We start from the raw sequence: 72,089 nt of genomic DNA, 5'->3' as shown, positions 1-72,089 counted from the left end.
CCGTCCGGGGCCGCTTATTCTTCCACTCCCTCTTATTCTGTCTATAATGAAACTTCTTCTTCTGATTCTTCATTTCTTTACCTCTTACACTTTCTTGTTTCTCTCTCTGTGGGGTGGAAGGTGGCTCACGCGGTCCTCCTGTTGAGGATCCGACTGGGGAAATCTTATTCTCAAAAATCTCCGCCTTCATTGCCCGCCTCAAAGCCTCACTATAATTTCGAGGAGGATTAGAACTTGTCATTATATCCCGGGCTATCTCCGGTTTCAACCCATGCACAAACTTATCTCTTCTCAATGCCAGAGTACTGACTATTCCGGGTGCAAACCTTGTAAGAGATGAATTTCACCGAGTACTCCTTCACGGCACTAGACCCTTGCTGTAAGCTGATAAATTCTTGGACCTTCTCATGAACTTGGTCCTCTGTTCTATACTCGGCCTCAAACTCTTGCCTGAACTCTTCCCAAGTCATCGTTGCCACATCATGAGTTTCTTCCATTAATTCCCACCAAATTCGGGCATCACCCCGAAACAAGAAACTCGTGCATTTACATTGTAATTCTTAGCTCGTCATCCACGTGTTCTCAAAGTTGGTAACATTCATGTTCAAAGACAACTGACAGCATGGACAATAGAACCTCGGAGATTTACCATAACCACAATCATAGTATTGGTCCCCCACACTATGTATTTTTCTATTGAAATTTTTATCAAGAACCTCGACTCATCAGATCCAAGATAAGGAACCTCACCACACCAGCGATTCAATCAACCTGTTAATTTTTCTGTGAACCAATATTGGAAGAGGAGTTATCTAGTCAATACCAGCTTGAATCTACATTGCATCCTCTTCATTACCCTTATTTTGTGTAGCTCCATTAAACTCAAAATCGATAGCTCTCTATCCTCACCCAACCATGCATTAAAAACTGTAACAACTGCTGTAAACTAGTACAATGCATGCATAATAATATGAAAATGAGGCCCAAAACTTTTTTATTTTTTATAAGTACTAAGTCTTTTATACACAAAGAGTATTATTTCACAAAATGCCATTTAAAGACAAAACAAGGAAACAGTGGCTATTGCTCCTCGCTTGCCGCCGCCCCTCCGACTGCATTATCACCTAGATCCTGCATCCACAAAGGAAATAAGGGGGTGAGCACAAAACAGTGCTCAGTAAGTAACCCTCTATCTATCTATCCCCGTAGTTTTTCTCTTAATTCTTTCCTCACACTTCTTTCTATTATTTTCTACTAAACGTCATGGCCTCATCTTACCGAGGTACGGCCGATGGCATTCCAACAGCGCCATCACACTCTTCATGACTGTCGGGTGGAGTTCACACAGCACCAACCCGCTCTTAATGACTACCGAATGGGGATCACAAACACCTATCCGGTTTTCATAACTATCGGGTGAGTCCAAAGCACCTACCCGTTTCTCATGACTTTCGGTGATAATCAAAAGCATCAACCCGTTTATGATAACTATCGGGTGACGATCACAAAGCTCAACCGTTTCTAATACCATCGGTGACGATCCAAAACATCAACCTGTTCTCATGCTCTTCTCATAGCCTTCTCATTCTCTCTACCCTTAGATTAGTTGCATTCACAAAGTTCTCTACTCATAGAGCAAGTGCCTACACAAGTTTTCTACTTTTTCTTAAGTCATTTCTCAGTGCACATTAATGCATATGGATGTCATCTCCACTAATGCACTTATGAATGCCAGCATATAGAGTTTCCCGTCATACCTTGCCATTCAAAATGACTTACCCCTGAAGTTTCAATGGTCATTATATGAGTTTTTCAACGTAATAATCTAATTAGTCAAAAAGTCTCCCCGAGGGGGATTTAGGGGAGACGTCCTTCTCAGAATTAGATAGATCCTACCGACGTGTATGTTACAAGAATTAAGTTCACTACTCATACTCAAACCTCTAATTGGCATTTCATCAAACAACTCAAGTGCATAAGAAACTCTGCTATAACAATGATTCTATGTCTTTCTCTAACCATCAAAATGGGAGAAAACTCCCTCACATAGCCATAATTCTTGCCAAAGAATACACTTCCAAAAAGGATTTCTCAATATCCTTCAATTCCATCTCAACATACCTTTCCAACCCACATCTCATTTCTCATAATGTAGATGTATGAACAAGCACAAAGCAATATAATCTCCATTTGAGACTCAATAACAAAGCATATAACATGTATACAACATTCATACATAAGTGCTATTAAAACCCTAATCAAGAATTCTCAAATCTCCACTTGGGTTGGGTTTACTTACCTTGTTATGGAGAGATCTCACTAGTACTTTCCTTTCTCTTATTTTGCTTGATTTTCTCTACACCTTAAACAATTCAACCAAAGGCCCTCAATACAAACACCAAATTTCACAAAACTTCACATCCAAAGCAAGAATCCTTACCTTAGGATGCCTTAGATTGCTTTCCTACCCCAAATCACTCCAAAAGCCCTCTTAAAAACCTTGACAATAAGAGAAATTGAGAGGAATTAAGAAGGAAGTGGCAGTGAGAAGAAGAATGAAGGGTTTGCAATGACTTAATTCCTTTTAACACACTTTATGCACAAGCCTTCCCATTTTGCCCTTACTCTTCCTTGAACTCCATCTATATCTTTGATTCATTACAAAAACACCCCCACAATAACATATTCTCCATGAAAAATCCTTTCAATTTACTCCCCACTTTTCCTACTAATTAGGGTAGAATGGTCAATTGCCCTTAGGGAAGAAAATATCTAAAACTTAACAAACATTTTGGTTGTCATGTCGCCACGGCGAGGAATCCTCTGTCGCCGCAGTGACAATGTCCAGCAGCTTCCCGTGGCTACAACACTCTTTCGCCGTGGCGAAGTTTCTTCGCCCTGGCGAAGCCTGAAACACTAAACTTCTTCTATTTTCAACCTATCAAGGCAAGTGTTCAACAAAACAATAATACTAATAAACCAACTCAAAAAGAGCAAGAAGAGCATTAACTACGTACATCAAGTGGGGCGTTACAATTCTCCCCCCTTAAAAGAATTTCGTCCCTGAAATTCATTCAAATAACTCTGGAAGCGATTCTGCATGTCCCGTTCTACCTCCCAATGTGCCTCTTCCACTTTGTGATTCCTCCAAGGATCTTCACTAACGGAACACTCTTGTTCCGAAGCTCTTTAATCCTTCGATCTAGAATCTGAACTGGACGCTCTTCATATACTAGATTCTCTGTTACTTCAACGTCCTCTACACTCAGGATGTGGAGGGATCACTTACATATTTCCGTAGCATCGAGACATGGAAAACATCATGCACCCTGTCCATGCTAGGTGGTAGTGCCAATCTGTAGGCCACCTTTCCCACTCGTTGCAATACCTCAAATGGACCTATATATCTCGGTGCTAACTCCCCTCTGCTTCTGAAGCGCATTACTGCTTGTAAGGGGAAACTTTCAAAAACACTTTGTTGCCTACTTGGATTCTACCTCTTTCCTCTTCAAGTCGGCATAACTCTTCTGTCGATCTTGGCTTGTTTCATTCTATTTATGATTAATTTCACATCTTCGACCAGTTTCTGAGTCACCTCTAGCCCAAGAGCGGTACTCAACTCATCTTTTTCGCCTACTTCATCCCAATGTAGCGGAGACCTACATCGTCTACCATATAAGCCTCGTAAGGTGCCTTTCTAATTGTAGACTGATAACTGTTGTTGTAGGAAAATTCCACAAGGGTAACATCTCATGCCAGGATACTCGATAATCCATGCAACAGCTCTCAACATACTTCGAGCACCTGATTGGTTCTCTCAGTTTGGCCATCTGTCTGAGGATGATAGACAGTACTGAACGCTAAACGGGTACCCAGATTCCTCTGTAAACTCGTCCAAAAGTTGAAACAAATCTGGAATCTCTATCTACCACTATAGTGTTGGCACACCAGCATCTGACTATCTCCTTGAGGTAAATCTGAGCCAGCTGATCTATAGTGGTACTCTCCTTTACTGGAAGGAAATGGGCTGATTTGGTTAATCTATCCACAATCACCCATATAGCATTACACCCTTTCTGTACCCTAGGGACCCGTGATAAAATCCATTGAATGCTCTCCCATTTCCACTCTGATACTCATGGTTGAAGCAACCCTGATGGCTGTTGGTGTTCTGCTTTCACCTGCTGACAAGTTAGACATTTAGTTACAAACTCTGCAATGTCTTTCTTCTACCTGACCACCAATAGCCTTTCTTTACATCTTGATACATCTTGGTTGCTCCCAAATGGCGGTGTACGGTGTGTCATGAGCTCCCTAAGAATTTTCTGTTTCAACTCCTTATTTGGAGGAATGCACAACCGATTCCTGAAAATAGGACCCATCTCTCACAAAGAACTCTGATGTCTTGCTGCCCTCAAGCACTTGCTGAACTGTTTTCTGACACCACTCATCGCCACTCTGCTTTTCTCTGATTTCCTTTAGTAATAAACTTACCTCTAAACTGCAACACTCTTTCCGAACCACTTCATCTATTCCTTAGACATTCTTCTATTACCTCTTTCTCTTGGTAAGCCGGAATAAATAGCTTTTCTACTCAAGGCATCACTACCACATTGGCTTTTCCCCGTTGATACTTGATCTCACATTCTAATCCTTAACCAGCTCTAACCACCTTCTCTGCCTCATATTCAATTCCTTTTGAGTGAAGAAATACTTTAACTCTTATGGTCAGTGTAGATATTACTCTTTACACCATAAGGTAATGCCTCCAAATCTTTAAGGCAAAGACCACGGCTGCCAACTCTAGGTCATGTGTATGTAGCTATTCTCGTCCTTTCAGTTGACAGAAGCATAAGCTATGACCCTACCTAACTGCATCAGCACGGCGCCAAGTCCCTGCAAAGAGGCATCTGTATAATTTCATAATCTACACCCTCCTGTGGTAACACTAATCCGGAGCTGTTGTTAACCTCTTCTTCAACTCTTGGAAGCTTTCTTCACATGCGCGGACTAGACAAAAAAGTTTTCTGTTTGGTAAGAGCTGTCAACGGTTTACCCAACTAGGCGAATCCCGATACAAAACGCCGGTAGTATCTGCTAAGCCCAAGAAACTCCTGATTTCTTTCACTGTTCTCGCTTCTCGCCATTCAAGGATTGCCTGCACTTTACTCGGATCTATCGAAATCCCTTCCTTGCACACAGTATGGCCTAAGAATATCACCTGATCAAGCTAAAACTCACACTTAGAAATTTGGCACACAACTTCTTTTCTCTCTTCGCTGCAATACTAATCTCAAGTGTTCCTCATGTTTTTTCCCTCGACTTAGATAAATCAGGATGTCGTCAATGAAAACGACAATAAACTTATCCAAATACTCATGGAATACCCTGTTCATCAAGTCCATAAAAACTGCTGGGGCATTATGTCAAGCCGAAAGGCATTACTACAATTCATAATGCCCATACCTTGTACGAAAACAGTTTTTAGCCACATCTTGCTCAACTACTCTACCTGATGATACCCGACCTCAAATCAATTTTGGAGAACACTGCTTCCTTTCACTGATCGAAAAGGTCATCTATCCGGGTAAAGGGCACTTATTCTTCACTGTAACTTTATTCAGCTCCATAATCAATACCATCCTTAGTGATCCTCTTTCTTTTTCACAACAGAATTGGGGCTCCCCAAGGGGAATGACTTGGTCGGATAAAGCCTTATCTAAAAACAAGCCATATTGGTATTTTTAATTAATTAATTATTATTATTATTAAAATCAATTAATATATTAAAAAATATTAACATTAAATAATAATAATAAACCATTTAAATATGTGTGCATGTATAATTAAATATAATCTCACTAATTTTTATTTCAATACTAAAATTGAATATAGGCAACAACCTTAGCAAATTTAATTGTACTGTGATATTATCAAAATACCCTTTTGTCTTAAAAGATGAAAATATCCCCTTCACATTTTGATTATTAAATTATCTTTTAAGTGTGTGACCCGTAGGCTCCTTATCATATTGGCAATGAGCAGTATTATGATTGACACCAATCAATTGTCTCATTACACACATACCAAGATTGGCCCCTAGCAAGGCATCACGGCCACCCGATAGATTTGGATTCAACAAAATAGCTAACTATCAATGGTATGGTTACCGTGCAATCAAATCATTTCATCATTCATTATCTTATCAAGGCTGAGGTACAAAAATTGTGTCAACCTCAAATATCCTTGATATCTTTGTATTCAGTTACTGGACCAATGGTCGGGATAATAAATTGGATTGAGCAGCAACTCAATCCCACCATGGCCACATATTTAGTGTCATTGCCATTTGTTGAATTGCGTTGTGGGATAAATTCTCTTGTACTTGGGAGTGATGAATCCTTTGTTGGTCCAACATAGTTTTAATACACTTCTCGATATAGCCAATCACTGCCGTTCTGATAGTCTTGAATAGAATTACATTAGGCTAGTGTCAAACTACACCAATTGGTGCACAAGGCACTCTGGTGATCTCAAGTCTAAGGATCACATGCACCACCATCCATTAGAGGTTTTAGTTTATAGACACTAGGGTTATCATCCAAATGGAATCTTCTGGTGGGTCTGTCCAGTGAACTTGCCTACAGCAAGCACCCATGCGTTGCACTAGGTTGTTGGCAAACAACCTTGACAAGTGAGATTAGTTACTGCCTTACGACGAGGTCATTCAACAATATGATAACCATACTGTATTATCTGTGTCCTAGGTTAGAATAATACTAGGGCTATGAACATTTCTAGAATGACCACCATATGTGATCATATGGTTCTCACTATCAAAATTTAAAACACTTAATACACTCGTCACAGTTCTACCATCCTAAGGACATATATCAATACATATAAATATGATTTACATGATATATAAAAAAATGCCTTTTATTGATAAATAAACATTATTACAAAGATTCTATTCTACAATAATTGATTGACTCTAGGACACCTACTATAACAAAACCCTCTGGCCCCCTTTGATGTATTTGTATAAGTGATTGCAAGGCTGACAAGAATCTCCTAGTTTGAGGGAATCTCTTATCGGCAAAACTCTCTATAGCAACTTTTACCCATTCAATTTTTTCACACAAATAGTTTGGCATAAGAAGTAAGGCCTTGCTCGAATTCACCATTCAATTTAGTTTAGGTTAGATACTACTAGTATAATGAACCTTATCAGAAAGTTTGTCGGTTAAGGGCAACAACCTTAGAAACCTACTAACTCATCTCCATCTACCAATCCATATCCAATTACATCCATTGTACAACTATAAATACTTCCCCAAGTTTAGTAGCCTATATTCAAGTCTCAAGGAGTCCCCTTAGGTGGGAGAAAGGAGCTTTAATAAACAAAGACAGCTTGGAGAAAAAGAAAAATGGAAACTCTGGCACAAAAAGTAGATAGGATTGGTAGCAAGCGGAATGAAAAATCCTCCACCTCTAGGAGGCGTACCCATGCCTCAAGGAATAAAAAAGGAAAAACAGTGGTTTAGTGGCGAGCTGCAAGAAGACCATTGGAAGAAAAACAGATGAATTGTTTGAGGAAGATCCCAAGAGAGAGATAGCTCGAACAAAACCTCAAGCCGGGGGGGGGGGGGGGGGGGGGGGGGGGGGGGGGGGGGTTGTGTGGTATGAGGGAAAAAAAAAAAAGGAATGAGTAATTGAACAGATGAAGATGGAGAAAAATAAAGTCTCACTCAACATGCTAGATGAAGTGAAACCCCCATTCACTGATCGATTTATGAAGGAACAGTTCCTAGCCAAGTTTTGGATGCCTCTCATTGGAGCCTCTGATGGGATCAGCAACCTAGTGGACCACTTGAAGTCTTTTAAGACCTAGATGTAGATTCAAGAGGCCTATGAAGCGGTTATGTGCAGATCCTTCCCATTAACATTAATCAGTCCAACTTGTCAATGGTATAGGAAATTTAAGCCAAGTACAATTGATTTTTTCTCTCATTTTAGTTCACTAATTCTAGCTCAATTTCTAGTGCGAGGGAACACCGAAAATCGACCACTCACCTACTGTTGATTAGAAAAGGGAAAAATGAAACTCTTTTTAGCTATGTAGCTAGATTCAACAATGAGGTAGTTAGAGTAGAAGGTATCACATCGAGCCAAGTGAACTTGTCTGGTACTTGATGGATCATATTGCCGTATGTTTGCATTTACATTGTAATTCTTAGCTCGTCATCCACGTGTTCTTCAAAGTTGGTAACATTCATGTTCAAAAGACAACTGACAGCATGGACACATAGAACCTCGGAGATTTACCATAAGCCACAATCATAGTATTGGTTCCCCAACACTAGTGTATGTTTTCTATTGAAATTTTTATCAAGAACCTCGAACTCATCAGATCCAAGATAAGGAACCTCAACACACCTAGCTGATTCAATCAACCTGTTAATTTTTCTGTGAACCAATATTGGAAGAGGAGTTATCTAGTCAATACCAGCTTGGAATCTACATTGCATCCTCTTCATTACCCTTATTTTGTGTAGCTCCATTAAACTCAAAATCGATAGCTCTCTATCCTCACCCAACCATGCATTAAAAACTGTAACAACTGCTGTAAACTAGTACAATGCATGCATAATAATAATAGAAAAATGGGCCCAAAACTTTTTTTATTTTATTTTATAAGTACTAAGTCTTTTATACACAAAGAGTATTATTTACAAAATGCCATTTAAAAAGACAAAACAAGGGAAACAGTGTAGCTATTGCTCCTCGCTTGCCGACGCCCCTCCGACTGCATTATCACCTAGATCCTGCATCCACAAGAAATAATGGGTGACAAAAAACAGTGCTCAGTAAGTAACCCTCTATCTATCTACCCCGTAAGTTTTTCTCTTAATTCTTTCCTCACACTTTCTTTCTATTATTTTCTACTAAACGTCATGGCCTCATCTTACCGAGGTACGGCCGGATGGCATTCACACAGCGCCATCACACTCTTCATGACTGTCGGGTGGAGTTCACACAGCACCAACCCGCTCTTAATGACTACCGAAGGGGGATCACAAAGCACCTATCCGGTTTTCATAACATATCGGGTGGAGATCACAAAGCACCTACCCGTTTCTCATGACTTTCGGGTGATGATCACAAAGCATCAACCCGTATGATACTATCGGGTGACGATCAACAAGCATCAACCCGTTTCTAATACTATCGGGTGACGATCACAAAATCAACCTGTTTCTCATGCCTCTCATAGCACTTCTCATTCTCTCTACCCTTAGATAGTTGCATTCACAAAGTTCTCTACTCATAGAGCAGTGCCTACACAAAGTTTTCTACTTTTTCTTAAGTCATTTCTCAGTGCACAATTAATGCATTGGATGGTTCATCCCACAATGCCTTATGAAATGCCAGCATATAGTATTCCCGTCATAACCTTGCCATTCAAAAATGGCTTTAATCCCCTGAAGTTTCAATGGCATTAATGAGTTTTTCAACAGGTTAAATCTAATTAGTCAAAGTCTCCCCGAGGGGGATTTAGGGGGAACGTCCTTCTCAGAATTAGATAGATCCATAACCGGACGTGTATGTTACAAGAATTAAGGTTCACTACTCAACTCAAACCTCTATTAGGCATTCATCAAACAACTCAAGTGCATAAGAAACTCTGCTATAACAGATGCTATGTCTTTCTCTAACCATCCAAAATGGGAGAAAACTCCCTCACATAGCCATAATTCTTGCCAAAGAATAACACTTCACAGGATTTCTCAATATCCTTCAATTCCATCTCAAACTACCTTTCCAACCCACATCTCATTTCTCATAATGATATGTATGACAGCACAAAGCAATAATAATCTCCATTTGAGACTCAATAACAAAGCATATAACATGTATACAACATTCATACATAAGGTGCTATTAAAACCCTAACAAGAAATTCTCAAATCTCCACTTGGGTTGGGATTTACTTACCTTGTTATGGAGAATCTCACGATACTTCCTTCTCTTATTTTGCTTGATTTTCTCTACCCTTAAACAATTCAACCAAAGGCCCTCAATATACAATACACTCTCAATTTCACAAAACTTCACATCCAAAGCAAGAATCCTTACCTTAGGATGCCTTAATTGCTTTCCTACCCCAAATCACTCCAAAAGCCCTTAAAAACCTGAACAAATAAAAAGAAATTGGAGGAAGTAAGAAGGGAGAGTGGCGATGGAGAAGAAGAATGAAGGGTTTGCATGACTTAATTCCTTTTAACACACTTTATGCACAAGCCTTCCCATTTTGCCCTTACTCTTCCTTAGGAACTCCATCTATATCTTTTGATTCATTACAAAAACACCCCCACAAACATATTCTCCATGAAAAATCCTTTCAATTTACTCCCCACTTTTCCTAATTAGGGTAGATGGTCAAATTGCCCTTAGGGAAAAAATATCTAAACTTAACAAACATTTGGTTGTCATGTCGCCACGGCGAGGAATCCTCTGTCGCCGCAGTGAAACTGTCCAGCAGCTTCCCTGGCTACAACACCTCTTCGCCGTGGCGAAGATTATCTTCGCCCTGGCGAAGCCTGAAACACTAACTTCTTCTATTTTCACCAATATCAAGGCAAGTGTTCAAAACAATAATACAATAAAAACCAACTCAAAAAAGAGCAAAAGAAGAAGCATTAACTACGACATCAAGTGGGGCGTTCAATTCCCCCCTTAAAAGAATTTCGTCCCTGAAATTCATTCAAAAACTCTGGAGCGATTCTGCATGTCCCGTTCTCCAAGTGGCCTCTCACTTTGTGATTCCTCCAAGGATCTTCACTAACGGAACACTCTTGTTCCGAAGCTCTTTAATCCTCGATCTAGAATCTGAACCTGGCCGCTCTTCATATACTAGATTCCTGTTTACTTCAACGTCCTCTACACTCGGATGTGGAGGGGATCACTTACATATTTCCGTAGCATCGAGACATGGAAAACATCATGCACCCTGTCCATGCTAGGTGGTAGTGCCAATCTAGCCACCTTTCCCACTCGTGCAATACCTCAAATGGACCTATATATCTCGGTGCTAACTTCCCCTGCTTCTGAAGCGCATACTCGCTTGTAAGGGGAAACTTTCAAAAACACTTTGTTGCCTACTGGAATTCTACCTCTTTCCTCTTCAAGTCGGCATAACTCTTCTGTCGATCTTGGGCGTTTTCATTCTATTTAGGATTATTTCACACTTCGACCAGTTTTGAGTCACCTCTAGCCCAAGAGCGGTACTCAACTCATCTTTTTCGCCTACTCACCCATGTAGCGGAGACCTACATCGTCTACCATATAAAGCCTCGTGTGGCCATTCTAATTGTAGACTGATAACTTGTTGTTGTAGGAAAATTCCACTAAGGGTAACATCTCATGCCAGATACTCGATAATCCATCAACGGCTCTCAACTCTTCGAGCACCTGATTGGTTCTCTCAGTTTGGCCATCTGTCTGAGGATGATATACAGATACTGACCGCTAAACGGGTACCCAGATTCTCTGTAAACTCGTCCAGAAAGTTGAAAACAATCTGGAATCCTCTCTAACACTATAGTGTTGGGCACACCATGCAATCTGACATCCCTTGAGGTAATCTGAGCCAGCTGATCTATATGTACTCTCCTTTACTGGAAGGAAATGGGCTGATTTGGTTAATCTATCCCAATCACCCATATAGCATTACACCCTTTCTGTACCCTAGGGAGACCCGTGATAAAATCCATTGAAATGCTCTCCCATTTCCACTCTGGAATACTCAGTGGTTGAGCAAACCCTGATGGCTGTTGGTGTTCTGCTTTCACCTGCTGACAAGTTAGACATTTAGTTACAAACTCTGCAATGTCTTTCTTCTACCTGACCACCAATAGCCTTTCTTTACATCTTGATACATCTTGGTTCGCCCAATGAGCGCGTGTACGGTGTGTCATGAGCCTCCCTAAGAATTTTCTGTTTCAACTCCTTATTTGGAGGAATGCACAACCGATTCCTGAATAGAGACACCATCTCTCACAAAAAACTCTGATGTCTTGCCCTCAACACTTGCTGAACTGTTTTCTGCACACCACTCATCGGCCACTTGCTTTTCTCTGATTTCCTTTAGTAAGTAAACTGTACCTCTAAACTGGCAACTCTTCCCAGAACCACTTCAATCTTTCCTTAGACAATTCTTCTATTAACTCTTCTGCTTGGTAAGCCGGAATAAATAGGCTTTTCTACTCAAGGCATCGACTACCACATTGCTTTTCCCGTTGATACTTGATCTCACATTCATAATCCTTAACCAGCTCTAACCACCTTCTCTGCCTATTCAATTCCTTTTGAGTGAAGAATACTTTAAACTCTTATGGTCAGTGTAGATATTACTCTTTACACCATAAAGGTAAGCCTCCAAATCTTTAAGGCAAAGACCACGGCTGCCAACTCTAGGTCATGTGTAGGGTATCAGTCTCGTACTCTTTCATGTGACGAGAAGCATAAGCTATGACCCTACCTAACTGCATCAGCACGCGCGCAAGTCCCTGCAAAGGGCATCTGTATAATGTCTAATCTACACCCTCCTGTGGTAACACTAATACCGGAGCTGTTGTTAACCTCTCCAACCTCTGGAAGCTTTCTTCACATGCTGCTACTAGACAAAAAAGTTTTCTGTTTGGTAAGAGCTGTCAACGGTTTAGCCAACTAGGCGAATCCCGATACAAACGCCGGTAGTAATCTGCTAAGCCCAAACTCCTGATTCTTTCACTGTTCTCGGCTTCGCCATTCAAGGATTGCCTGCATTTACTCGGATCTATCGAAATCCCTTCCTTCGACACAGTATGGCCTAAGAATATCACCTGATCAAGCTAAAACTCACACTTAGAAAATTGGCACACAACTTCTTTTCTCTCAGTCGCTGCAATACTAATCTCAAGTGTTCCTCATGTTTTTCCCTCGACTTAGAATAACAGGATGTCGTCAATGAAAACGACAATAAACTTATCCAAATACACATGGAATCCCTGTTCATCAAGTCCATAAAAACTGCTGGGGCATTGTCAAGCCGAAAGGCATTACTACACATAACTTGCCCATATCTTGTACGAAGACAGTTTTAGCCACATCTTGCTCAACTCTCTTACCTGATGATACCCGGACCTCAAATCAATTTTGGAGAACACTGCTGCTCCTTTAACTGATCGAAAAGGTCATCTATCCGGGGTAAGGGCACTTATTCTTCACTGTAACTTTATTCAGCCCTTATCAATACCATCCTTAGTGATCCACTTTCTTTTTCACAAACAGAATTGGGCTCCCCAAGGGAATGACTTGGTCGGATGCCTTTATCTAAAAGCTCTTGGAGTTGCTTCTTTAATTCTTGAAGCCAGCTGGGGCCATCGATAAGGGGCCTTAGATATTGGTGCCGTCCCTAGTGCTAGTTTCAGTACTAAATTCTACCTCCCTTTCTGGAGGCAAGCCCGTAACTCTTCGGAAACACATCTAGAAAGTCTCGAACTACCGGCACCCTCCGAATCTCTAGCTGTGGAACATCACCGTTCTACAAACATGGGTAATATATCCCGAACACCCCTTTCTCAACATCTTCCTAGCTTTCACACTACTAATCAGCATGCTCAACTGATGACCCTCTCCAAAACTAAACTTATCTCCACTATCGAGATTAAATCTCGCTTTCTTTTTCCGACAGTCAATCTCTATGCCATATCTCCCTAGGAAATCCATGCCCAAAATCACATCAAAGTCGGGCATACAAAAACTATTAAATCAACTGTTAACTCTCTACCCTGGATCACCATGGACTCTCCTGACATACTTTGCGTCGAACATTAACCCATCGGGTAACTCTATCTTAATGGTTTGAGTCACTCTAATAGGTTTCAAACCTAACCTCTCAATCATCCCATACGATATAAATGAAGAGTGGCTCCTGAATCAATTAAGCATATAAAGGAACGAGTGAAATATAACTGACCAGTAACGGTGATGGACCCTCTGCTTCACCCTGTGCCACAGTAAACACTCTGGCATTCGCAGTACCTCCTGAACTTTGGACGGGTGGTGGAAGAGGAGCTTTACAATCTCTTATCATGTGCCCTGGCTGTCGGCACCTATACACACTCTCTGGTCCCTCAGACATTCTCTAGGGTGATTCTTCCCGCATTTAGAGCAAAAGGAACCCTTCCGTCCGGGGCCGCTTATTCTTCCACCCTCTTATTCTGTCTATAATGACTCTCTTCTTCTGATTCTTCATCTTTACCTCTTACACTTTCTTGTTTCTCTCTCTGGTGGGTGGAAGGTGGCTCACGCGGTCCTCCTGTTAGGATCCGACTGGAAATCTTATTCCAAAAATCTCCGCCTTCATTGCCCGCCTCAAAGCCTCACTATAATTTCGAGGAGGATAGAACTTGTCATTATACCCGGGCTATCTCCGGTTTCAACCCTGCACAAACTTATCCTTCTCATGCCAGAGTACTGACTATTCCGGTGCAAACCTTGTAAGAGATGAATTTCACCGAGTACTCCTTCACGGCACTAGACCCTGCTGTAAGCTGATAAATTCTTGGACCTTCTCATGAACTTGGTCCTCTGTTCTATACTCAGCCTCAAACTCTTGCCTGAACTCTTCCCAAGTCATCGTTGCCACATCATGAGTTTCTTCCATTAATTCCCACCAAATTCGGGCATCACCCCGAAACAAGAAACTCGCATACGGATCTTCTCTCGATCTGTCATGGGAAATATACCTGTGGCTCGTTCTACGGACCCAAATCACTCTTCTTCTATTACTGGATCCGTAGTACCCTTAAACTCTGAGGGTTGATGTTGACTGGAAAGACCGTAAATCGGTTCCACTCTATTCTGTACTGGGAAAGGTACTGGTTGTCCTCTTCGACATTCAACTGGTGGTACCTGTCGGGTTTCAACTCTCCCTTGGGTTTTCTGCCATGACTTGCTGTATAATTCCCCGAATTCTAGCTTCATCCAAGGGAGGGGCGTAGACTCTGGTGGGTTAGAAGGTTCTCCTCATTCACCACAACCTTACCACGTTTTCGGTAACTATGCCTCATCTACAAATAATCACACCAATCAACTCGAGAAACAATTATTGTAGGAAAGAATTAACTCACAGTCGGTTTTAGGACGTCGTGGCGATGAGAATAGTACACTGTTCATTCCCAAATCTTTGCTCTGATACCAAAAATGTACAACTGCTGTAAACTAGTACAATGTATGCATAATAATAATAGAAATGGGCCCAAACTTTTTTTTTGTTTTTATAAGTACTAAGTCTTTATCACAAAGAGTATTATTTCAAAATGCCTTAAAAAAGACAAAACAAGGGAAACAGTGTAGCTTGCTCCCGCTTGCCGACGCCCCTCCAACTGCATTATCACCTAGATCCTGCATCCATAAAGGAAAATACGGGCGAGCACAAAACAATGCTCAGTAAGTAAACCCTTTATCTATCTATCCCCGTAAGTATTTCTCTTAATTCTTTCCTCACACTTTCTTCTATTATTTTTTACTAAACGTCATGGCCTCATCTTACCGGAGGTACGGTCGGTGGCGTTCACAAGCGCCATCCCACTCTCATGACTGTCGGTGGAGTTCACACAACACCAACCCACTTTTAATGACTACGAATGGGGATCACAAAGCACCTATCCGGTTTCCATAACTATCGGGTGGAGATCCACAAGCACCTACCCGTTTCTCATGACTTTCGGGTGATGATCACAAAGCATCAACCCGTTTCTGATAACTATCGGGTGACGATCACAAAGCATCAACCCGTTTCTCATGCTCTTCTCATAGCACTTCTCATTCTCTCTACCCTTAAAGTAGTTGCATTCACAAAGTTCTCTACTCATAGAGCAAGTGCCTACACAAAGTTTCTACTTTTTCTTAAGTCATTTTCCAATGCACATTAATGCATATGGATGGTTCATCTCCACTAATGCACTTATGAAATGCCACATGCAATGTTACAAGAATTAAGGTTCACTACTCATACTCAAACCTCTATTAGGCATTTCATCAACAACTCAAGTGCATAAGAAAACTCTACTATAACAATGATTCTATGTCTTTCTCTAACCATCCAAAATGGGAGAAAACTCCCCACATAGCCATAATTCCTGCCAAAGAATAACACTTCCAAAAAGGATTTCTCAATATCCTTCAATTCCATCTCAAACTACCTTTCCAACCCCATCTCATTTCTCAAGTAGATGTATGAACAAGCACAAAGCAATAATAATCTCCTTTTGAGACTCAATAACATAGCTTAAACATGTATACAACATTCATACATAAGTGCTATTAAACCCTAATCAAGAAATTCTCAAATCTCCACTTGGGTTGGGATTTACTTACCTTGTTATGGAGAGATCTCACTAGTACTTCCTTTCTCTGGTTTGCTTTATTTTCTCTACCCTTAAACAATTCAACCAAAGCCCTCAATATACAAATACACCAAATTTCACAAACTTCACATCCAAAGCAAGAATCTACCTAGTAGATGCCTTAGATTGCTTTCCTACCCCACACTCCAAAAGCCCTCTTAAAAACCTTGAACAAATGAAAGAAATTGAGAAGTAAGAAGGGAGAGTGCGATGGAGAAGAAATGAAGGGTTTGCAATGACTTAATTCCTTTTAACACACTTTATGCACAGCCTTCCCATTTTGCCCTTACTCTTCCTTAGGAACTCCATCTATATCCTTTGATTCTTACAAAAACACCCCCACAATAACATTTCTCCATGAAAATCCTTTCAATTTACTCCCTACTTTTCACTAATGAGGGTAGAATGGTCAAATTGCCCTTAGGGAAGAAAATATCTAAAACTTAACAAACATTTTGGTTGTCACGTCGCCGCGGCGAGGAATCCTCTGTCGTCACGACGAAACTGTCCAGCAGCTTCCCCATGGCTACAACACCTCTTCGCCGCGACGAAGATTATTCTTCGCCCCGGTGAAGCCTGAAACACTAAACTTCTTCTATTTTCAACCAAAATCAAGGCAAGTGTTCAACAAAACAATAATACTAATAAACCAACTCAAAAAGAGCAAAAGAAGAAGCATTAACTACGTACCTCAAGTGGGGCATTACAAAAACCTCACTCATATTGTTTGTAAGGTGGTCTGACTTGACAAGTGGGTCAAAGGCATGCAATGATGCCTTTGACCATACCAGGTTTATTCTCTAATACTAACTTTTATGTGTCATCATCAACTTCCCTCACCTTACCTATGGCCGTAATAAAATCAGGCCTATTGGAAGCTCTATACAAATTTCTTAAGTGGACCCCTGAAAATGTTTTCTTGTGATTGGCATACACATGCCTAACATAGTACTTAGTCCTTGCATGTGGCCAGTGAACTTCTAAGGCATTTAATATACCATTGTGCCTGTCACTCATGAACGTGGCATCAATCGAGGTAGAAATCCATTTATGAAAGGAAGCTCATGGCTATAGTGTTTGCAGTCCACAAATGGAGCCACCACCTTATCAGGCACAAGTTCATTATCAAGATTGACCAGTGTAGTATGAAATTCTTGACAGAACAGCGAGTTAAAACTTTAGAGCAGCACAATTGGATTTCGAAACTCATGGGATTCTCCTTTGAAATCCATTACCAGTCGGGTAGCTCTAACCAAGTGGTTGATGCATTGTCCAGAAGAGAAGAGGGAGTTGAGATGGCTACCATTTCTGTGGTCAAATTCTTGAATTTTGATGATTTAGCCTTCGAAGCACAAGACTCTAAGCTACAAATCATTATACAAGATTTGCTATTTGATTCCACTAGTCGACCCTAGCGTCGACTTCGCAAAGGTTTCTTTCTCCATAAGAATAGGTTAGTCATCCCTAAATCTTCCAAATTCATTCCTAGATTGCTAGAGGAATTCCAATGTAGCCCAAGTGGAGGGCATTTGAGATTTTTTAGAAAATATAAAATGGTTGTCAATATAGTTTTTTGGGAGGGGATTAAAAAGGATGTTCAAGATTTTGTGAAGAAGTGCATTGTTTGCCAATTAAATAAACACTCAACCCTTAAACTGGCTAGCCTCCTCGAACCCTTACCTATTCCCACCCAAGTGTTTGAAGACATTAGTATGGATTTTATTGGTGGGTTGCTTGAATTTCGGGGACATGACACTATCCTAGTGTTGGGCGATAGACTAACTACGTACAATCAGTTTATCCTCTTATGCCACCCTTATAGTTCTAAAGATGTGGCTGTTGTGTTTGTATCTGAAATTGTGAGGCTTCATAGGTTTCCAAGATCTATTGTATCCGATAGGGACAAGATCTTTATAAGTCAATTTTGGCAAGAACTTTTCAAGGCAGTTGGCACCATATTGAGTTCAGCTCTGCTTACCACCCACAAACCGATGGCCAAACTAAGGTGGTCAGTCGGTTTTTGGAAGCCTACTTGCGGTGTTTTTATAGTTCCCAACCCAAGCATTGGCCTTGATGGCTATCTTGGGTGGAATTTTGGTATAATAAGACTTACCATAGTTATACTTAGATGACACCTTCAAAGCCTTGTATGGAAGGGACCCTCCCACTCTCCTCAAATTCACAGATTGTCCATCCTTAGTGGAAGAAGTGAATCAACAAATGATAGAACGTAACTCAATGTTGGATGAGCTCAAACATAACTTGGCATGGCCTAGAGGCACATGAAAGAAAATGCAGATTTACACCAAAAGGATATCACATTTCAGCCAGGGGATCATGTGTTTTTGAAGCTATAACCATATAGGTTTATATCCTTGGCCAAGAAACTTAATGAGAAGCTAAGTCTAAGGTTTATAGTCCTTTCACTATATTGGAAAGAATTGGATAGGTTGCCTATAGACTGGATCTACCACTTACTGTGAGAATTCATCTAGTTTCTCATGTTTCTTAGATCAAGCGCAGCCTTCACAATTCGGTCCCCATCCAGCCACTACAAGAAAAATGGCTTTCAACGTCTAGCAAAATTAGACATTGATAGTAAAATTTAGACACTAAATGTCTTGCGCGTCTAAATTTCGTAGTCACTATATAGTTGTAGAATCACTGTTGTAGAAAGTATGGGCGTCTAAAAAGTAGGTTAGATGAGAAAAGTTTTTTTTTAGTGACTAGCAAATTAGTTACTAATTGCTTGTTGAAATAGTCCTCTGGCTTAGACGCTAAATGTGCAAGGGTAATTTGGTAAAATTTTAAGCGACTAATCAATTAGTTGCAGAATGTACCTTTTAGTGACTAATAATTTGTAGCGAATGCCACAAAAATTAGATGCTGAAGGTGTAAGGGTAATTTTGTAAAAAATTTTCATGACTATTCTATTAGTAGACGAATGTATCTTTTAGTGACAAAAAATTGGGGGTTAATTCCAATAATTTTAGACGGTGAATGTAGAATCCAAATATGGTAAATTATTTTCCGCTACTATGAAATTAGTTGTAGAATGTGTTTTTTTATGAGAAAATAATTAGTGACAAAAGCATTTTGTTTTTAGTTGGGAAATGTATATACCCAATTTGGTTTCTTACATTTTGTAACTAATGATTTAGTCATTAAAATTAATTTTTTGCATCTAAATAATATAGTTACCGATTGTATATGAGTTTTGGAAACTAATTATTTTAGTCAGGTATTATTGATTCGTCTTGGGTGCTGTATTATTTCTGCAACTAATATTTTAGTAGCTAATTGGTTAACATTTAAGAGCATTATTTTTGCTCTTTGTAAATGACCTAGTTTATACATTCAACATCAACAAAATAATTGTGACTCAATATAAAAATCTGATCACTAACATCAAATATCATATTTTCATATATATATATATATATATATATATATATATATACATAGATATATTAATAGTCCATATATGGATTTTTATGCATGATGAGCAATAAAAATCCAAAATGCACTATCATGTGTGCATAACCAAAAAAGAAAGCATGCACCCCACATTTTCATTAGTAGCTATCTATATGTGCATAACTCTAACAAACAAAATGCCCACCCCATGTACACCATCTAAGGATATATGCAAGCAATCCTAAAAGGTCCAAAAAGATGGTCCTACCCCCATGTCAAAATTTTTATTGCTCATACAACAAAAAACTAACCATCAATGTTAGCTTCTCAAGTGTCACCAGTTGAGGTTCTAGAAACAGATGTAGTAGATGAGGAAAACTCTTCATCAGTTGGAGATAAAGATGGTAGTCGAGTTGGAACTCTAGCAGTTTGGGCGTGTGCAGCTGCTATAGTGATCTGCTTTAGCATCTCCAACATTTGAATATGTTCTTCAAGCATTTTGATTTTCTCTTTTTGTTGATCAAATATGATGAGCTGCTCCTCCAAATCTTTAATCTTATTTTCTTGTTGTTGTACTATGCGCCTTAACTTTGCTTCTGCTGCAATATCATGATGCTGAGTCTGTGAAAATGCAAAATTTTGGTTAAATCCAGAAGCTTTACCTAGCCCTTCCTCACATATTTTCGCTTCTGTTTTTTCACTTTTCCTTGCTTGTGTTTCATCTTGTAGCTCTATCATTTTCTCTTACCATCAATTCAATGCATAATCAATAAGTCAAGCAAGAAACTAAATAATTACAAATAAATTATAATTATTCTAGGGTATACAATATGGGACAAAAACTTATGAAATAGCAACAGAAAAGAAAGACTACTCCTCAAAGTTCATAGAAATTAATTTTACAAAAAGAAAATGCAGTATAGAATGTACTGCAACACCAAACAAAAATCAAATTGATGGAGTAGAAAAGCAAGTATCTCACAGATTATCAATTTAAACTTCAATTCCCTAGTTTAAGATTTTAAAGTCAAATTTTTACATGAGCTTAAAAACAAGCTAACAGAAATTAGACAATTAATGAACTTGAATTAAAGGAAGCCCAGAGAATAAAGCAAGAAAAACAAAAGTTCCAGCAAAAGTTCTAAATATAATTTTGCTTAGAAGATGTGTAGAGTGAAATTCAACAATCGGCATGAGAGACAGAAAAATGAAAACAACAATCCATCAAAGTAAGAGAATTCAAGAACTCAGCACAAAGTAACACACAAGAACAAATCATTTATCTTAGTCCAGCTATATTGATTGAAAATTAAGATTCCATTATAAGCAAAATATGATGTTTAACGAAAATTCGAAAGACATTAGAACAATTTATAGTATAAAAGGCAAATATTCCATAGACATAAAAATCCAGAAAGCATTTGGAGAACATGCATCTTCATCATGATAACTCCAGAATCAAAAAAGAAAAGAAAGAGAAGGGTGAGTGTTTAAAAAACAAATAATTAAATTAAGAAGTACTAAGAAAGAAACAGAGGGTCATACCATCAGCATAAGAAGTTGAAGTAGTGGTTATGGAAATGTAGACAGTCACTTAAAATAAACTAATATTCTGGGGTATTCAGGATATAGAATATTGATTATAATTATACATAACTCAAAATTCAAACATGAATGGCAGATATGCAATATACTACAATTTCCATGCTTCTTTTCATACTAACATAGATTCCTCTCATCACAACATATAACACAAAGCAAAAACGTATTTACGTTTAGGAGAACGCTACTCCTTTTCACTACTCCTGATCACAACATATAACATATAATAGAAGCAACCTTATTTCGATAATTCAAAGATGATGAACTTACATATAGCTCTCTTGCTTGTTCATTAACCCACCCTTTCTTGGCGCTCCAACGAGTGTCATGAAATAATTGTATAGGACCGACAAATTCCCCAAGTTGCTAACAGTTTATATGGTCATTGACCATAAATTGAAATAAAATTAGTAACGGGAAAACAAAGTTGTATATTTGTATAGGTGAATAATATTAAATACCGTTTCCTTTTTGTGATGAATAAAGTTCTTGGAGCCACCATGGTGGTTACACCTTATCTTCGATCAGTTCTCAGAATAAGTTTTTGACCATGCCTAACACCACAAAATTTAATATTAAAATACAATACATAATAACATAAAAAGTGATGTTGACCTTACCTGAAACTTTTCACTAGAAAAAAGGTCACAAAGATATATCCAATCATCGGGATCTTTAATTTCTTCAGGTCTATTCTGTAATACTTCCTCCTTAGTAGCATATGCTTTGAATTTCTTGTGCAGGGCACTCTGAGCTGTTGAATCTCTTACATAGTTTGTGCTTCATCCATTTGAGTACATAGGGCTCCATGACATTGATGTCAAACTTGGTCTGAATTTAGCAATAATGTACATGCATTAAACTTATATGGGTATTATATATTATTTTCATAAAGAAGTATGACAATATGGATAGTGATATGAAGGACATTACCATGATACGAGCAATCATTTGTTTTTTCACATCTTTGGGAACTTTCTTCCAAGTAAGCACTCTAACGAGAGCATAGTTTCTCGTAACTATTCCTACCTCAGTACTCAACTTGGATGCATTTACTCCCGTAGGTACTCCATCTTTTTTTTCAAGGTCTACATGCAACTTCAACTTGCCTGTTTGTATGAGTCTTTCACATTCGACTCCTCTAGTCTTCCCTCTCACGTTCTTCGCCACAATATTGCCTACAAATTCAAAATAATGCATCATTACTAAATAATATGTTATCACAAGGACTATTTACATGTTGGTAAAGTAAAATGGATTCTTAAATTTTAAGCAAACATTGGAGACAATATCTAAAATCCAAGTATATATTTCAGTATACTTAAGTTAACTAATATCATAACTTTACTAGTGTTTGCAGCAGTTTCAGGAGTCGGTTCAGCACTCTGATTCATCTTAACAACATTTGCATGTCTAGCTAGGGTTTTTCTTATACCAGGAGCCATCTTCAGAATCTGCAAACATCAACATAAGAGAAAAAATAGCAGGTGAGATTTAAGTCACTTTATGCAATTAATCTCACGAAATTAGATCATTAACTATATTTAAACATACATATAATCAGTAAAGAGTACATATAAGCATACATTCATACCATCAAAAGTTGTTATCAGAATCACTCAATAAATCATTTTCATTATTAGTACAATAATCAATCAACATATCATCTTCTTCTTCAATATCAACATCAACATCATCTCCCACTACTTAAGCTCCAACATGTGTAATTGTCGCATCAACCAAGTCTAGATTAACATCATTTCTAATGAAATATCCCTTGTCAAACTCATCTTCATTACAAGAACAACATGCTCCTCTTCTTCATTTATGTTATCCATCTCTTGTACATCCCATAGGTTTCTATGTTGAGCTTTTCAAACTACTCTCCAATTAGTCTTAAGTGTGTAGTCATCAACATAGAATACTTGTTGAGCTTGAATTGCAAGTATAAAAGGATCATTTTCATACCACTATTTGCCAACATTAATACAAGTGAGATGATAATCTTTTTGTATCCTCTTTTTTTTTTTTTTTTTTTTTTTTTAATCAATGTCAAACCAGTTACAATTGAATAATATAGCCTGAAACCTATTAACATATTTTAACTCTAACACACAACTTAATACACCATAAAAATCAATTGGATCACCATCATGCTCCCTTGGACGATCACTCCACTATTTTGTGTAACTCGACAATGTGATTGATCATTGTTATGGAAACGCACTCCATTGACAATACAATTGTTAAAAAAATTAACACGAAAATCAGGACCACAAGATAAGAAGTACAGTTCCTTAGTTGTATCATTGCACCTGTCAACATGCAAGGTGTTCATCTACACAAAAACATCAATTCCAAATCAATGAAATTACTTAAAACATATTAAACCTTGTTTTGTATATTTTTTAAACGATTAAGGTTTACTTACACGATCTTCAAACCATTTAAGAAATAACCGTTCTTGTGTTTTGAATATGTTATCACAATTTTGGGCCTCCAACTTGCTTAAGTGTTCTCTGTTTGTTACATAAATAAAAGAGAGAAATATAATTATAATGATCAACTTATATACAATTGAAAACATTTGTTTCTTTTTAGGTTTCAAACTAAACTTAAAAAGAGACTCACTCTAGAAAAGGTTGAAGTTCTTCACAATTGTTCAAGACATACCAATGAGCCTTTTGCAATTCATCTTGTGGAAGTTCAATTAAGTTCCTTGAACCCCATGGATGAGCCTTTTGATAGAAAATCAATATTACTCCTTTTGAATGTCCATGCAAACCGTCATCGTTTCTCTCTGCTTGGTTAAATCTAGTTTCAATTCCCCGCAGATACATTGGACAAAATGTTAATGCTTCATTCACAATATAACTTTCCGCAATAGAGCCCTCCGGTCTAGCTTTGTTTCTAACATATTTTTTCAATTTCCCTAAAAACCTTTCAATTCGATACATCCACCGATATCCAACTAGACCACCCAATTTAGCTTCCAATGGAAGGTGTACAACCAAATGAACCATAATATCAAAAAATGTAGGAGGGAAAACCATTTCAAACTTACAAAGAATTAGAACTATATCTTGTTCCAATCTATTTAGATTATTTACAGACAAAGTCCTAGCACATGTTTGTTGGAAGAAGTAGGATAGCTTGACAAGTGTAGTACAAACGTCTTTACACAAATATGGATGTATTCCCACTGGCAATAGTTGTTGTAGCAGGACATGACAATCATGACTCTTTAACCCGTGAACCTTGTCGTCTTTCACATTGACACATTGGGGGATATTACTTGCATACTCATCTGGAAACTTAACTTATTTCAAGAATTGGAAAAACTGTTTTCTCTTATCTAATGTAAGAGTATAACATGCTTGTGGTTTCAAATATCTATCACCAAGAGGCTGCAAATGTAACTCTTTGCGTATGTTCATATCAGCCAAATTGAGTCGAGCTTTATCAGTATCTTTTGATTTCCCTTCAATGTTCAGTAATGTGCCAATGATGTTGTCACATATGTTTTTTTTTTCAATGTGCATCACATCAAGGTTATGTCTGATTTTAAGTTTACACCAATATTCAAACTCAAAGAATATATTTTTCTTTGTCCAATTTGATTCACTAGGACTTTGTTTCCTTTTTCTACCTCTGTCAACTGATAATATATTTTTCCCGAAACGCACATCTTTCACATGAGATTGTTGTTCATGAATTTCATCCCTTGAATATAGTTTTGGTGAGGTCTAACTTCTATATTCCCATCGAGTTGCTTGCTTCGTCTCCATCAATGATCTAGAGACAAGAATCGCTGATGTCCCATGTAGCATATTTTACTTCTCAACAAATGGGATGAAGTATTCTCATTACATACAGGACAAGCCCTATAGCCTTTGGTTCTCCATCCAGACAAATTGCCTAAGGTAGGAAAATCATTAGTTGACCACATGACAACAGCATGTAAATGAAAATGTTCTTCCTGAACTGTATCATAATTCTGTACACCATCAACCCATAACTCTTTTAATTCTTCCATCAGTGGATGCAAATATATATCAATATCTCTTCCAGGTGCTTTAGGCCTTGGAATGAGCAATGCATCATAAAGTAAGGGTCTTTCATACACTTCCATGGAGGCAAATTGTAAGGGACAAGTACCACCAGCTACATGCTATAAGATATATTCATGTTCCCAAAAGGAATAAAATCATTAGTTGCAATACCCATCCGGACATTTCGGGGATCTTGTGCAAATGAAGGGTATATCTTGTCAAATGCCTTCCAAGATTCAGAATCAACAGAATGCCTCAAAACATCTTCTGTATTTAATCATTTTTCCTTATGCCACTTCATATCTTCAACTATGTGCCTTGACATGAAGAGTCGTTGGAGTCTAGGTTTCAATGGGAAGTAACGCAGAACCTTATGTGCAGTTTTTTTACCCTTTCCATCGTTAATATTATATCTAGGTTCATGACATACATGACATTTATTAGCATTCGCATGCTCTCTCCAAAATAATGCACAATCAAACCTACATGCATGTATTGATTCATATCCTAAGGCTAATTGTTGCATAATTTTTCTAGGTTCGTAGTAGGATTTGGGGAGATTGGATCCTTCAGGCAACACACTTTTTATCAACTGTATTATCAAGTCACATGATTTGTTAGTCATGTGACTGATGGCTTTTATATGCATCAAATTAACTATGAACTCTAGGACTAAGATGTTGGTGCACCCTGGATACAATTCTTGTTGAGCATATGCAAACAACTTATTAGATTTCTGGTAGTCTAGAATCCTAAGATTCTGGGGTGTACTACCACCTACAATTGATGAATCCGCATTCATATGCATGTTTACTGGACCACGAGCATCATTCAATATTTCCATGATTTCATCGTCATCTTCATATTCATTGTCCACTTCATCGTCAGACATGTCGTCAAATATGGTTCTTGGATTCATGTGTTCCCCATGAAAAGTCCATACATTGTAACTTCTTGAAAACCCATGTCTATACAAATGTAGCTGAATGTTGAATATATCATGTGATCTTGTACTCAAGCAAGTTCTACATGGGCAGCGGGTCTTACCCTCACTATCCAAATGTTGTTTTGCAATGTTTATGAAAGAGTCAATTTCTTGAATATATTCATTGCACAACCTATTAGACAACCAAATCCATCTTCTATCCATTGTGACCTTCTAGGTTCACAAACAAAATATAAATTCAGTATCATAAATTTGTGTCATCAACTTCTAATATAACTACCTAAGTTTACTAACATATTCTATTTTTTCTCATTTTTTGGGCTCGATATGTTTCATTAACATTAGAATCTCCCATTTCATCAATGTTACAAATACAGAATACAAGCAGTACCCGAAAAACAGAGAAAAAATGCAAACACACAAATAAATTTCAAACATTAGCAATTATAATTTTCTTTTGCAAGAAATGACACTTTCCATTACATAGAGAGAGAGAGAGAGATTGGACTTATTTTTTCTTCTTTGGTTTTTGCTTTCTTGTTGAAGATTCTCTAGACAATGTGAGAGAACCAAAGAAGCAAAGCAAGCAGAGAGACAAATGCTGTAGATATGTACTATTACTGTAAAGAGGGAAGGTAGAGGTAGTTAAGGAGTTTAAAGAGCTCCGACCTATTTATAAATATGGAAAATTTGTACTTACGGGAGGTTAGGGAGTGATGGGTTTGAAGTTTATGAACAGTGACTGCCTCGTATTGGATGAATGAAGGAAGCCAAGAAGATCAATTGAAAGATGATGATGCGTGGAGAAGAGATGAGGTGAGGTTCTACATTTGGGAAATTGGGGAAATAGGGATTAAGATGAAGATGCGTGGAGAAGAGATGAGGTGAGGTTCTGCGTTTGGGAAATTTGCGGAAATAGGGATTCAGGTGAAGATGTGTGGAGAAGAGATTAAGGATTGGGAAAAAGGCTTGCTTTATATAGGTTAGGGTTTTTTTTTATAAATAACCTAAAAAAGTGAGGCTTTTATTTAGTTGTTTAATTTTTAAACATAGTTATATTTGGCAAACAAGTGAATTGGGAACTAAACGTTTAGTCACAAAAGAATTAGTCTTAGTTGCCTATATTTAAGGTTTGGCGGGAACAAATAATTTGGGGAAAACATGAAATTTTCAACTCAAATTGGCGACTAAACCAAATTTAGCTGTTGTATATGATTTTTTGGAACTATTGTTAATATGAACACAAACATTTGTTGCAGAAAATACCTTGGGCCCCTTATAATTATTGTCCAAATATGGGATATTTTGATAATTTCATTAGTTTATAACTAATCATAATAGTTACTAATAAATTCCTAATTATTCGCAACTAATTTAGCTACTAAGGGCTAGTTGCAAAAAATTGTTTTTTGTAACCAATAATGTAGATGCAAAATATAATATTTTAGATGCAAATTGTAAAATTATGGAGGGAAAAAATCACCCGCTACAAATGGCAACTAAATTTATTAGTCGCTAAAGAAAACTGTTCTGTGACTAGCAAAATAGTCACTGAAAATTTAGTTTAGATGCCAAACGTTGGAACATGTGGACCTCAAAATTTTATACCTCTTTGCCCGACCAATAGCAATTCAATAATGCTAGGGACATCGAAAAACCTACACCGAAATTTTGTACCGGCCTACGTGTAATACGTTTCTAATTTTTTTAACAATTTTTTTCTAGTGAACGGCCGTCCATCAAATTTGGACGACCGTTCACTCACATGGACGCCGGTCCATATTATATGGACGGGCGTCCATATATAAGGGACGGGCGTCCCCATGTAAAGGACGCCCGTCCCTCATTAAAATACAATAAAAAAAAAATTATAAACATTAGGACGGCTGTTCATAAATTTTGGACGGTCGTCCATTACATTTGGATGGGCGTCCATTATGAATGGACGCCCGTCCCTTATGTTTGGACGGTCGTCCATCCCTGATGGACGACCGTCCATACTCTTCCTTTTTTTTTTTTCTTTTTTTCTTTTTTTTTTTTTTTTCTAAAAACTAGCTTTCTCCTAAGTGGCTCTGAAATCAGTCAGGCCGCCTTTAATCCCTACGGAGGATGAACAGAAGAAGCAAGAAGAAGGCTTCTTTGGATCCTTTGCAAAGCTTTTTGTCAACACTGAATCGTCTGCTATGGAAATTTTGAGAGGAATATTTCCAGGTTTTAGGAAGAAGCCACTGAACCATCAATATCAAAGCCTATACCAGCACCCTCAACAGCAAAAGTACTCAACTGCTTGGCCTGTACAAGACAGCTTTGTGATCCCAGATGAGGACGAGCCACCTTCCATTGATACAAGAACTCCCACTCCACGAAAAACTTATGCTTTCATGTCCAAGGATGCAGAAAAGATCCAGCAACTGCGGCAAAGTCGAGCTAATGATAATAATAATAATAATAATAATGTATTCTTATCTTAATCAGTATTGAGTATGGAGATGTACAGGTCCATATGCATATCTACATGCATTTACTTAAAAGTCTGATTAGTTAAAAGTCGTGGGCAGTTATTAGATGATCAGAGAAGAAGAAGAAGAAGAAGAAGAGAAGTGAAAGTGTAGAAGTTGAGCAGTATTTTTTTATTTATTTATTTTTTTTTTTAAGTATGGACGCCCATCCAAACATAATGGACGCCCGTCCAAACGTTTTGGACAGGCGTCCCAAATGTTTATAAAAATTTTTATTGTATTTTAATGAGGGACGGGCGTCCTTTACATGGGGACGCCCGTCCATATAATATGGACGGGCGTCCATGTGAGTGAACGGTCGTCCAAATTTGATGGACGGCCGTTCACTAGAAAAAAATTGTTAAAAAAATTAGAAACGTATTACACGTAGGTCGGTACAAAATTTCGGTGCAGGTTTTTCGGTGTCCCTAGCATTATTGATAGCAATTTAGTTGGTAAATGTAGACTTTGTGCAACTAATTCTGGTCAGTTGCTAAAAAATTGGTTACAGAATGTAGTTTTTCTTGTAGTGAGCCTCTTCCTCCTTTTCTCACCTAGGATATGGAACTCCTTGTACAACCATAATCAGTGCTTGCAGTCCACAATTTGTTGGATGGTTCTAAAGAGGTTCTCATTCAATAGAAGGACCTAGCTGCTTTTGAAGCTACATGGGAGTCATACGATGTCATCAATATGCAATATCCTCATTTTCACCTTCAGGACAAGGTGGTTCTTCAAGGAAAAGAGGAGTTGGGTTTGGTTATTTGACAGACCTCCTATTACTTATAACGTTCAGTTGCTAAATATAATGTTATGTTGTTACTTATATCGCAACATCAATGTCTTGCGTTCTTCCCTCTTACCGCGTGCTTTGCACAAAATTATTCCTTGCCAATGCCATTTTGTTGAGGTACCTTTATCCTAAGTATAAATTTTTTGTATTTACGAAAAATATTAGAACATGTTCTTTTCAGTATTTATGCTTCCAGGTTTTCCTATCCCTTCAATAGCATCAAACTAGTTAAAGTATCATGACCCATGTGCAAAAGGATAGGCAACTCCATATAACTGCTTTCAGCGATTTGGTATTTGATGTTGCTACACGAGAGACGATTAATCTAGATAATGTGTGAGTGCTTTTGCTATATAAACTTAATATTTATTTGAAACCATTTTCAGATACAATGACAAGAATGAATAATACGATAGGATTTGAAATATTAGATTGTTTGTAGTCGCACATAAATTTATTGTTTTTTTTTTCAAACTATTTTAATCTATATAATTATTTGTGTTCTTTAATTGTACATATTATGTTTTGTAAGGATTTTTTTAACTTAAATTTTTTTTTTTTTAACTTTCAATTTGGATATCTAAAATTTTGTTTTAGGATAATGATAGTAGGGTGTATATAGCATAAGTGAAAGAATAATTTTTTTTTTGGTATTTTGTATTTTTTGTATTTTTTTTTTGAAAAGGAATGAATGGCATTTAAGGAGTTTATGAGAATATGTTTTAATCTTAAAATTTTGAAACAGAGAATCTTAAGAAATAGGACTCCTTTTTAGTCTGTTAGTGAGGTGTCCATAACTCAGCGCCTTTTTTTTCCTCATTCAGTCCAACTTTAAGAGGCCTATCTTATTAAATACATACATTAATCTAGCTCGCGGTGTTTCATGTATTAAAATAAAAAACTTCATATATATGTATTAATGAAGTTTTTAATACATATATATGAAGTTTTTCATTTTAATACATGAAACACCGCGAACTAGATTAATGTATGTATTTAGTTCACAGTGTTTCATGTATATTTTGTTAAGACCATATTTATATACCGTTGAATTTATCTCATAAGACTAAAATGATATTTTACAATTTAGATTCTATGATATATATTTATAGTCCTAACAAATTAATACGAGAACGTATTGACTAAAAAAGTACTATATATATAATAAATTTAAGAGAAAGAAAACTAGAATTAATTCAACACTTTTGTTGGACAAGGAGTAGAAAAATCCTTAAAATGGTGATCAGTTTACTTAAAAGTAAAGTAGTTTATGAATTTTTTATTTACTTATTTATTTTAGAAGTGTTTTTCCAAAGTTTAGGAAAGGGCAATTGCCCCTACTTGTCTCTACATAGCTTCGTCATGTGTTAGACTATGAATAGAGAGTTTGAATGAGCGGTTGTTTTGGCTTAAGAGGGTTCAAATGTCATTACAAGAATAATTTCCTGGTCCAATGCAATAAATAAATAAATGGCGCCACCCTTAATCAAATGAACTGTATGTTTTACTTTGAAAGAAGAAAAGTGTACACGTGTAATATAAACAAGTAAAAGAGAGCGTGTCAATTGGTGGAGAGAGCCAAGCCCGCGAATTCACTGTCTCACTTGAACCCACCAACTTCTTTCTCGCTCTCTCTTTAATATCAATGCCTTCTTTTCGCTCATTAAAAAACCCAAATTCCCATACTCATTCTCATTTTCACTTTTACATTCACCTTCACCTTTACCTTCACTTTCGTTTTGATGATGGCCTCTTCTCTCTCTCTCAAGCCCTTCTTTACCTCTCTCTACTGAGACACTTCTTATCTTAACCATCACGTAAGTTTTTTATTTGAGTTACATTTTTATTTTCATCAACTAGCTCATGTAAAGGGATTATTATTATTATTATTTAAGGGTTATGGACCTGCTAAATTCCCAATAAAGAAGGAATTTAAGTTGAATTGTTCAATGGATGTCAGCATTTCAGCTCTCGTTGATGAGTTAGCAGAGTGTTTTAACGGTTTGTCTGTGTAATTGTTTATTTTAGTGCCTTTTTATGGTGCAGATTGTGTTATTTATTAATTTATTTAAATTAATTGAATAATATACAGATGTTATTATTAAGAAGCCTGGTATCTCAACACTATTGATGAATTTTGAGAGTAAATTTGATCCTTATGATGCTGTCAGTACTCCGCTTTACCAGACAGCTACCTTTAAGCAGGTGAGTTTAAATTTTGTTATTCATAATCATAAACACAGAATTAATACAAAATTTATTCATTTTATCAGAATGCCTAATGACTTATATAAGTCTCCAGTGAAAATATAATTTTTATTTTAAAATCTTTTACATGTATATGATGTCTTTGGATATATTCAAAGTCTTTACGGATGACATTGTTGGTTCATCCCTAATTACTTTTACATATTTAGGGAACCTTATCGCATTTTTTTTTCTTTTTTTCTGCGTGCAATCAATACCTTATGTAAGAGGAGACAAACGTTTAATTTCTACAAGCATTATGCTCATAAAAAAAGTAGACATACATATAGCTATACAAACACTTTATTTCACTCACTTAAATCATTTTGATTTTGATGTTTCACTCTAGCTTACATAAACTTTCAATGTTGTAGCCTTCAACGATAGAATGTGGACCCTATGATTATACCAGAATTGGAAATCCTACACGCGATGCCTTGGAAAGGTATGTTAATGCTTGTTGATGTATTAGGTGTATTTAAGTGTTGTTTTTCAGTTCTCGGAACTAGTTATGTTTTTTAATTCTTTTAAGCTTTGATAAAGGTGACATTTGGTTCTTGGTCTGAAATAAGTTTTATAAAATTAAAGATTCAATCTTAAAATATTTGAGTTGCGTATTAATGATTTTATGAGAGTTATCCAATAAAAACATCCTAAAATTTTTAACATGAGGACCAAAGGTGAGCTTCTGTCTCTCACTTTTGATTGTAAGGTTTGTAAAGTGAGCGACCAGATGCTCACTTTTACTCCGTACATTAAAAATTATAGAACATCTGTATTAGAGAATGATTAAATATTTTTAATACCCAAAAATGCATTTTATATGATATTAGAAACTATTTTTAGGCTCAAAACTATAGAAAATAGTGGAAATGACTTTTCTTTATTTTTAGATTTTAAATCATCTTGGAAGGTTGTTTTTGTGCATGGTTTTTTTTCTAAAATATATATGACAACAAGAGTGATTTTATAGTTTATAATTTTTCCTTGTTTTAAAAGACAGAATATTTGTTTGAGATCGTCAATTCTGAATCAAATTGTCCCTTAGTTTCTTTTTCCTGATTTCTTAGCCTTTTAGTTAAGCTCGATAAGGCAGATCGAGCATTTTGCTTCACCAGTGGAATGGTTGCTTTGGCTTCTGTCAGTCATCTAGTTGGAACTGGTGCTTTCCTCTTGCCTTTCTTTTTCCTTTCAATTTATCAAATTAAGTAGTACGTATGATGCCTATTCAATTGTACAATACTTTCTATAAACCTCCTTTTAATGAAAAATATCATAATATTGGACAATTTATGTTATGTTCAGGTCAAGAAATTGTTGCAGGGGATGCCCTCTGTTGATACAGAAATCTGCACCAATCAAGGAGATCTAATTGACCTTGTCGGGATCGGAACTGATGTGAGTGTGATTAAAGATAATCAGCGACGAAGTTATAAAGATGCAATAAAGTAAAAGACAATGAGAGTTTTTAAAGTGGATCGGCGAGGCAAACTCTGAAGCCTACGTCCACTGTTTTGTATTTGCAGTGAGAGCTTACAATGTAAATTCTATGAAAAATTTGTAACCCTTTTTTCATAATTTGAGGGGGTTTATATACAAGATTTGTAGGAAGGAAAGAGCAAAAACAAAGGAATTACAATTGATCTGAAATGTAATTTTGATATTCTCGCGATTAGGCACTGGGATTGCATAGAAATTGTTGTTGATCTAATCTTTTCCGCAATATCTGTGATCTAAGATAATCCGGGAATTGATTGAATGATTGCTCGGATTATTCATGACTAGCTTCTGCTAAGTCGAGCTACAGCTCGATAAGCTTATGCTGGATCGATCAAACATTGTTGCCGAGCTGGCTGTAGGTCGAGTTATATCCTCACGATAGCCTAAGCTTGGCAAAAAAATCACACACAACATCTGCCCCATAGTTCGATGCTCGTTTTGGGCTTTGAAGACTATTGCTCTATTTGATGTCAAGCTCGGTCTTATCAGTAGGCCTCCGGGTGCAAGTTTGATCGAGCTTCAGGGGTTGACTTTATGTCTGGTCGACGTACTCCACACTTGGGTCTTTATTTCCTACAATGCCTGACAAAACTCAGAATATAAAAAGTTAGGGCAAACATGTAATTTTCGTGTGGTCGTGTCACATTAAATGCAGCAGCTTTTGTCAGTCACGTTTTGTCGCGCATGGGAGACTATAGCTATCCATGTGCGAGGCCAAGGCAACGGTTATCAGTGTAACAGTCTAACAGTTCGTTGCCCCCAGCGAATGGTCGACACGTGGCCATGTCTAAAGGCTGAGATTGCTCGACGAATGAAGCGTCTGTTAGAGTAGATGCCCTAGAGCCAATCAATTATTGTAGAATTGACTCTTTGTAATAATGTTCATTAATAAAATATAAAAAGCATTTTATACTATGTCGCGTAAATCATTATTATTGCAATATGTATTGATATATGTCCTTAGAATGGTAGAACCGTGACGAGGGTATCGAGTGTTTCAAATCTTGATAGTGAGAACCCTATGAGCACATATGGTGGCCATTCTAGAAACGTCCGTAGCCCCAGTATTATTCTGAAGTAAGGGCACAGATAATACGGTAAGGCTATCATAGTGTTGAACGACCCTGTCGAAAGGCAGTGACTGATCTCACTTGTCAAGGTTGTTTGGTGACAACCTGGGTGCAACACATGGGTGCTGCTGTAGGCGATTACACCGCAGCAAGTTCACTGGACTGACCCACCAGAGGATCCATATGGATGGATACCCTAGTGTCTATGGAACAAATCTCTAACGAATGGTGGTGCATATGGTCCTTAGACTTGAGATCATCGGAGCGCTTTGTGCACCGATTGGTATAGTTTGACACTAGCCTAACGCAGTTCTATTCAGAGTGTCAATATGGTGGTGATTGGCTGCATTGAGGAATGTATCAACTATGGTGGATTGACAGAGGATTATCACTCGGGTACGGAGAAGTTATCTCACGGCGCAATTCAGTATATGGCAATGACACTAAAACTATGGCCATAGTGGGATTGAGTTGTTGCTCTATCCGGATTATATATAGGTCATTGGTCTAGAAACTGAATACATAATATCGAGAGTAATCGGAGGTTGACACTATTTCTATGCCTTCGTCTCATCAAGATAACATATGATGAAAGGATCGTATTGTATGGTAACCATATCGTTGACGAGTAGCTACTTTGCTGAATTGAATCTATTGGGTGGCCATGATGCCTGCTAGGAGCCAATCTTGGTCTGTGTATAAGTGAGACGATTAATTGGTGTTAATCGCGATACTATACACTACCGATATGATGAGGAGTCTATGGGTCACACACATAGAAGATAATTTAAGACTCAGGAAGAAAGAAGGGCGTTTTCGTCTTTTTGGGTGAAAGGGTATTTTGATAATTTCACAGTGCAATTAAATTTGCTGAGGTCGTAGCCTTTATTTAATTTGTAGAAAAATTAAATAAGTGAAATTACGTTTAAATATATGTTCGCAATATTTAAATAAATTATCATTATTGTTAAATGTTAATATATATATTAAATATATATTAATTGATTTTTAATTGAAATAATGATGAATTAAATTAAAATATCTAAATGGGAGTGTTTGGCAAATTTGGGGGTGTTTGGGTTGGAGCCCAAGCCCATTCCATATGGGAATAGGGCAACTAAAATAAGACTATAAAAGAAAAAGGTTTTAGTTGAAAGAAACAAGTGTGTGTTATTTTATTATTTTCATTCTTCATTTGAAAAGAGAGAAACCTCCAGCCTCAAAACTCTCCCATGCCACTTTTACTGTTCCATTGAAAACAAACACCGTTTGTTTTCTTCTTGATTTCTTAAGGCCAAGGAGGATCTAGCAAATCCCTCTTTGGTTCTTGTTGATTGTCTTCGTGTGGACCTCTACGGTTCGATCTTACACTTAGATCGGTAGCAACCACGTTTAGAGACAATATTGGTGGAGCCTCCAAACGCGGGTATGGTTTCTTAAACCTTGAATTGATTTTTGCAGATTTGATTATTTTAATGTAAACTGTGATTTTTGTACTCAGATCTTGGTTCTAAGGAACGATCCATAGAGTTTATGGTTTTTGTTTTCCACTGCATAACTAGGTCGTTTCCTAACAGCGTCGAGATTCAATGCAACTCGACAGCTATGATTAAACCCTACCCTTTCGTCTCCCATGCAAGCTACTATAAAAGGTGGCAAAGTCGTTAGAATCCTCATTCAGTCCATGAAAGTTCTCTGGCATTTTTGTGCATTCTACTATTGTTTTATCATTATTGCGACACTCTTTCCGGCAAGTTTTCTGCACTTCTTATTCTGGTAAGGTTCTTTTCTCTTATCTTTCTATTTTCCTGACTTTTGCATCAAAGGGTGGCTACCGTAGTGGCCACATTGTATGTTTTAGGGTTTTAGTAGGGTTTTTGGGTGCATCTCTGACGGTCTCAGGTTTTATAGGGGTTTAACGCGGTGGTTGTCTGTATCCTAGGTAGGTCGCATACGTTTGTCATATTGCGCGAGCTATCTGAAGTGTCTGAACTAGAAGCGAGTGTGGAATGATCGCCGAGTTGCTCGAGCTCTGACAATTGTTCGCTTCTTTTTCAGGTACCTAAAAGCGAGCTATAGCCATGTCTTCCTCTAGCAATCATACCGTAGATCGTATGTTCGATTCACCTGTGGGCGCAGCAGTTCTTGGGGATGAGACACTTGAGGTTTCTGACGAATTCGTCGCATGAAGTTCGGACTCTGACGTTGAGGGCTTGTCCGACCGTGCTTTGATTCAATTGGCTCATTCCCAGCCGTCCTCAGCCTATAGGCTACGTAAAAAACCACAATCCTTGATTACCACCAGGGATCTCGAAAGCATAAGAACGGTCTATGCGTGCAACTTAACTTGATGGTCTTGGGGGAACATTCTCAAAAGAACCCCCCGCCCAGATGGGTGGCGATCTCTGAGACCCTTTTGAGGTGCGGGGCATCCATTTCCCCTTATTATTTTTTTGATAACGTGCTAAAACGGTTCAACATCATTCCTCTCCAATTGTCCGCAAATTCATATGTCATTCTCATCGGTTTGTACATCGCGTACATGATCGTAAAGTTGGGCGAGCCTTTTGTCAAAGAGCTTCTCTATCTGTATAGGCTCAAGAAAGGGCAAGACCAGAAGTACTACCTTTCTAAGGCAAGAAAGGTACGTTTCAACGAGTTGGTCAACGTCTCAAAGAAGGTCCTGCACTGGGATTCTTAGTTTTTCTTCTATGAAACCTGGGAGACCAGCGCTTTCGCTTCAAACGTGAGTAAGACATTGATTCTCTGCGTGCACAAGGGTCGCTTTCGAGCATTGTATCCAAGCTAACTGAGTTGTTTTGTTTTGTACTTAATGTCGAGCAAAACTATCTTCCAGTCACGAGCTTGCAAAGACTGTAGCGTTTTAGCAACCTTCCCAACGATCAGTGTAACGTCAACGAGCTTTTCATGCTTCCTAACCTGAAAGCATATGGCTTTTGTCGGGACAAGGCCAGATTCCTTACAATTTTGGAGAAAGGATTAAGTTGTCACTTGCTCGCGTTTAATTTCCCATGCAAATAGGTCACTCATTCATTTGTTTCTTTTCTTGCAAAGATGTGGGCCGAGAAACCCAAGGGCCCCAAGAAGAAAATGGCGGCCTTGCTGGTTACCAAAAAGGCACTGGTTGCTTCGGTGAAGATACTCGTGGACAGCGCCGACACAAAGCATGCTAGTGCTGAGCTTGGGGAAGGCCCAAACGCGAAAAGGCTCATAAATGCTTTTAAGGTAGTTGGTGGGAAGAGGGTTCTCGAGCCCCAAAAGGGGTTCGTGAAGAAAACACTCGAGCTGACTGGGAGCTTTGGGAAACAGAAAGCATCCGAGCAGCATGATGGCTCGGGAAAGAAGAAAGCAACCAGGCCTCAAGGGGGCTCGGGCAAACAGAAGGCGGCTGAGCAGCAGATTGGTTCGGGCAAAGAGGTCACCACGCAGGTTGGCGGCTTTTAGAAAACAACGACAAAGAACTTAGCCAAGAAAAAGTCCGCTCCTATGGGCGAGGTAGACGCTGTTTTGGGAGTAAACTTGGCTTGTCCCAACCGAAGAGTAAGAAAACAGATGAAGCGACCCAAGTTGCAGTCGATACGTTGATCGACCAACTCCCCTACCACATCGGTGTCAAGGCCATAGTGGCCAGGGATTGCGTCACCCCACAAACCTTCACAGCCGTCAAGGACTCGCCTCCCGCCCAGATGTTGGCTTTAACGTGTAGGCATGCGGTGAAGGTACCAGTAGTTCGCCACTCTTTTATTTGCATGCTATCCTCGCCTCTTGCTGACTTCTCATCTTATCTTTTTAGGTTGCCATGGCAAGTAGGCTTCTATACGAGGAGTGCAATGCCATTTTAGAGGGCACTCATAAGGGGTGGATGCTGGTAGAGACTATGAAGGACAATGCTTTGGCAAGGTTGCAGAGACAGAGAAAGAGAAAGAGAAAGAGGCTAAGGAAAGGAAATTCCTTGACAAGCTTAACATGAGAGAGGCTACTCAAGCGAAGGCTGAAGCTAAGGTAGCAGAAGCCGAGAAAAATTTGGCACTATAGCAAGGTGCCAACAACAAGCTGAATTTTGAGCTCTCCTTGGCTCAAAAGGCTATTGCGAGCTAGGAGGCTAAGTTCAAGAAGTCCTCGTCAAACTTGCCCAGGAGGTGGTAGGTTGGCAGGAGGCTGAAACCGAGGTTGGGCAACTCAGGTTTCAAATTGAAGAGCTGAACGAGGCCATCACTACTCGATCTTGTCAGACATCGGTCTTCCTTGTGCATGAGCTATGGGAGGCTCACCCCTCGATCGACTTTTCTTTTCTTCCACGAGCTTATCAAAAGGAAGTCGAGAAGATGAAGGTCAAAGCCCAAGGAATGGCCTACGTGTATTCGGATGACTCCGAGGATGATGGCAAGGGCCAGAAAGAGGTTGAGGAATGTAGAAAGGAGATCGGGCTCAAGCTGGAAGTTGAGGATACTTAATTAATGTAAAAAAAAAAATTCATCATTTCCTTTTCGTGCAATGGCCATTATATTTTTGCGAAGTCATTTCATTTATCCTAGTTGGACTTGTAATTTAAGATTCGAATTTGCTATAAGTCATGCGTAGCTCGCTTCTTGAGGAGCTTTTTCGGATTTATGCGAGGAAATCTTATGCGCCAACTAACTTCGATTTTAAACTTATCATTCTTTGCGAGTTTTTGGTCATTGGCTTGAGGCCGATTTCCTTCGAACTGTTTTTTCCTTGAATTTTTTCAAGTTTAACTTCATTGATTTAGGATTTTCCATCCTGATTTATGCAAGAAAATCTTATGCGACAAGTAACTTCGATTTTCGGACTTATCATCCTTTTCAAGTTTTGATCGCCGGCTTAGGGTCGATTTCCTTCAACGTGTTTTTCCCTTGAATTTTTTCAAGCTTAACTTCGTCAATTTAGGATATTTCATGCTTAAAGAGCTTGATTTTGGCATGGCTTTTCTGAGATAAGCTATCTTTCTAGGACTCTTGACTCCTTGTTCTCTTTTGAAATGTCATCACTAAGGTAGTGATTTACAGGTTAGTAAATTAATGCTAATGGATTAAAGGCATTAATTACGAACAAGGAAAATCATGAATAATACCTCTTTTATTGATCAAACGCTCTGGCCGTGAGTGGCCTTACAACAAATAAAAAATAGAGAAATAAGTGAAACTTGAGCTGCTTATTAGTAATACCTTCGCAAGTGCTCGACGTTGCAAGCTTGCATTATTGCTTTGCCGTTGAGGCATTCTAGGTGGAAAGATCTTGGCGCGAGCTTCTTGGAGATCCTGAAAGGACCTTCCTATTTGGGTCCAAGTACCCCCAAGTTTGGGTTTTGGGTACTCTGGACGACCTTCCTGAGAACCAGATCACCCACTTCAAAGTCTCTATTTTTTGACTTTGGTATTGAAGTATCATTTGGCTCACTGTTGATATGAGGCGAGCCTTAGTTGAAACGTAGCTTGGTGTTCTTTGATTAGGTGCAGCCTCAGGCGGAGAAGATCTTCATTTGTTTCCTTATTGAAAACTTCTCTTCAGAATGAGCTGATCCCCACTTCAACCAGGGCCATTGTTTCACACCCGTATGATAGAGAGAATGGGGTTTCACCTGTCGAACTCCTGGTTGTTGTTCTATAGGACCACAAAGTTTCAGGCAGTTCATCGACCCACCTCCCATTTAGGGTGTTGAGCTTTTTCTTAATAGTGTGCTCGATGACCTTGTTCATAGCCTTCACTTGTTTGTTGGCTTGAGGTCGATAAACAGCGATGAAACTCTTCTTGATACTGTCACTCGTAGCAGGTCTTGAAGTCTTCATTGTCAAACTATTTCTTGTTGTCGGTTATTATTGTGTGGGGAATCCCAAACCGACACATAATATTTTTATAGATGAAGTCCTTCAGCTTGTTCAACGTTATTGTTGCCAGGGGCTCAGCCTCTACCCACTTGGTGAAGTAGTCCATGACAGTTACTACGAACTTAACACCCCTATTTCCTTGAGGCAAGGGGCCGATAAGGTCGATGCCCAAGATTGCAAATGGCCAGGGGCTTGTCAAAAGTGGTCAATTCTTGTAATGGGGCTTGCAGAATATCTACAAATCTCTGGTATCTATTACATCTGCGAACCTAGTCCGTTGCATTGTTAAAAACTGTTGACCAGTAATATCCCTGGCAAAGTACTTTGTATGTTAGAGATCTGCCTCCTACCTGATTTTTACAAATTCCCTCATAGATCTCCCTCAGAACACAATCCACGTCCTCATAGTCAATACATTGCAACAACAGTACATTAAACCCGCGCTTGTACAGTTTATCATTGATGAGCATATACCGAGCTACCTTGGTGCAGAGTGTTCTGGTTTTGGTTCTCTTCTCTGGCAGTGTACCATCCCTTAGGTAGGCGGTGATTGCGTCCATCCAACTGTATCTCTGACCCGTAGTTAAAATTGGACCTTGTGAAGTGGAGATGGGGAGGAACTTAACTGGGATGGAATCAGTTTTTTCCTAATTCATTGTAGAAGCTAAGCGGGCTAATGCATCTGCTTGTGAGTTCTTTTCCCTTGGGATCTGGAGGATTGTGAAGGATCTGAACTGCTTGAGCTCGGCCTCTACTAGTTGGAGGTAGGACGCCATCCTATCTTCCCTCGCCTGGTATTTCCCGATAATTTGATAGACTATGAGTTGTGAGTCATTATAAATCTTAATGGACTCTGCTCCCATTTCCTTGGCAAGGCGGATCCCTGCGAGCAATGCCTCATACTCAGCCTCGTTGTTGAAGGCGGCAAACTCGAATCATATTACGGCTCTGATTGGGTTTCCCTCTGGACTTTCAAGCAAGAGCCCCGCTCCTCCTCCTTTCTCATTCAAGGAGCCATCTACATATAGAGTCCATTGCCATAAGTTGTCAAACATCGACTTCTGTTGCTTGATCTCTCCTGCGGTAGGCTTGACTTAGCTTCTGGCTGATAGGAGAATTTAGATATAAAATCTGCCAAGGCTTGACCTTTGATCGCTGTCTTCAGGATGTACTTGATGTCGTACTGACTCATCTCCATGGTCCACTAGATCAGTCTACCCGATGTCTCGGGCTTTTGCAATATTTTCTTTAGTGGGAAATTTGTTAGCAAGTGGATGGAGTGTGCCTGGAAATAGGGTCGCAGCTTTCTAGCAACGACGACAAGGGCGAAAGCGAGCTTCTCCATCTCTAGGTACCTCATCACCGCGTAAAGTAGTCACTTGCTTACATTGTATACCAGCTATTGTACTCCTCCCTCTTCGTGTATTAATGTCACGCTGACAGCGGACTTCGATATTGACAAATATAGCAGCAATGACTCGCCCTGGATGGGCTTTGATAGTAAAAGAGGCTATCCCAGATGTTTCTTTAGCTCTTGGAAGGCTCTTTCATACTCCTTTGTCCACTTGAAACCTTTCTTCTCTTTCAAAGTCTCAAAGAACGGCAAACATCTGTTCAAAGTCTCAAAGAACGGCAAACATCTGTCCGTGGCTTGGGAAACGAATTTGCTGAGTGTGGCCACATGCCCTGTCAAGCTCTGCAACTCCCTTCTGCTGGTTGGGCTTTTCATGTCGAGCAGAGCCTAAATCTTCTCTGAGTTGGCTTCTACACCCCGTTGGTTTACGAGGAAGCCCAAAAATTTGCCCGAGCTCACCCCAAAAGCACATTTCAAAGGATTGAGCTTCATTCGATACTTTCTGAGGATGTTGAACATTTCCCTCAAGTGCTCAACGTGGCTTTCGACAACCTTTAATTTGACGAGCATGTCATCGATGTATACCTCTATGGTATGACCAATTTGGTCGGTGAACATCTTGTTCACCAAGCGCTGGTAGGCCACCCCAGCGTTCTTGAGGCCAAATGGCATAACTCTTTAACAATAAATTTCACGGTAAGTAATAAAGGAAGTATGTTCTTCATCGGGCTGGTACATCGAGATTTGGTTATATCCCGAGTACATATCCATGAAGCTGAGTAGTGCATTTACTATTGTCGCATCTACTAGCTGGTCGATCCTGGTAGCGGAAAGCTGTCTTTGGGATAGGTTTTGTTCAGATCTGTGAAATTGACGCAAGTCTGCCACTTGCCCTTCGACTTCTTGACCAGGACTAGGTTGGTGATCTAGTCCAAGTACTTGACTTCCCTGATGAAGTTGATTTTCAGGATTTTGTCAACTTCATCCTTTAGCGCTTGAGAGGGCTACACATCCATAGCCTTTCTTTTTTGCCTTATGGCCCAAGCTTGAGGGTTGAGGTTCAACCTGTGACACATCACCTTGGGGCTGATCCCAACCATATCTGCATGCACCCACATGAACACATCGAGGTTCTTCTTCAGGAATCCCACCAGATTTTTGGCCATTTCTCTAGTTAAACTGCTGTCGATTTTCAGCACATAAGTTGGGTCTTCCTTGCTGACACTTATTTCTCACAGCTCTTCAGTTGACCTTGCTGTGGGCCCTTCTCTATGGATGCGAGGATCTATAGTATCCTTCAGTGGTCTGGGGTTAGGCTTGGATTCTGCTATGACTGTTGTTCTCGGGAGCGACCATTTTTATGCTTTATGTATGGCCCGGTTGTAACATTCACGAGATTGCTTTTTGTAGCTTTTGATAGTCATGACTCCCTTAGGAGTCGAAAACCTCATTGCGTGGCAGTGCACTGATGTGACTGCACTCAAGTCATCCAAGATCAGTCTTCCGAGGATGATATTGTATGCGATTGGGCAGTCTACCATTGGGAATTCAGCCATCACCATCCTAATCTTGGGCTCTGCCCCTAGAGTCACGAGAAGGTCAATTGTTCCTTTGGGAACCAGGTTGTCCTTGGTAAAACCATAGAGCGGCGAAGGGCATGCCCTTAGGTATCTCTCTGTGAACCTCATTCCTTGGAAAGCTTCTAGAAAAATAATGTTCGCTGCACTCCCATTATCGACCATTACACTTAACACTCAGGCATTGTCGATTCTGTCTGTGATCACGATCACGTCATGGTTGTGGCAAAGGGATTCTTCTCATTCCTCGATTATGAATCCCACTACCTCACTATCTTGTATGGGCTGCTTGGGTAACTTTTGTTCACAGCTCATTATCCAAGGATCGAGTTTGTTCTGGCCTCTCGAGCATATTGCTCGCGAGCACGCCTTGAGCTCCCCGCTATGTCGGGCCCCCCATAAATCATGTCCACTAGGACGTCATTGGGGTTTGGCGGAGCTTGCTGGACTTGGTTCTGAACCTGGCTTTGGCCCTGGTTATTTTGCTCGCTAGTATTTTCGCGAGTTGGTGCTGCCTTAACGAATTCCTTTAGGTGGCCCTTTCTTATTAGGTCATCAATGGCGTCCTTCAAAGCTCGACACTCATTTGTGCTGTGTCCAACATCCTTGTGGTACTGACAGTATTTTTGCCGATCTCTTCTGCCCGGTGCCCCCCTCATTATCTCTAGAGCGGGCAATCTCTTTGCCTTGCAGGACACTTCGTATATGTGGGCGATGTCTTGAGTAAGGGGGTGGTATTTTGCATACCACGGGAAAGGCTGACTGTCTCCACGGTTATCTATTCTTTGTCTTTTTTGGAACCTGTTGCAGTCCCTATCGTTATGGTCTTGGCCCCTGCGCTTATCCGATGAGCGATCTTGTCGCTTGTCCGGGGTTCCTTGCGCCAAGCTTCTAACCAGTGCTTCCAGCGAGCTTTCTACCCTCTGATATTTTGCAGCCATCTGATAGAACAGGGCTAGGCTTACATGATCTTCACTTTGGAGCTCTTTCCATAGCTCCGTGTTTGGTTTGATCCTTGCGATTAGCAAAGTTCGGATGGACTCCTCAGGCGCATCCGCCACCTTTGCCTGTTTGTTTTGGAACCTCATTATGTACGAGGTTAGTGTTTCATCTCTCTTCTGATGAATGTTACTCAAGTAGCTGAGCAACATTGCGAATTGCCTCCTCACTTGAAATTGTTGTAAGTATAGCGAGGAGAATTGTTGCCAAGAGTTGATGGAGTTCAACTTGAGCCTTTTATACCACCTCTTAGCGTCCCCTACCAATGTGACTGGTAAGCATCGATATTAAGCCAAGTCACAAACTTGGTGTAGCTCCATCAGGTCATTGAACTTGTTGAGGTGGTTTCTAAGGTCCCCTCTCCCATCAAACTTGCTCTCTGGCGCCCTGAATCCTTGTGAAAACTGGGTCTGGCGAACTTCCTCTGTAAAGGGGGAACTTACTATTTCCTCCACTGTGCCATTCTGGCAGGCTCTCAGATCGTCTAGCATTTTTTGCATGCGATCTAAGTCTTCGTTGTGGTTGCCCTGGTTGGCTTTATTCAACCTCACTTAAAGCTAATGGGTTCGCAAATCTACTACTTATGAGGTCTTTCCAGTGTGTGTGCTGATGCGTGAGGTCGAGTCATGATGGTTAGGTTGATAAGTGTTATCATGCTCGTCAGTGCGTTGCTCGCAATGTCGAGTATAACCAAACTGTCGGTCATTGCTAGATTGACGTACTTGGCTCATTCTGCAAGCCTGCGAAGATCGATCTTGTCTTGGGTGTGGGCTAATACCAACACGCTGATGTTGGGGATATCGCCGAGCATCTCGGGGGTGTCCGTTGTCTTTGCTTTCCCCTAGTGGTTGCTTCCCTGGTTGCCTTCTGAGATTAGTTTGCCCACGGGATTCACGCTTGTGAGCGGAGTGCAATTTGTGATGTCGGGGGTGTTGGTCACCTCTTTGTGCCGAAGAAACGAATCATCCACCTGAAGAATTCATACATGTTGGGGTGGCGTTGGTGAAGTGTGGTTGGTTAAGATTTTGGGCAATTGGTTGTTAGTTCCTCAGCTCAGCCACGTTTTGTTGCACTGCCTGTGCAACCATTTTTCTGATCATCTCCACCAGCTGGCCGTTCTCGGGGTTTGACGTCTCTGAACCTCTGGTGGTTTGTAATGTGTTTGGTTGGTGGCACGGGCGGTTAGCATCCAAAGGCGTCCTGTTGCACTTCCTGGTGGGTGGTTTCCACATTTTCAAGGTTTCCGGTGGTAGTCTTTGACTTGGTGTGCACCATTGTGGGCCTGGATTGGGTTGGTTGCTGTGACTGTTCGCCAAAATACCTGAGATGTTGATGGGGCCCTCCTTCTAGCGCCAAAATGTTGATACAGAAATCTGCACCAACCAACAAGATTCGATCAACCTTGCCGGGATCGGAACTGATGTGAGCATGATTAAAGATAATCAGCGACGAAGGTATAAAGATGTAATAAAGTAAAAGACAGTGAGAGTTTTTAAAGTGGATCGGCGAGGTAAACTCTGAAGTCTACGTCCACGGTTTTGTATTTGCGGTGAGAGCTTACAATGTAAATTCTATGAAAAATTTGTAACCCCTTTTTCATAATTTGAGGGGGTTTATATACAAGATTTGTAGGAAGGAAAGAGCGAAAACAAAGGGATTACAATTGATCTAAAATGTAATTCTGATATTCTCGCGATTAGGCGTTAGGATTGCGCAGAAATTGCTGTTGATCTAATCTTTTCCACAATATCTAGGATCTGAGATAATCCGGGAATTGCTTGAATGATTGCTTGGATTATTTGCGACTAGCTTCTGTTGGGTCGAGCTACAGGTCAACGAGCTTATGCTGGGTTGATCAAACATCGTTGCCGAGCTGATTCTGGGTCGAGCTATATCCTCACGATAGCCCGAGCTTGGCGGAAAAATCACACACAACAACCTCTATGGCGGTTCTGATCGTTTGTTATCACAAGTAGCTCCAAAATCTGGAATTGTGGTGAAGTTAGTAATTTCTTTTTTTCATTGATATGGTTTGTTTGTATTGAAATTTGAGATGTTCGTGCCGGAAAATGTGCAGGCGTGTTAATACAAGTGATTTGGATGAGGTTGCCGCTGCTATTGGTCCTTGGACAAAGCTTGTGTGGCTGGAGAGTCCGACCAATCCTCGACAACGAATATCTGATATTCGTGTAAAACATTTACCTTTTTTGTCATTATAACACATATGATATACCATGCTTGATAATTTATAGACTTGTTGTGCGGCATTGTATTGCACTAAAACACTCCACCATTCGACCAAAATATTTAAGATAGTGTTTGGTTGATTTGGGAGGGGAGACGAATGTGGACTATATCAATCCGCAGTCCTGTCCCAAGCACATTTGGCTTGACGGGTTAAGCTTGTGGAGGCCTTTGCTTAATATTCTAAATTATGAATTAATTAATTAAAATTATTAATAATAATTATATAATTGAATGATTATAGAAAATACCTGAAATTTCTTAAATATAATTTTAATTAAAATTAATTTTTATTTATATTGATTTCAGTCAATTTAATTACTGATAAAATTTGAACTTACTATTTTTTATAATTCAATTAAAGACGGTGCTACAGGATAGTTATAAATTATTTATTCCACTCTAATCTAATCCAATTTTATGCTATCTAATACAGTTTCAAAATATTAGTCCAATGTAATTCAATGCTTTTAGGAATTTCTGTTTAAATGTGCAGACTTGAGAATACAAACGGTCTGTTTAACCCCTCATGGATGCCATTAACATCTGCCCTTCTTAACTTGAACATGAGGATATGTTTTTTCTATTTTAGTTTATTCAGTTTTTTATGAAATGCATTATTGTCATGAATTCGTTTTGTGATAATGGTTTTTGATATTTGTATAATAGGAACTTCAGATTTTTCACATTTTGATTTGTAGAAAATTGCTAAAATGGCTCATGAACATGGTGCTCTTGTGTTAGTGGATAACAGCATTATGTCCCCTGTATTGTCACAACTTCTGGTGTTATGACTTGACTCCTTTTTCTTTAAATACTTTCTAATTGTTATTGTTCCATCTCCATTTCCGACATTGTTATGCATTCAGCTACTAAATTTGTATCTGGACATAGTGATGTCATGGCGGGCGTGCTTGCAGTAAAAGGGAAAAGGTTGCAGCTCTTCCATTATTTTATACTTTGGATTTTTTATGTTTTATTTTGGGAAAAAATCTAGATATTTTTTTAATCAAAAGTAGAAATTTTTTCTTCACTTTTTCGGATGTTCGGTAAGATTTCTACATCATACCACAATAATGCTACGAACACCGAAGACTTGAACCGAAATCTTACACCGAATAACGTGTCAGTTGAGTAGATGCAGCCACGTAGCATATTAACAATTATTACGCGAATGAACGACCGTCCATCAAATATGGATGGGCATCCATGATTATTGTACGACTTTTCATTTTAAATGGACTCCTATCCATGAGAAAATAACAATGGACTCCCTTCCATATTATATGGACGGGAGTCCATTTACTATGGACGGGTGTCCACCTAGAATGGACGCCCGTCCATAGTTTAAAAATCATGGACACTCGTCCATATATTATGGACGAGCATCCTTACTAGAAAAAAATAAATTGTTGTTTTTCTTTTCAAACTCTTCTTCCTCATCTAGCTCTTCAATGTCATCCATGCGTTCAGTTTGGTTTTTTAGTAATCCAAATAGCAAAAAAAAAAAAAAAAAAAAAAGGGGGATGAGCTACCCAGATGAAGCCTTCGAAGCGGGTTGAGTTGGTCCAACAAAGAAAGTCAGGGGAGAAAGATGAAGATGCACAAACGGTGCTGTCCACGAAGAAGGGCAATTCAATTGAGTTTGGAGTTGTTGATAAATTTTGTAATATAATAATGGACACCCGTCCATATTATACAAATGGGCGTCCATATTATATGGACGACCGTCCATTAAATGGATGGTCGTCCATATAATATGGAAGACCGTCCATACGCAATTTTTTTTTTAATTTACATATTTTTTTTCTGATTTGTAAAAAAGATTAGCTTGTCTAATATGCTTCTCCAAAATAAGCGCCAAAATTTTTAGACGAAATATAAAAAAAAAAAAAAAAAAGAGAACTTCTAATACCTTTCACTTCATCGTTCCCATCTTTTCTTCTCGTCTGCGTGTTCTTCTCGTTTGCCTGTTCTAGTTAGTCTTCTATAGAGAATTGCCGATTTCTTCCTCAACAGTGGCAACCGGTTTCTTCCTCAACAACCACAATAAACAGCTACCGTACAAAAAAGAAAGACAACATTTTTTTATGAAAGAATCGTTTAGGGTGGAAAGGGAGTTAGGGAGATCAAACTTTTTTGAGATTCAAAAGATTTGTTGAGGTACTTAAGAGTTTTTTATTTAATTTATGCATTTATTTAGTTTTGTATTCTATTTTGGATTGAATATATGTTACAATAGAAAATAACTTATAGACAATATTTGTTGGCGACTGTTGTGAACCAGATTTGTGAACAAAAAACTAGTATTGGTTTCGCATGAAATTACAGAATATGGAAGAGTCCAGTTTGGCTCCTTTCAATGATGCTGAGGTAAATTGTATTCGAAACCTTAACTTTTTCATTAGCATGATTTTAAATTTGTTGTATCATATTGTTTCTTATGATGTGTTGTATTAGTACACTCTAATTTTGTCCATTATAAAACTATTAAATGATCAGGAAAATGAACATGATGAATTAGAAGATATAGGATGTGCAGAGGAAGAAGTGGAGCCTCATATTGGAATAGTGTTTGATTCAATTGATAATATACTGAAGTATTACAAAATGTATGGTAACAAAATCGATTTTGAAGCAATGATACATACGTCAAAGAAAGGAGATGATGGGGAGATGAGATACGTAACAGTGGCGTGTTCTTGTTCTGGGAATGAGAGATGTAAATCTAGAAATACCTTGAAAAAACAACGTATGCTAAAACAGATTGTAAGAGTTGGATTAGTTCAACTTTAAATGGTGAATGCAAATAGGAAATTAAATCAATTGTACTTGAACGTAACCATGATCTTACAAGTCTGGCGAAAAGAAGATATTCAAGGTTAACCAAACGATACAACCTTATGTGAAAATGAGGCTCGAAGTTAATGATGTGGTTGGGATTAGAAAGTGTAAAAATTTCCAGTCATGTTCAGTAAAACCGGTTACGATTAACTGAGTTTCATGTTATCCCGAACCGGTAACCGAACCAAAAATTTAGTTTTTTCATTTCTTTGAATCGAAACTGAATCGGTTTTTTGGTTAATTGAAAATTTGGTTTTGGTTTGGTTTTTGCATTTTTTTGTACACCCCTACCTTCGACACAACATATCTGACGAATAAGTATGATATGTCATTTGCTGCTTTTGTGGGGGTTGATCATCATGGACATTCGACATTGTTAGGTTGTGGGTTAATTTCCCATGAGGACACTAAGACATTTGTATGACTATTTTGTTCTTGGCTTAAATGCATGGATTTTGCTCCTAATGAAATTATTACTGATCAAGATAAGGCCATGCAATATGCACTTGAGATTGTTTTCCCCGGTACAAGACTTAGGTGGTGTTTATGGCATATAATGAAAAAACTTCCTGAAAAGTTAAGAGGGTATGAGGAATATGAAACTATAAAGTTTAAGTTACAAAATATTGTGTATGATTCCTTTACACATGAAGAGTTCGAAGAACGGTGGAACCAATTCATTGATGTGCACAATTTTCATGAGAATAAATGGTTATGTGGATTGTACAAAGAAAGAGTACATTAGGTGTCTGCATTTCTTAAAGATACTTTCTAGGCAGGTATGTCTACTACCCAACGTAATGAAAGTATGCATGCATTTTTTGAGGGATATGTAAATTCCAAAACAACGTTGAAACAATTTGTGGAACAATATGATAATGCATTGCAAGAAAAAGTGGAAAAAAAAAAAGAAGGCTGATTTTAGATCTTTCAAATCTTAGATACCATGCATAACTAATTACCCTATTGAGAAACAATTTCAAAGTACATACACAACTACAAAGTTTAAAGAGTTTCAAGAAGAGATTGTGGGAAGATTTATTGTGAGTTATCTTTTCTGAAAAGTGTGATTCATATAAGGAGTATGAAGTTTTAGAAGATGTTTGGTTTGGAGATAATAATCGGCATGTTCCCTTTGTAGTATACTTTGAAGAAAGTTCGTGTGATATTCGTTGTACTTGTCATTTGTTTGAGTTCAGAGGGATTTTATGCAGACATGCCATTATTGTGTTGATTCATAAAAGGGTTTCACACGTTCCAGATAAGTATATTTTACGGCGTTGGAGGGCAAATATAAACAGATGTCATACAAAAATTAAGGTAATTTATAATAGGTGGAGCACCAACGTTGAAGGACAATATTTTGATAAGTTGTCTAATATAATGCTGACAACAGCTAATATGACATCAAACAATGAGGAAGATTGTAATATGTTGATGGAATTTATGATTGACATGAGAAAAAAGTTGGAGCATAAGGAAAGTGAGGAAAGGCTTGGTAGAAAAGTAAACATCTCTTCCACAACCAGTTTGAGTAGTAAAGATAGGGATAGTCCTTCGAAAGAGAGGAATAGTCTAATTATTAGTCAACATGCAGTTTGCAGCAAAGGTCATCCTCCATGCAGAAGAAAGCAATCAAAGGTTGAATAAATTGTATGTAGGGTTAAAAATAAAAAATTACGAAAACTAAGAATTGGTATGAGTTATACACCTATTCTTACATGATATTTGTTTTTTAAACATTATTTACTTATTTGAAGTTTATAATAATATCGACTTGATTATTAATATGTTATACTACTTTTTAGGAAAAGGATCATCAGTAGGGCGAGAAAAGGAACAGTTTCTTTCATCTAGTTCCGTGGCCAATGCCCTCCCATATGATTACGTTAACATTATTGAGAGTATACCAGAAACTCTCACAGGAAAAAGTAATTTATGTACTGGGCAGAAGTCTGTAAATGAAGAACATGTTTCGTTGGGAGAGATTTCATGTTGTTGACAGGTTGAAGCATATAGAATTGTATTTGGTAGAAATTATTTGCGCTTTGGTTAATTTTTTACGAATGCAGTTGAGTTGTATGCTGATTCAGTTGTTTTGTTTTTATTATTTTGGTCGTTGGTTGGGTATGAGTATGCCGTCTATTTTAGGGTTGTGAATTCATAATAATAACCTTAATGTAACTTATTCTGAATGTTTTTAGTATATATTACCGTCACATTGCAAACTATTTGTTAACCGGTTGTAGATGGAATTTTGGATATGCATTTCATTTGAGATTTGAATTTTGATATGTCTTTTGGTATGTCTAGTGTTATATATACATATGCAGTCAAAAGAGTAGTTGAGATATGTATAAACGAAAGGCAAATATATTTATAAACAAAAGGCAATCTTTATCAAGAACTTCTTATGAAATCAATTTTTAACAATTAACATATTTATAAACAAAAGGAAAATATAATCTTCCTACCTAAAGCTTAGTATTTGAACCACACATAATGACAATTAACATTTATTGTGCGTTCCCCAAGGACGTTGAGAAGGGGGAGGCTGTTGGGAAATTCTTCATCATGGTGCAAGGGTGGAGGTTGACTGGAGGAAAAGGTGGCTGTTGAGAAGTTCTTCATCATGCTAAAAATTGCTGTCATGCATTCCCCAAGGATGTCAACCTTTTCTTCTGTTCTGGATGCGAACGAGTTGAAATCACTTTGCAACTAATCCTGTTGTTCCTGCATTTTCACCTCAATACATGAAAAACGCTCATCTTGAAACTTTTCAATCCGCTCAAATCTACTTACTATTTCATCCAAAGTATGAGAAGACATATCTTGTACATTCTGAGATGATCCAGGTTCAATACTCGTTCTTCTTCTTTAGCGCACATTGAGTTGTCCTTCATTTACCCCTTCTGGAATAGTGAAACCTTCCTAAACCATTGCATCTTCCTCCATTTCATCCCTAATCACAAACCATTCTCCCGCCATATTCTTTTTAGTCAAACCCATTTTACACAATGTCACATCCCCACAACAAATTATTTGCAGAAAACTTAATCTTATTTGCTTCATCATTAGGGGTGATCTGAATATCCAACTTTTCACATATTAACATAACAAGCATTCCCCAATACGTTTCTCATTTTTCTGCTTGAACCTCTCCCAACTTCTTAATCAATAACTTTGCTTAATTTACTTGCCTCTCTGCTATTGCTGCTTCCATGAACAATAAATCCTTAACCGTCACATTTCCATTTGTCTCTTTCCTACCATTAAATGTGTAAGTCAGATATCTATGAAATACTCTCATAACAGGATTATTTAACTTTGTAGATTTACACCTATGTGATGGTAAATCCCTATTCCAGAAACATCCATCCAAGCTTGTTTAGAATCCCACGTTTTAGATACGTTATCCAAACCTTCAAAATCAAATCCTTTCCAGATTGCTAATTCTTGTGGTCTCACTACAAAATTCTTATTCTTTAATCTAAAAAACATTGTATACGCCGGAAACTCATTAGTATCTGTCTCCATGACTTCCAAACTACCAAAAAACTCATAGATCAAATGCTTATATCCATCATATCTAATAGTCACAAACTGGTCCCATTTCAAATTATGAATCCAACCATTAATTTCATCAAATAAACCCAAACTTTTTATAAGTCCTAAATCCAAACCTCTTCCAAGACAAATATCACTTTTCGACGCCTCCTTGTATTGATTTTTATGTCGCAAGTCTCGAAATTGGATTTCAGATGACGATGTGCCTCCATGAGGAATGGTTGTATTTTTTGCTCTTACCATTTTCAGCTTTCTTCTAAAACCTGTATATATATTAAAAAGACATCATCATAATAAGTGATAACTAAAGAAGTTTGAAAGATGCAAAAGTGTCAATAATCATATGAAGTCAATACCAATGAGAAATGACACAATCACAAGAAGAGAAATTAAGCTCAGTTAGCTACATTAAATAATGATGTTCAAGCTGATGTTATATAAGTGTGCCCATCCGAGAGTCTAACATGTTTTTAGCAGGCACTTCATAAAAATAAAACAAAGAACCACATAAAGAATATGCTAGAATGGGTTCAACTCAGGGTCATTTAAACTCCACATTTTCCTTTGGTTACATTTGCCCATCCGAAAGTCTTAACAGTTTTGATTGTATGTCATGTCCAACATGTTAGTCATCATATTTTATTTTTGCTTTGAGTTTCATTAATTCACCATGAAAATATACATCTATGATCTGGGAAGGTCATATGCTGTTTTAACCTTCTCTAGGATCTGCCACCCAACATGAGAAGAAGAAAAAAATGAAACTTGCGCAAGTGCGATATCCTATCTTAACAAGATCTGCAAAATTTCATAAAGAACAACACATTAAATGTTTTTGATAACAAGAAACAAAAACCTTCAGACCTTCAGTCATGCCTGGACCCCGAAATGATTTTGAGGATGTTCTATTAGCTTTGTCAAAACTTGAATTGAAAACCAGCAGCAACCCAACTCTACAATGTCAGAAGTTAAAAAAACCCTTTCACAGTCAAGATCTAAAAGATAGTTCAAACATTATATCCACTTTATTCAGCGACAAAAACATTGAAAACAGAACACCCTACCATAAAAGGTTCTATCATTTCTTCATGATATAATGGCACACAAAAACAGACCTTTCCACAATTCACCGATACAAACCAAATAAACTCAATAACTTACAATAATAATGGCATATGACTTTGACGAAGAAGAAGAGCGACAAATGAGGAACGAAGATGAAGAAGAAGAGCGACAAATGAGGAATGAAGATGAAGAAGAAGAGCGGCAAATGAGGAACGAAGATGAAGAAGCGAACGATGTAAATCAAGCTCAATTATCAATCAAAACTAATAAAATATGATGAACAACAACCAAATAAACTCAATAACTTACAATAACAATGGCTGATGACTTCGACAAAGAAGAAGAGAGGTAGATGAGGAATGAAGACGAAGAAGAAGAGCAGCAAATGAGGAAAGAAGACGAAGAAGAAGAGCGCCAGATGAGGCCTTTTTGCTTTTTAAAACTTTTTTTGGACCAAAATTTTTAGACCTAATTCTTTTAAATACTTGTATGTCAATGGACGGGCGTCCATCTAATAGGAACACCCGTCCATTGAATAAGAATGCCAGTCCATAATATATGGATGGGCTTCTATGATTTTTGTTTTAAAAATATTTTAATTTAAATTATGGACAACCGTTCATTCTAGGTAGATGCCCGTCTATAGTAAATGAACTCCTATCTATATAATATGAACGGGAATCCATTGTTATTTTCTCATGGACAGGAGTCTATTTAACATGAATGGCTGTCCAACAATCATGGACGCGCATCCATATTTGATGGACAGACGTTCATTCATGTAATAGTTGTTAATGTGCTACGTGGTTGCGTTTGACTTAATTGACACGTCGTTTGATGTAAAATTTTGGTGCAAGTCTTCGGTGTCCGTGACATTATTAATAATACCACGGAAAGCTTTTTTAGCTATGCTAACAGTATTGTTTACTTATTTTAAATTGTTAATCTAGTGTGAAATAGCTTGATCTGAGTTTAATGTCCATCTAACAGTTCAGCTTGTCATCTTTTTGTGGATTTTTAATTTGGAGTAATTTTTAAATTTGCATTTTAATATTTTATGTATAACAGGTATGCAGTAACATAAAGTTGATCGAGTTAGCATTTGATTGATTTTCACTTGTCATTTTTAAAAGAACGTATTGATTAGAATACAACATCATCTCCTTATTTCCTAATATTTTCCTTTATATAACTTTTCTGACCATCTTTATGTTTACCAGCTTGGCAAAAGACTTGCATTTCCTGCAAAATGCAGAAGGCTCTGGATTAGCTCCATTTGATTGTTGGATCTGCTTAAGAGGCATCAAGACCATGGCCTTACGTGTAGAGAAGCAACAGGTACTACTTCAGTTTGTTCCAAGCATTAATTTCTCTTTGAATCTCTCGTGTCAAAATCATTTCCTTTCATATCTTCTATACGATTCAAACTACTTTGTATGGTGGCAAGTTGAATGCCAAACATAATGAAATTAAATCTTGCAACGCTATGTAATCCGGCTGGTTGGACATGAATAAAAATCTCTTAACGCTTTTCATATTATGTCTATTGGATACCAAATGCTGAGTAAACGTGTGGCGTATGTCTCTAGTCATGAGACTAGAGACATACAGGATGATGATTTTAAGAAAAATTTTGAAGCTGGAAAATATGAAAATTTAGAAGCTAATGTGCTCATCCTTGTCAACATTGAAAGTATAATTTCGGATGGTACAGAAAAGTTGAAACTTCTTAGTTTGTGCTTTCGTCCAGGAGTTTGGAGGAATGGATTTGGAATTTGGTTCACAAATACATAATAAAAGTTTTTTACACACGACCCGTTAAAATGGCACGGTTTAATCAGATTTGGATTGTTTTTGCTTTGTAACTTGTGCAGTCGCTTTTAGTTTGTAATATTTTTCATCTGCAAGTTTGCATGTTTTATTTCCTAGTGTTCATGGTAACATGTCTAATTGATTCCATAGTCAAATTTGATGCAAGTGGTGATATGTATTTTTTCTTTTAGATGTGTATCATATGATCTTAATACGCATTTGAAATGATACTAGTAGGTTTCATATTCCGTGTTGACGATATCTTTTGCTTGAATCTCTTGTGGTGAATATATTTGAACATTCGCAATTGTTGAATTTGTTGAACTTGTTTTTTCTCCCTTTCTTTTGTAATTGCTTGAACTGAGTGTGCGGCGGTCTTGTATGTTTAGGCAGTGTGAAGTCTCTGATAAGCATGCCGTGCTTTTATGTCACATGCAAGCATACCAGCTGCAGTGCGCGAGGCAAGAGGTCTAACTGAAGATCTTATTCGTGTCTCTGTGGGAGTTGAAGATGTAAATGACTTGATTGCTGATTTAGATAATGCCCTTACCACTGGACCTATTTAGGTGCCTGCATATGCTTTATTTTTTTAGACTTTTTGACCATAGTTGGACAATGTCCGCAGAAGATACTTGAAGTTGTTTTGATAATTGAATTCTGGTTTATGGGGCCAAGGTACTTGGGAAATCTTGGAAACCTCTCAGTTATTTTGTATTGGCTTTTATTTATATCTTCTTGAGTTATTGATAGACAAATTCTAATTCTCGCAAGTGCACGAATCGCTATTGCAGTATAGTGTGTAAATGTAAAGGTCGATTCCACACGGACTGTAAGTGTTCTAATAATCCTAATAACTATGCCTTGTGAAACCAATTAAAATGAAATTAAGAAAACACATATATAATATTTATTGATTCTAAATCTAATTATCTAAAGAAAAACCTAGGTCTTTAACTTCATCATAATTAACCCTAGTTAGTAAATACGGGTACGGAAAAAAAGGTATGGGAATTTTATGGATATGATACGACAAATGGTGAAAGTTTGAAAAAATTCGGCCATAAAATTCAGATACAAGAAAAATACGATACAGGTATATACAGGTTTAATACGACACATTACTAATAACACATTTTGAAAAATATATGGCAATATCAATCCTAGTTTTAGCACTTTTCATAGACCACCTGGTTAAAATCAATATAGCATTTCAAATATACGGGTACGGCAAAAAAATAGTACGAGAATTTTATGGGTATGATACGGCAAATGGTGAAAAATACGTTTGTAAAAATTCAGATACGGGAATAATTCGCGAATAAAACGTCTGAGGCATATAGTTTGCGAATAATACAGTTGGGCTGATAAAATATGGAAATTCACGAATAATACCCGAATTATACGGTTGGGCGTATAATTCGCGTTTTATTTGTGAATTTTCTAACTAAGTAATTAACCAGCAGCTATATGTTCATAGTCAAACTATTGTTGTCTCTACTATTTTCTAGGGTTCATCCTCTTATCTTTTTAGGATATTATTGTGTATCATTAAGCTAAGGACGTTACCGTAAGGCATTCAGAATTAACCCTCTTTCAAAACCCATTAAGATCTAGAGCACTAAACATATAACCAATTCGCACAGTCACGAATCATCCATTCACAGAACTAATCAAGATAGGTATGGTCTCTCTCATTTTTAAGGTACATCGTAAGGCTTTCGGGATTAACCTAGTTATCATTAAACTAGTTAGGGTGTATAGTGTAGTCTAATTACAAAAAAAAAAAACCCTTAAGAACAAGACCATCAAACCAATTTATACCTGTCAGGGCGTATGTATAGACACAAACCAGTCATTCCATACCCAGTCTTGTCTCATTCAATCAATTAACTAATATCAAGATTGATCAGACTCTAATATCAACTAAAGATTGAATTAAATGCCATGAACCTTCAATTAGTTTAAAATAGAATATATTAAACACAAACCTTCAATTAGATTACATTAAATCCCTAGAAAACAAACTAACTACATAAAGTAAAAGAAAAGATTACACCTAGAAGCCATGAAGATCCATGAAGAACAAAGGAGAGGAAGAGAAGGAGAACCTTATCTCCTCTCCAAGCCCCTCTTTTCCAAGTTAGCCCCAAATGTATACAAAGTTTTTTAATCCCTCTCTTCAAGTTAATTGATATAATAAACCCTAACTCCCTAAAATATTGCTAAGGACCTTTATTTATAGTAGTAAGGCCTTGAGGGTATTATGGTAACAAGACACTTCAATTAAAAACACATAAAACACATCTGCTTGTCTTCAATGCACTAACATAACTTTCGGATTAATTTTTAACAATTTTCCAGGTCGAATTAGGCACGATCAAAGCATGAAGTTGTAACTCTGTCTCTTAGCCTTAAAATTCCATCAGAAGCATGTCAATTGGAGTTATGTAGCACAAGTTATGCTCATTTTAGTGTAGCATGTTCTAGCAAAAAAATTCCCGAACATAAAATTCACACATTGGCACCGCAACTCCAATCTTCCGCCAAATCTCCTCCTCTAAAAATCTTGATCATGTTGCGGCATGATTTTGGGGCGCTGTTGGACAAATTTGTGCAGCTGCGGCGCTTGAATAGTTCTACTGCGGCGAACAATCTTAAAAAAAATCATAACTTCTTTGTTTGAGCTCCGATTCTTGAACCGTTTATTTTCACTTGATTCCGATTCTTTACTCTTCAATGTGCATACTTTAGATCCTCATTTTTCTGCACCTAAATACCTCCAAATTCACAAAACATACCCGTGATTCTAGAAAATAAAAGAGATACAAAAATGAAGTAAAATTAACCAATTAAACCTAATTCCGACACAAAATGCCCTTAAAATCACTAAGTATGTATGTGCTTCCAAGCACTAAGTTATTATCAATAAAAATATAATTGATGGAAACCCCACCGCGTGTATTCAACTTGAGAAATTATTTTATTTTATTTTAGGGAGAACGACATTTTCCCACCCAAGGTTTGACGAAATACTTTCCTACCATTCGTTAGGTTCTGTTATGTTTTTCGTTAATATTTTACTGAAAAGACAAAAATACCCTTAAATATTTGATTTTATAAATTTTTTATTATTTTTTAATTAGCCAAAAAGTCAAATATTAAAAAGTCAAAAAAATAAAAAATAGTTAGCCTCACCTAAAAAGTTAGGAGTAATGATATAGAATTGTTTAAAGTTAAGTGACCTTAATATTTATTTATTTATTTATAATGTCATTAATATCCAATCACTATCATTCAATAATCTACTAAATTTATAATATTTTTCATAATATAATGTTTTTCATTTTTACTAATTAACATATAAAATTAATATTCCTAATTAATTAAATAAACAAAAAGAAAAAGATATCTTTACACTTGAATTAGTAAATAATTGAGTAAAGATTTTGACTTAACTAAATTTTAATTTATAATAAATTAGTTAAGAAATAAACTATTTAAGAGTATTTTCATCTTTTCAGTTAAATATTAACATAAAACACTAACAGAACCTAACAAATTGTGAAAATGTATTATTTTGAAACTTGATAGATGGAAAAGTGTCGTTTCGCCAAACTTTGGCTGGGAAAATATCATTCTCCCTTTATTTTATATAGATAGCTTATTGTTATAGTGATTTTGAATTACTTGACGATTTCTGTGGGTCTAGCTTGGGGCTATGGAGATGGCAATTTACTTGGTAATACCTCACCTCGAATTATCCGAATTTCCGGAGCCTCGAAATCAATTGAACCACTATTTTGTGTTATTTCCATTTATATTATAATTTGTTTATATAATTATCTCAAAAAATTATGAGGTTAAATATCTATCAAATTGTTACGAATAGATGCTCAGTAGTTAGTCACAACATAAGTTATGGATGTAATTTATGAATACCTTTTTTATTTTGGAGAGTTGGAGCTTGTAATCTCTTTCAACATAATATCTCTCACATGTGGGAGTGAAAGCAAAGGGTCGAAGGCAATTGATCGGAAATATCTCTTATTTAACCAAAAAATCACTCCGCCAGAGACAAAATGGAGCTACCCTCTTCCACCATCACAAAATTAGCCAATTTTGAGAGAGAAAACGGGATCTCGACCCGCGCTTAGGCACGCTGAGGCAATGATAGAGAGAGATAGAAAGCAAACTACTATTTGGAGATTTACTCGATGATTTTCGATGAAGAATGTCGTGTTTGTTACCTTTTCCTACCGCCAAATTCATCGATTGTTGTGGATTTTGTCTAAAGAAGAGGTAAAATTGGTGGGAAATGGGTTGGGTGTTCTTCGATTGTCGTGGAGTTTGTTTTTCTTCAGACATGTTGGAGCTTCCCGTTTTACAAAAATAAGTTCGTTGTTGTTGAATTTATGGAAATGAGTGAGGGGAAGGAGAGTATTCATAGCGTGATGGGAGACGAAGAAAGGCCATCGGTGTGAAAATTAAAATTAAAATATGAAGGGAATTTTGCAGCAGAAGTGGTGGGTTTTGCAAGTATTTGATGACATATTGAATTACGTGTAATGGTGAACAGTATCAAGTATCTTGCATTTTTTTGAAGAATAGAAATTGGAACAGAAATCGACCGGTTTTAAGATTTGGAATCGGAACCGGTTCTTAGGTTCCTAGGATTGGAACTTGAACTGCAGATTCCGATTCCTTACTCGGATACCTTATAATTACCCCTTATTAATTAAAAAAAAATGATAATAAACCTTAAAAATTTACAAATACACTCTTGAAAATTTAAAAAACGAACATTTAGTAGTTTCAATTTTCATTACTCATTTATTTGTGTCCAATCACAGTCACAGATTTTTGGAAATATATTATATAATATAAATTGTTAAATTTTACATCAAAGTATTGTTGTGGAATTAATTTTGAGAATTAAATTTTAGTGAACTTTATTATCCAAAAATACAAATATTATATAATATTATATGCTGTGTTTGTTTTCCTATTCAAAATACTTTCATATCCAATCTTATTCAAAATATATATTTATTTTAATATTCTCAAAATTCAATCTTATTCTATTCCATTCAAAATATTTAGATTTTTTAACTCTCTAGGTTTGTTAATTTAACTAAACACATCAACAAAAAAAATGTATAAATTGACAAAAATACCTTTACCCACCCACGTATTCTCGGCAGCCGGCCACCACCGCCGGAAGGTAGCAGGAATTTGCTAGAATGGCGCACAACTGGCTAGATGTGGCAGTCGTGCACCGATTTGGCCGTTTCATGGATCTGATTGGAAAATGCCAGATTGGCACACTATCTGCCAAATCCAACCGGTCGTGCGTCATTCTGATGAATTTTGTCCACCGTTAGCAATGATGGCCGACTGTCGGCATTTAATGGGTGAGTGAGGGTGTTTTTGTTAATTTTAAAACTTTTATTGTAGGGGGTGTTTAGCTAAATCAACAAATGTAGGGGATTAAAAATTAATCTAAATATTTTCAGAAAATGTTTTCCAAAAATTTACCAAACATATTTTCAAATTCAAATCTTATTCTCGTAATAACAATCCAATTCAACTTTTTCAAAAATACTATTCTAAATACTCTATCAAACACAACCTCCTAATTCTAATTATACACTTAATTAATCAAATAATTAATGAATCTAATCTATTTTTATTCTCTTAAGTCTTAATCACATGCCCTCAAAACTTTAACATTATAATATCTTTTTTTGTAATAGGGAAATAAAATATAATTACTAATAATTAAATTATTTCAGAAAAAAATTCATACGCAATTAGTAGGCGGTTCTGATTTTTGCATTTTAATAAATTAACGACTAATCACTTATTTTTTATACTCGTTGAACTTTGATTCATACAATCATACTTATGAATTAATAAAAATAATTTATATAATATTATAATTACTAGAGTGAAAATGAAGTTTTTGAATTTGCCATTAACATTAATTGTCACAAAAGAATCAAATCAAATATTAATATTAATATGATTTATGAATATTTACTTAAATAATTAATATGACTTTAAGTTTGTTTTATGTCATTAATTTAAGTCCGATTACAAAACACTTACATTTCTTAATATACCATGCCTTATCATACTATAATGTTATAATTAATTAAACAATGTACTAATATATATCAATTTATCACATATAATTACTAATTTATCATAGATATATTTAGAACTTGATAATTGAAATAAATATTAAAATACTTTTATTTGGATCCTATTTCCAATTATACAATTAATTAATCAAAACTTTAGGTTTAACATACATATATAGTTATTATTTAATTATTTAATATTATTTATTATAATCCACTCCCACCTGCCACCCACTTCTTCGCCACGTCACCCACGTGTCTTCATTGCATTTTAAATTTTTTATATATAAAATTACAATAGACCCCCATACTTTATTGATGTTCATTCGAGTCTTGGTTTTAAGACAGGTTCCATCTCGGGTATCCGTCCTTGGTTACCATTCTAGGTTCCAGGTCCTGTTTCAAAAAATTGGAACCAGAACCTACCCTATGAAGGCCGATTCCAAGTAAGTTTTGATTCTGGTTCTGGTTCCGAGTAGACCCATGCTCACCCCTTTACGTGGGTTAGCAATTATTCTTATTACATTACTTTTCTTACAAACTATACTATAACCCACTTTTACTTTGATTCAAATTTTACAATTTGAAAAAAAAAAAAAAAAAAAAATTGGATTTATATATATTGAAATTTTGATACACAATCTTTAAAACTAAATGATTAATTGCTGACCTTTAATTTGCATGTCAAAAACCTCAATTGGAAAATTTAAATTTTGATAAATGCAATTTGGATTAATTGAATAGTTCACGTATGCAAATTTACATTCTGCATATGTTCTCGTTGGATCATTTTCCACGTGAGGACTGCTTCATAATTAATTATGCACAACATTTGTCAATAACAATAATAATATTTTGGAAATAAAATTTCCTAGAATTAAAGCTATAGATTACCGCAATGTCATTAATAGGATCTAATCTAATATATAAACAATTTCTAATTAACTTACTAATACTAATAACTATTAAATTTAATACTTCAACTATATATTTAATTATTTCAATCGTATCGTGGCATCAATTATTTCTTTTTCTTTATTATGTGTAGAACACTATAATATATTTATTTTAACTACATTACTATACATAGATATCATATATATAATTAATATTACTTTACTACCTTAATTTATATGTACATTTATATATACTACAATAGTATAATAATAAATGAATATTAGATTATGGGAGAAAGGTTCTTTTATTCTTGAATAATTAATTTCAGATGTACCGTATATTGTCACTTTAATTAATTTTTAGTTCATGCTAATTATAATTAATATGTATGAATTGATTTTAAGAGGAAGATAAATGGTAATTATAAGAGATATCTTTTACATAAAAAATTGTTTGGAGATTAAAATTGTTAATGCAAGTGTAAATTTGTCCTCATAATCCCTACAATTAGATGTTAATTATTAATCCAATTAAAAATATTAGTTCGATAATTATATCGAGACCGTATTGTTTTCTTGATTTTAGTTTTTTTTTTTTTTTTTTTTTGTTTTATTTCCATATGGATTGTTTTTTATTAAGGTAACAAATAATTGAATATGGAACTTAAACGTGCCGTAACTCTATCAACATGTACTGAAGTTTTTATTTGAGCTCGAGCTAGATTAGCGTTTGAAAATAACCTTAATCGATTGAGCTTAGACCGAGCTCGAGCTCGAGCTCAAGTAACCCTTTCTATACTTGAGCTTGAGCTCGAACTTAGAACTTAAGGCTCAACCGAGCTCGAGCTCAGTATTGTACACCGGCCAAGCTTGAGTAGTTAGATACTTGGCTCAGTTTGACGTGACTCAAATCCGGCCCTAGGTGTACATAAAATGTGGATTTTAATCGTTGTTGCTTGATCTGTAACGTCACTATGAATTGATTCTTAAGTGTGATGTTTCTAGCCTTAGGATTTATGCTGATGTTTAGATTATTATAGTTGCAAACAAATTTGTAGCCAATTTCTTGTTATTTGGAATATTTTATTATTTTCAATGTCCGTTTTGCGATTTAAAACTAAAATAAACATGCAATAAATCTATGGATGATTTATATCGTAGACTAACCTATGTATATTTCTTGACCTCCGAATATTCATGAATCCGTGTTTCAATTCTAGAGGTCATCGTATCATTGGATGATGATTTATATGTTGGGGTAAGGAACGTTTAGTGGAAGCGTTCAGTTGTCCGGATTTTAAAATTCCTCCCCAAATGTGTCTGTGATCGAGGTAATAACGATTAATGCAAATAACACATGCATGTATAGATGTATCAAAAACATAAAATACAAAACAAGAGTAAGAAAAGGTTCCCGACTCCTTTGCTATTTCTTTTTCCTTGTTGAATCCTCATTAAGTACCTCAAGTGTGGTACCTCTAGATCGATACCACTAGATCTCTCGCTGATGGAAATTAACCACTATAATGGAATCAAGAACAACCTCTTCCTTGGGATGGTAGAGAATATCGGTGGTCAAGGTTTCTTGTAATTTTTCTCTTATGAAATAATGAACCCTAAACCTCCTTTAAATAGCCACCAAAATTGGATTAGTAGGCAATCCCTAGAATATCTTATTCTAGTTTAAGTTTTCTCTGATGGATTAACTAATAACTAAACCTAGACCCATCTGAGTGCTAGCCCAATTTAGGTTCAGGTTTAATTATTAAATCCATTTATAAAGCCTCCTTATTTGGACTTATTTTTACTAATTATCAACAATCAATTAATTTATCCAATTACAAAAATACAATTGGACTTAATTTATCCAATTACAAGTGCAATTAATTTATCCATTTATAAAGCCTCCTATTTGGACTGAATTTTTAACTAATTAATTAATTTAATTAATTTATCCAATGACAAAATACCCTTTAAACCAATTCTACTAATTAGTCAATTAGGACTTATGGAAACTTAATATCTTCATTAACTCTTTAATGAGAAAATCCCTGATTCCCATCAAGCTTAGAAGTCCATAATGTGTGTGACCTTATCTAGTTCTTACCGATTGGCAATAAGGTAAATATTAACTCTTGATATCCATCTTCGTTACAGACCATGAGTGACACTCAGCAGTATATCATGACCCCCAATCAATGAATGAAGTGAGATCATATAAACCTGTAAAATTGAGCGTTTCAATCATGTAATTTCATTCCCTCTGGTTCGTGTTCCGATCAAGTGTAGACCATGGTATAGTCAAATCTCGAACTTGATCAATAAATTCAGATAATCTTAAAATGTAGAATTGTGTTTGTATGAAATATTCATAAACACATAAATGCTTTGGCCAAAGACTTCCTCCACATTCGTGATCCCTTGGAACACTCAAGCTCGTAATATCCGAGCCATCAAATTCCTTATTGAATATGTATAGACTCCGTACATGATTAACTCATGACCAACAAGCACTACACACCAGATAAAAACAATCTAGTGATAACGTACCGAAGAACCACAAGCTCCCATGCAACAAACATGATTACATCTCAGGTCTAGGGATAAAGTGACTAAGAACATAACGATGATCATTGACTGAAGATATTATCCCATGTGATCAATCGTTCAGCGATCACGTTTCGATGCTTCATTCTTTAATAAATCACCTCATTACTCCTGCCTTTATGATATGAGTCTCATCACCCAACCATCAACATCTCATGCTAATCATGGCGGCACACAGTAATGCTAATCTTGCGATGTATTGCCCCCGATTATTATCACATTTGATCAAGAACATACCTAAGAGCGAGTCACATGAAAGAATCATGATACTCATGTTCTCAAACTCTTTGAAAATAAAATTCTTTCCAAAATAAACTCAAGGACATACACAACTTAATTAAATATAGATGACTCAAAGTAGCATAGATAATCGTCATTTATTAATGATAAACTTACAAATTTATATATAAATGTTTCCTTAAACCTTACATCTATCATTGGTTTTAAGGCACATACACTAACATTATCTTTATATTTAGCGCTTTTTTTTTTGGGGGGGGGGGGGGGGGGGGGGGGGGGGGGGGGGGGGGGGGGGGGGGGGGGGGGGGGGGGGGGGGGGGGGGGGGGGGGGGGGTGAGGGGGGGGGGGGGGGGGGTGGAAAGCAATTGATAAATGGTTTAAAATATTTTGCATATTGTTGATTTGAAATTGTATTGATTTGTGCTACTATGTTGCATGGAATATATGTTTTCTCGTATCTATTTTGTTTCGTTCAAATTTTTACTACTATTATTATTATTTGTTTTTATTTTTCTCTTTATTACAAGTCTACCATGTCTGATGTTTTGTTGTTGTTCACTTTCAGGATATTGTATGTACATTCCTGATTTGAATCTTCATGTCTATTCTTTGGTTCAATTTGTTAATGATGTCACTAAAAAACATACTGGTTTGATTGTGCAATGTGATGATTTTTATATTTTTCAATTAGAATTTCCTAGGACTGGAGAGAAAATTAATAATATATACAATGACAAAGAGCTAAGGCAATTGTTTGTTGAATGTTATGGAACTTACATTTTATCTTAAGTATTTCAACTTAACATCACTTGCACAGAAAAAGACACAATGTGAAACCAGTCACAGACAAAATGAAAAAATCTCATGGTAAATAACTTTTGAATGATGTTAATGGGGATGATGATTCACAATATCAATTGAGTGATGATGACACCTTGTTTTTGAGTAATAATGATGTGTTTGATTCTGAATATGGGCATGATTGTGATGATATGTCTAACATTGTTATTGATGATTCTGATACTCATGGACATACCTTCATTGAGGAGATTAGGAATTCAGATCATGGTACTTGTTTTGATGGTTATCTAGAAGTATATCAAAGTGATGATAGCAAATACTTTAATCACTATATTAGTACAAGCAGTGACTCGGACAGAATTGCCAATTACATGAGTGGGTATGTGTTAGGATCCCATATGGAAAGCAAAAAGGGGCGGGCATGTGGTTTATAAGGAGTTGGGCACCCTTCTTTGGCAAGTCGGTTTTTCAAGGAGAGTTCTACGCAAACCCACGAAAAAGACCACTGCCCAACCCAATTTCTATTAAAGTCCACCGTCCAACCCAATTCCTATCAATTTGGGAGTGGTTCTTATCAAATGGTATCAGAGCAGACCCTACTTTCTGAGCCCACACAACAGGGCCCAATAGGCCCCTCGAGTGAGCGAGAATGAGAGTTATTGACAAGCTTCTAAGGCCTGATAGGCAGCCTATTGTTCAGCCCAATTCCTATCAATTTGGGAGTGGGTTCTTATCAAATGGCATTAGAGCAGGCCTTACCTTCTGAGCCCACGCAATAGGGCCCAATGGGCCCCCTGAGTGGGCGAGAATAAGAGTTGCTGACAGGCTTCTAAGGCCTGATAGACGGCCCATTGTCCAGGTCAATTCCTATCAATTTGGGAGTGGGTTCTTATCAAATGGTATTAGAGCAGGCCTTACCTTTTGAGCCCACACAACAGGGCCTAATGGGTCTCCCAAGTAGGCGAGAAGGAGAGTTGTTGACAGGCTTCTAAGGCCTGATAGGCAGCCCATTGTCCAGCCCAATTCCTATCAATTTGGGAGTGGGTTCTTATCAAATGGTATTAGAGCAGACCCTACCTTCTGAACCCATGTAGTAGAGCCCAATGGGCCTTCCAAGTGAGCGTGAAGGAGAATTGCTGATAGGCTTCTAAAGCCTGACAAGCGGTGCACTGCCTAACCCAATTCTTATTAATTTGGAAGTGGGTTCCTATCAAATGGTATCAAAGCAAGCCTTACCTTCCGAGCCCATGCAGCAAGGCTCAGTGGGCCCCTCAAGAGGGCGAGAAGGAGAGTTGCTGATAGGCTTCTAAGGCTTGACAGGTAGTCCATGGCCCAACCCAATTCCTTGAACATTTGTATGATTACATTGGTTCAATAGAGATTATGAAGCTTACCATCATGTTTGAAAGGCAAAAAAGTATACTTTTTGCTTTGTCCATTCATTTCCCTCGTGCTAACATTTGATGTTGCGTAATGCATATTTTTGCCAACTTTAGGTCTAGGTTTCCTGACCTTAGGTTCAGAAATGTGTTTTGGGCTTCTTCAAGGGAAACAAATGAATATGATTATAGAGCTGCAATGGATAGCATCAAAGACAGTAATGAGGCTATCTATCTCTACTTATCCAAAATACTTGCCCATCATTGGAGTAGACATATGATAGACCACCCATTACCAAGATTTACAAGAAGAAGGGATGAAGGGGCATAGTGGATAGATTGACAAATGACAGTTAGTTAGAGGAATAATCCACATGGCTCCAAGGGGATACTAGTGCGACAACCATTTGTGTATACAAGGGGGCAAAAACCATAAAAAAAAGGGGTATGTTGTTTCTTTTGGGAATATAAGAGGGACGCAGCTAGCTCCTCGAACTGCTAGTATCTATGTTTATTGCTTAATTACTTTTGAATGTTCTTGCATCTTTGTTCTTATTTTCAGATCAATATATTACTTAGAATTGTTTCAGTTGTTATGTTTGTGTGTTTAGAATTGTAGGGACTCTTTGATTTACTGTTTTCATAGAATTTCCTATCAACATGCCTTTGAAAAGGAATGCAAATCTGACCGTGTTACAAATAACATGTCGGAGTCATGGAATGGTCTCCTGAATATTGTCAGTGAATATCCTATTGAGAAGTTACTTGAATTTATAAGATTAGAAGTGACGAATAGACTTTACCTTAGACTAGAAAAGGCTAGTACTTGGACTAGTAAGTTAAACCCTGTTGCAGAGAGAAAACTGGTTGTAGCTGCTAGATATGGCAGTAAACTACAGGTTTATATTGTTGGGCAGGATGAGTTTGAAGTACATGAGATCAATAAGATTCACCTTGTTGATCTGAAGAGACCTGGTAAATGCTCTTGTGGTGAGTGGTAGATAAAAGAATCCCATGCAAAAATGTGATGGGGACCATCAATAAGGCTAGACTTAACCTAATAGATTATGTTGATAAGTCTTTTTTTAAGGAGGCATATATCAGATCATATTTTGATATGATTCATTCAATACCCAATGAATTAATGTGGCCTGACATGGGATTTCCAAAGCTTCTACCCCCATCTATGAAAAGGAGAGGGATATAAGTTAATTTTTACAAGTTTTAGGGGGTGTAAATATCAACCTTTAATAATTACAAACAAAAATTGGTGCATTTTCTCTTTTACTCTTATTATGTCCAAACTAACTAAGTAAACTTTAGGGGTTGACAAATGACAACATGGGGTTGAGAGTAATTACTAATACCACAAATGAGCGTTTGGTTCAGGGAATGTTGGATTATTGGAAAGTTAGATTACCTTGAAGATTACTGAGAATCTTTAGGAAAATATGTTTGGTTGGGAGGAATAAATTGGTGGGTATGTTATTTAAATTACTGAATTGTCCTCTAATTAAATATTATTATTATATTATTTTTTAATATTGATTATTATTTGGATTATATAACTCCCCTGCATTTAAAAACTTAGCAAAAACAACCCCATAATAAAAGTTTGGAAAATCAACAAAGCACCCCCACCAACCCAGCCACTGTTAGCCGCTAGCAACCATTGTAGGCCACCAGCAACTGGTAACCTAACAGCGCACAGAAGGCAGGAAATGGCCATATCAGCGCCCGACGGCCATTTTCAGCCTTCCGTGCACCGTTTTGGTTGCGGCGATGGTTGCCGGCGACAGGTGGGTGGGGGTGGTGGCTTGGGTGGGCTACAATTTGTTTTGAATTCAAGGGTAATTTTGTCCAAAAAGTTAATTAATTGGGGTGAAATAGTAAAAGTCTTATTCATGTAAATAAATTTAAAAATAAGGGCATTATTGTCCTAAAATTATATTAATAAGGGATAGAATTGTAACAGAAAAAAGATTACTCTGGTAATCTTAGAATACCTAAGAAAATGGACGTAATCAGATTATCTCCAATGTTACCAACAGTAACTACTATTGGTATTTGAAGATTACCGGAATCTTATATTACTTGACAACTAAACATAATAATCAAGTAATATAAGATGATCTAATTTCAGTAATCCCATGTTACCTTCAACCAAACGCCCCCAAAGGGTTTATGGGGAATTTGGGCAAACCTCGTGAGGTTTAATATTATCCCAAACTTCAGGGGTCGAGAAAAACCCCTAATACATTGTGAAAGGGTAAAATAGTAATTCAAATATTAATATTAAGTATAGAATGAGGATTCGTTTCATTTAAAGAAGTGTTGACGCTTGATTTTGACACCAACTATTCACACATGAGAAATGATAAGCGGGCTTAGAAGTCACACGTGGTTATGAAAGTATTTAGTTGAACAAAAGGTGAAGAACACGTTTAAAGTGGTTCGGATGCTCACAAGGTGAATCCTACGTCCACTGATATTGTATTAATGAATAAAGTCAAGTCGCATTCAGCGAGCTGAGTTACAACGTTGAGAATACGAGAGAGAGAGAGAGAGAGAGAGAGAGAGAGAGAGAGAGAGAATGCTATTCTAGCGTGAAATTAGCCAATCCCATAAATGAGAGAGGAGACCTCTATTTATAGTGGGATGAATAAAGGTAATGATTACTAAATCTGTGAGTGGGGTGGATGCCGTGCAAATCCTTCTCTACGTCTCATTGCTCACCTGCCCGAGTGATTTCCTCAACTTATGCATGGATTGGACACGTGGACCATCTCCAACCATTTGCCAATCTGGCGTACACCCACTACACTGGCAGAGCATGCTACTCGCGTCATCATGCGACGTGGCCTCATCTGAGCGGTCGTTGAACCTTCTTAAGTTCTAACCACCATGTTGATAAGACTCTGCGGCAGCCTTACTTTTTTAGGCATAACAAGAAGGAATCCCATTCCCACATTCATAAGGAATGGAGTTTAAGCAATTTTCATTCCTTAAAAAATTGATGATGGAAGTAATCAAAAGAATGGGAAATTTCCATCAAAATTTTCCGTTGCGTTTTCGCGAAAGAGGCTAAATGTGAATTACTCTGATGATCAAGCATGAAATTATTTGCTCTTACACCAACCAACCAGGAATTTGCCACGTAAAACAAGAGTGAAGCCGAAGTGCTGGGTCCCCCACACATCGTGGCAATATTTTATTGGATATCTAAAATAAAGTCACCGTGACAATAACAAGTCACTTGAAATGAATGAAGGAGAGAAATAATAAGAGGGATGAAAGAGTAAAGAGGAATGGTCAATCAGAATAAAAATGGCAGTGCCATTGGGGATGACAGTCTGGATGGCGAAGATGGTGTGGAGGGCTTTGAATGGCTGGCTTTCTTCTTGCTTGACTGTTGCTGATGAAGTTGCTGCTTCTTTAAGAGCCGGGGATATCGGCCCTTTCCACGTTGGCTGATTCATTCTCTTCATTCAATTCGGTTTGTTTTTGTCTCTCTATCCTTATTCAAAAGTTTAATATTTCTATTAAGCTTGATAATTGAACGCCTTTTCCATTAATTAAAAGAATTTTGCTTTAATTATTAGGTTTATGTATGCCTTTAAATTGCTCGATTTTAACTTGGCAGACCATAAAGGAAAACCTTAAGAATATGTCCAGAAGAGTGGAATATGAACCGTGAAGATCCAAATTCAAGTTTCAGTCAACGGATGTTGTCTAGAGATATTGCGTGATTGTTTTCCAAATCCCAGATTCAAATCAAGCCTTGATGTTAAGCAAGTTCCAGAAGAAAGCTATGTGGTTTGGTATATTTAGATTCTTGACTACTGAAGGTATGATTATTGTATATTATTTGGCAACATTGTATAGCTATAAATTATTCTCAGTTTGTTATTAATTATTGACATAAACAATTAGGTATAGTTTTTTTTTTGGATATATTTAGCCAATTGTTGTATCTCTATGGATCTGTGTTATAGGTGGATATTATGATGCTGTATGCATATTAAGATCAGTTTTAACATTGAATGAAACCAATTGGTTTCTCGCTAGTTAAGAGTTTGGAAACCAAACTGAGTTGCTTGAGTTGAGTGCTA

At 37.3% G+C, this 72,089-nt stretch overlaps 2 protein-coding genes across 2 annotated transcripts; both read left to right on the top strand.

Annotated features, from left to right (window-relative positions):
- Positions 1-27,230: 27,230 nt before the first annotated feature.
- On the top strand, positions 27,231-68,978 carry LOC116132336 (cystathionine beta-lyase, chloroplastic-like). The gene is made up of 13 exons (XM_031417985.1): positions 27,231-27,358; positions 28,561-28,930; positions 31,661-31,766; positions 31,858-31,970; positions 32,387-32,457; positions 33,083-33,174; positions 33,318-33,341; positions 46,317-46,380; positions 46,457-46,568; positions 47,325-47,415; positions 47,469-47,556; positions 55,320-55,437; positions 68,652-68,978. Exons 1-13 carry the CDS (start codon positions 27,231-27,233, stop codon positions 68,976-68,978), a joined length of 1,704 nt encoding a protein of 567 aa, XP_031273845.1.
- A 2,271-nt stretch (positions 68,979-71,249) lies between these two features.
- Positions 71,250-72,002, top strand: LOC116132397. The gene is made up of 2 exons (XM_031418047.1): positions 71,250-71,473; positions 71,621-72,002. Exon 1 carries the CDS (start codon positions 71,305-71,307, stop codon positions 71,449-71,451), a length of 147 nt encoding a protein of 48 aa, XP_031273907.1. The 5' UTR covers positions 71,250-71,304; the 3' UTR covers positions 71,452-71,473; positions 71,621-72,002.
- The last annotated feature ends 87 nt before the right edge of the window (positions 72,003-72,089 follow it).

Source organism: Pistacia vera, unplaced genomic scaffold (assembly GCF_008641045.1).
Source record: "Pistacia vera cultivar Batoury unplaced genomic scaffold, PisVer_v2 Contig250, whole genome shotgun sequence".
Taxonomy (NCBI): Eukaryota; Viridiplantae; Streptophyta; class Magnoliopsida; order Sapindales; family Anacardiaceae; genus Pistacia; species Pistacia vera.
This window is presented reverse-complemented; position numbering and strand designations above follow the sequence as displayed.

Coding starts and splice junctions, on each gene's coding strand:
- LOC116132336 (XM_031417985.1), top strand. CDS start 27,231: ATGAATGAAGGAAGCCAAGAAGATCAATTGAAAGATGATGATGCGTGG. Junction 31,971..32,386: donor AGACAGCTACCTTTAAGCAG/GTGAGTTTAAAT, acceptor TCAATGTTGTAG/CCTTCAACGATAGAATGTGG. Junction 32,458..33,082: donor ACACGCGATGCCTTGGAAAG/GTATGTTAATGC, acceptor CTGATTTCTTAG/CCTTTTAGTTAAGCTCGATA.
- LOC116132397 (XM_031418047.1), top strand. CDS start 71,305: ATGGCAGTGCCATTGGGGATGACAGTCTGGATGGCGAAGATGGTGTGG.